This window comes from Metopolophium dirhodum, chromosome 6 (genome assembly GCF_019925205.1).
Source record: "Metopolophium dirhodum isolate CAU chromosome 6, ASM1992520v1, whole genome shotgun sequence".
Taxonomy (NCBI): domain Eukaryota; kingdom Metazoa; phylum Arthropoda; class Insecta; order Hemiptera; family Aphididae; genus Metopolophium; species Metopolophium dirhodum.
This window is the reverse complement of record NC_083565.1, coordinates 4,429,130-4,490,077: the sequence shown is the minus strand read 5'-3', so window position 1 is coordinate 4,490,077 and position 60,948 is coordinate 4,429,130. Positions and strand designations below refer to the sequence as shown.

General features: G+C 35.4%; 1 protein-coding gene across 2 annotated transcripts; it reads right to left on the bottom strand.

Moving 5' to 3' along the window:
* Window positions 1-349: 349 nt before the first annotated feature.
* Window positions 350-24,875, bottom strand: LOC132946491 (ras-responsive element-binding protein 1-like). Of its 2 annotated transcripts, none has more exons than XM_061016512.1 (4): window positions 24,620-24,875; window positions 5,103-7,187; window positions 4,151-4,967; window positions 350-3,280 (listed from the first exon to the last, which is right to left on the bottom strand). In XM_061016512.1, exons 2-4 carry the CDS (start codon window positions 7,178-7,180, stop codon window positions 2,864-2,866), a joined length of 3,312 nt encoding a protein of 1,103 aa, XP_060872495.1. In that variant the 5' UTR covers window positions 7,181-7,187; window positions 24,620-24,875; the 3' UTR covers window positions 350-2,863. The 2 variants fall into 2 exon arrangements, with proteins under 2 accessions (XP_060872495.1, XP_060872496.1); XM_061016513.1 differs by lacking the exon at window positions 24,620-24,875 and adding an exon at window positions 20,968-21,125.
* Between the last annotated feature and the right edge of the window lie 36,073 nt (window positions 24,876-60,948).

The window sequence follows — 60,948 nt, the reverse complement described above, 5'->3', positions numbered from 1 at the left end:
TACAGTAGTTGACGGTATAGTGTTGTTCTTGGAATTTTTTTTTGCCCGCACCGTGACACTGTGTCTGTACAATATTTTCTACAACACGTCAACACCACTTACTGACCAGTTACCATACTTATACCTCGCCGAACCATCCGAATGTGTGAACAACACGACGTGACATTACACAGTGAGAATAATAATGCGCATATAAATGACAATAGTTGTATAATATAATAACAATAATTATGCGCATATACGTTTGTGGAAAGGATGGGAAAACGGTTCATCCAATATATTACGTAATGATATTATACTTTCAGGGGATTAAATGATGAAAAACAACACAATGAAATTCACTCACACTGAAGTTTATTTTACTTTTCAAAAACAAACTTTTATAAATTAATAATAAATACAATATCATAATATACGATTTCTTTTTAAATTATTGCTTTTTTGCTTATTATTATTTTAATCGGAGTTCAAACACACAATAGAACTACGAGATAAATATTATAATAAATTAATTTAAATATAGGTAATGATTAATATTGCTTTAGCACTGTCTATATTACTATACATAAGAAATTATAATTAAGGTATACATTCGCGTTTAGTCTATATAAATAAAATAATGTTGGCGACTGTTTAATAATGGTATATAATAATAATAATAATAATAATAATGGGACAAACTTTAACCAATATATATAACGACTAGTATCACTTGCATAAAATAATAACCACGAAAAAAAAAAATGATAAAATATGCCAACTTACACACGTTATATTATAAATATATTATGTAGGTATATACATAAAAAAATAATGAGATAAAAAAAATGTTTACAGTCTGGAAAAAAATCTATCTATAAGTAAATAATAATTGTTGGTTAAAAAATTATAAACCTTTATAATAATATCATGATGGATTTGGAACAAAGAGGAATGTACAGAGAGGAAGAAAAGGGATGTGCCTTACACGACTAAAAAACTATATTATCTAACCACGTCTGTTATCGATACGATATTAGATATTATTATGGCCAAAAACGTCGAGGGCTCAGTACATACATTTTTTACACTATTATTATACTAGATTATTTCATTAAAATACACCTCTCGCTCGACTAGATATTTTCTTTAAAATTATTAATATTTTTTTTCATTTTTTTTTCTTTTAACGCACAATTAATAATAATAGTGCAGCCCAAAATTGACGAATAATAATAATAATAATAATAAATATAATAATGAATAAAACAGTGCTTAATAATAATATATAGTACATGGCATACACTCACACACTCACACACATATAAATGCATATGTATATCGATAAAATCTAATATTACTAATCCATAATTAAACATTTCTAGAAGTCTATAATTCAATAAATCATATACATTAATGTCAGCTATAGGATAACAACCCCGTTTATGTGTAGTAATAATAATATTATTATTGATGGTATATTATTTTATATTTTATGATTTCGTTTTACAGAAGTATTATAGTAATATATATATATATTATGTTAGTGCAGTCACGCAGACTTGCGAATTTCAAAAACAACGAAACCGCTCGCGGTCCCGTATGTGGTGTGTCAAAAAACATCGTTATAGGTAGTGAGTAACACTCTTAAGACTAAGCAAACCAATAGTATTTAATTTGGGGGTGTATGTACAGGTTACGTTATTAATTCAGATTTAATTCTCCGGGACATAGACGCTCCTCCCTTGTACGCAGTCGTCCGTCGACCAGGCTCTCGGGAAACCGACGAGCGCGCGTGTACGTTTGGTTGCGCGTCAATCCGGCGATCGACGTCGGAGCCGACTCGGTGGAAATTGCATTAATATACGGCGAGAGAGTACGGACGCGAGTCGAAAGATTTTTCTGCCGAATAATATTTTCGGCCGTTGCGGGAATTTCCGTAAGAGACGAAGAGCTTATGCGGAACGAAAAAAAACCTTTGAATCCGCGAACCGTCGAGTGCACGTTTACTCGTCGTCCAGTGTCGAGCGAGAAAACGCGAACTCGAGACGTTCGCGGGCGCGCGTACCGAAAGAGGAACACGCAAAACGAAAGAAAAACAAATAAGTAATCGTAAAAAAAAGTGAAATTACCGATACCGCGGTGGTAGTTGTCGTACACGAAACATGATGGTATAACAAAAAAAAAATCAATATTATAAATTTTTTATATCGTTGACACAGACGACCTCAGCAGCGGTCGACAAGGTCGTTTCCCCTTGGGAGGGGGGAGAGATTAAATTTGCAGGAGACGTCAAAAACGACTTTGGAGACCGAGTCGGTATCGAAAAATAGAAATGCTGACGCAGTTTCTTATTTTTCGATACCGACTCCGTCTCGTCAATTACACCACCGACGATACTAACAACTATAATATTTTACTACAAAACTTACCTACAATACTACAACTACGCTAACGATACACAACGGATCCGTAACTGTTTCAGTGATAAACAGTTTAAAAATACAATTTACTTTCTTAGAATACAATTAATAATAATAATGATATTATTGTAGACGCTCGGCGGCCAATCTCTACAATAATATCGACTAAAATTTAATAAGGCAACAACGGTCAGCCAATAACACGATTGAAGTATAATAATATACGGCAAAACGCGTATTTTCTTATAATATAATTTAAAATAACATAATAATAATAATAATATATACTTAACACTATAATATTATAAGCGTCGTCTGCCGACGACACGCTCTCTCTCTCTCTCTCTATGTATAGGGTACAATAATAATAATAATAATAATAATATGTGTGTAAAATTATTGACAAAATTATCATACAAGTGGGTCGAACCCGGTCACGGCCTGTGCGCGGGTGTCGGTCTTTAGTCGCTGCTGCTTTTGATTCCCAACATTTTGGCCGCGTCTTCGGGCGACTTCGTCTGCAACACCTGGTCGATGACCGTGCTGTCTCGGATGCCGAGCAGCGTGCCGATCAGGCCCGTGTCCGTCCGGTTGCCGCAGCAGTCCTCGTAACCGGTGATCGGTCCCGTCGGCGGAGGGGTGCTCGGAGGACTGGCGGACCTCCGTTCGTGGTCGCTACCGCCTCCAGCGCCGCCTCCGTACTGCTGGTCTTGACAGCCGCCGTGCTTTTTGGCTATGTGCCGGACCATGCTGTGCTTGAGCGTGAACCGACGCTTGCACGACAGGCACGCGAACGGCTGTTCCTTGGTGTGGGTGCGCATGTGACGGCGCAGGTCCTCGGCCGAGTAGAAACGGTGCAGGCAGAACGCGCAAAGGACCTGAGAAACGAAAAAATATTTGTAGGCCCAGTTACAGCAAATGCGTGTATATAATATTATGGAGGAAAGAAATTATATTGATTTTCAAATCTGAAGCGGGATAAATTTTTTTAAATAAGGCCTCATCGAAAAATAGTTTTTATGATTAATATTCATCATTTGAAGTCTAGTCAAGTGGAGTAGTAAACAATTGTCGATGTAACTACTCCTGTCGTAAAAATAAAGTGTCATTTTTATTCAAAAACACAAAAAATTATATCAAAAACATTAAAAGATCAATCTGTATATAAATATTATATTATTACTAATTAGGGATCGGATTTATTGAAAACATTTTTTTTCTATTCACGATAATAATGATAATTTATTTACACTTAAGCATTATGCTTAATGGGGAGTTGCAAACATGTTAAACTATTATTATTTATTACATATATCATTGTATCATAATTTGTATGTAATTATTTGTTTTGAAAAATAAATTATACATTATTATTATTTATGGACAGTATATAATGTAATATCGCATATAAATACATACATCATTTCGCGGAATTCCGATTCTAAATAAACAGATATCGATTTCATTTTTTTTTTTGTATTAAGTACTTTTTTAAACTATTTTAATAACTTCATTTTTTTAGAATCGTAAAAAAAATAAATATGTACAATAATAGGATTATTACGAAACAGAAAAAAAATGGTCAACAATAACGATGGAAACGACTGAGCTAGAATTATAAGCCCAGATAGAAACAAACATGCATGTTGGTTTCGTTTCGTAATTTTTAAATTGAAATCACTATAGTGTACCTAAATGTAAAATAACATAAAAATTAACATAATTCGATAGTACGAAGTGCAACCAACCTTTCTGTTTTCCACGTCGTCTTGTTTGACGGCCGACGAGTCATGGTCGTTGTCCATGGCCCCCTGCGATACCAGTATCTCGTAACACTCGGCGTGGTCGATCCGGATGTGATCCAGAGCGCCCTGTCTGTCCAGGTAGCTGCTATCGCACAGATGACACTTGAAACACGGTTCGGATCCGGTGACCGTGTTGGACGGGGTGATGGTGGAGGCGGCGGCGGCTGACTGTGTGGTGGTGTTGGCCGTGGTGGTCGCCGGGGCCGCGTTGTTGCCGCACCATCCGTTGAACATGGCCATCGAGAAGTCACGTTCCGACTCGCCACCGTCATCCTCGGTTCCGTCACCGCCTCGTTCGTCATCCTCTCCCGCGGCGCCACCGCCGCCGCCGCCGTTCTTGTCGAAGTGCACCCGATTTATGTGGCTGATCAGGTTCTTGCGCTTGGAAAACGTCACGTTCGGGCACGACGTGCACTTGTACGCGTTCTTAGCGTCGGTCGGCGCCGCGGCGGTCGTCTCGTTGTCGGACGACGCGGCTGACTTGCTGGGCGGCGTGCAGTGCAGGCGCAGGATGTGCCGGTCGCGATTTGACTTGGTCGAAAACGACAGCGGACAGTGTTTGCACTGGTACGGCTTTTCACCCGTGTGTGTGCGGATGTGGCGTTTCAGTGATGAAGTCCACGGGAACGACAGGTAACAGAACGGGCACAGCACTCTGTTGGGCGCGGCCGCGTACGCACTGACCTTCTTCCGCTTTTCCCGGTTCTCGTCCTTGTCCGTGTTAAAATTTATATCGATGTTGTTGTTGACGGCATTGATACTGTCGGAAAAAAATCAGAAAACAAATTGTTAATATTATTTAAAACCATCACTGCACACGTCATATTATAATTATAATATGTACGCATCGGAGGTCTCTTCACGTTTTTTCCTACACGTTTGACTATTAACTTACCTAGAACCGTCGTTTTCGGAATAGCTGGCAGCCTCACTGTGCTCTTCTTCACTGCTGGTCACCTCGTTGTGGTCCTCGTCAGATCTGGTGAACTGCGGAAATGTCTGGTGTGAAGCGTTGTCCAGCAATCTGGACACACTGACCAGATCGGCGGACTCCTCTTTGACCTCAGTGCACTTTTCCTTGACTCCAGCGGGCTTGTTGTGCTCTACGCCATCTTCTACTATGACGAGTTTGTCCTCCTCTTCCACTACGTCGTCATCTTCTTCATCCTCATCCACTTCGTCTTCGGTCCGCAGCAGCTGTTCTGACGGCCGGCATTTCAGCGACAAGGCCATTTTCACTTGATCCGAAATTGGCGACGTGTCCTGCTGTTCTTGTTTGACGGTCGAGAACTGCGGTTCTGACTTGGACGACAACGACCGGGGTTTCTTGTGCCAATCGGTCGGATGTTGGTTTTTAACGTGCCGGTCGCGGTTTGACTTCAACGTGAACGCCCGTTTGCACGTCTCGCAGACATGTGGCCTGTCCGTCCTAAACCGTCTCTGTTTGGGCACTAGAATACCGTTTTTCATCACCAACCGCAACCCATTGCTGTCTTTTGGTTTTTGCGCAACATCCACGGACAGTGGTGCTGGTGGCGGAGGCGGCACGACCGCGGGCTCGGGCGTCTCTGGCTTTGGTGGAACGATGGGGTCTGCCAGCTCTTGAGCTGGGACTACCACTGGTTCGTTCATCTGCCGCATTGCTCGTATCATGTCGACGGTGAGTGGTATGGGTAGCATGCGTTCCGCGGCCGGGTACATTCCGTTGAAGAACATGCGGTGCTCGTTGAGGAAATACGCGTGCAAAGGTGTGGGTAACGACAGGTCCATGAAGCCGGGCGGGGCGTGTGGCACGAATTGCTCACGGAACGCCATCGTTTCGGTCGGTTTGACGTCCTCCTCGTCCGTGTGATCACCGGCAGCAACTGCGGCAGCGGACGACGACGACGACGACGACCTCTTGCCGTTGATGGACAAATCTTGCGGTTCGCAGTCCAAGTCCTGTTTAAAACGCTTCATGCTCAGGTCCAGCGGCTCGTCGTACTCGTCCTCGTCGTCCTCCGAGCTCTTTTGGCCGGACGATTCGTACTGGGAATAGTCCGTCGTCGTTTGGTTGTGATGCTGCAAACGCAGGTGATGGTACAGTTCTTCGCTCTTGTCAGCGGTTGCCTCGTCGTTGGTCGACTGCGCCGACCCAGCCGGTTTATCCTCGTTCTTGAAGAGTATCGACGCCTTTACCTCGGCGTTGGATGCCTTGTGTATAGTGCGCAGGTGCCGTTCGCAGTTGGCCTTTGTGGTGAACGCGTACGAGCACTTTTTGCACACGTATGGCGTCTCGCCCGTGTGGCCTTTCATGTGGTGGTTCAGCGACGCCTTTTCAGTGCTGGCGAACTCACATATATTGCACGCGTACATGCCGTTGGTGGACTTGTTGTGGCTGGACGAGTTGTGGCCCTTAAGCGCTCGCAGGTTGCCGAATACGGTCGAGCACAGCCTGCACGCGTACGTGCGCTTGGCCTTCATGTGACCGTTGCTGCTCCTCTTGTTGGCCGGCGAGTGTGACATAAAACCGCCACCCACCACGGACAGAGGAATTTCGTCCTTGGGCGAGCCGCCAAAATACGAATCCTTGTCCGACGGATATCCATCGCTAAAGTCCGTGCTGCACGTCGAGTCACCGTTGTACGAAGACTTGACGGGTGTGACGTGCGCGAGTTCCGGGCTGTTGTTGAACGACATCGTTTTCGCTGGTGACTTTGCGGCGAATGCCGCGCTGTTGTTGTTGTTATTACTGCTGTTATTGTTGTTGTTATTTATGCTATTGTTGTTATTGAACTCGCGGTAAAACGTTTTGGCGGTCAGATTTTGTGGTTTTAAGTCCATGTGGACAGTCTGCAAGTGCAGACGCATACTGTAAGTGGTCGAGAACATGGCGTTGCACACGGGACACCGGCTTTCCCTTTTCGTGTCCAACACGGAATTACAGAACAACCTTTGTCGCAGATTGTCTACGCGCAACATTTCCGATGACATTTCAGACCTGAAACAGATGCAAATAATTCGATATTATGACAGTGGACGAGTCGTGGAATGATGATGGAAACATTTTTTTTTTTTGAAAGCCGAGACGAGAAGTCAAACGCCGGCGGGCGGGGGTGGGGGGGGGGGGCGGTGACCAGCAGCGGTTGTATGAATCGATTTGACAAGAGAATGAGTTATATGTATACATTAAATACGTGGATAAGAAGAGGAGGAAGAGAACATCGACGCGGGCCGTTCGGGCGATACATTCGGTCAGCATGGCAACGAGCGTTTATATATAGTAACAAAAGTTCAACCGCCCTGGTGATGTACACACAAACAACACCACGGCGTACCTACCTACTCGCTGTGTGTGTGTATGTGTGTGTGTGTGTGTGTGTGTGTGCGCGCGGGAGAAGAAAGGTCGACCCGTTAGAGTTCATTCTTCGTCGTATATTAAAAAAATGTATGATACGCGTGGCGTGTGTGCGCGACGGCAAGGTGCGATTATTATTATAATATTGTATACGAAATTACGCACACACACACACACACACACATCCATATGTACATTACATATATATGATCTACATACATATACACACAAAAGAGAAGGCATACGAAATAACCGCCAGCAGGTGTTTGCATGTGGGCAAAACAAAAAACGGAAGCTTAAATATTCCGTTCTATTGCTATAATATTCTACTATGTAGGTACAACTGGATAGGTATTCTCGCCGATCGATAGTCGTGACAACATCGCGAGAGTTAAGTCCATCGCTCACGCACCTCGCCGACGAGAGACACACACACGTTGAGTGAATAAACCGCGGCCGGCCGGTGCGGTTATTACACATAATAATAATAATAATGTACACCGCGCGCTGCAGTTGTTATCGACCATATTGTAATATATAATAATAATAATAATATATTATCATAACGATCGACACAATGACGTTATGATTATGGACCCGGGACCATGCGATGTATATTAAAGTATCTACATGGGGGGGAAGGAATCGAAGCAAATAAAATATTATATAGTATATTATATAGCTGCCAACACGTCGGGCGGGTGTGTGTTGACGTCGTTGGCCTTTGACACACCGGCAGGGGTCCGCCGTCGCGAGGGCTGCATCCTCCTCCCCCAGCACAAATCGAACAACAATAATCTTTTAATAACAATAATGCACTGGCGGCGCCTAAACCAGCGCACGAGCGCCCCGCCAATATAACAATATAATAATAATAATAATATAATAACACCACGCGTCGTCGGGGGATGCGACGGCCGCCGTGCCGCCACGAGTCCGGTTTGGAATTTCATATCTCCCCGAGGGACGGACGCTGCTGCCTGCTGTCCGATTGTGTTGTCGTCGTTACCTTCATTATATTATATTAAACGCTCTTTAATAAAAAGACACGCATATACATTTCAATTAATTTAATCAACCGGCAGCGGTGTTATAACCATATGCCCATCATATGGTTGATTACCGCCCACGAAAAACCGGCTTTGGTTACGTCAATTTAATGTTTTAATAAATTCGCGTACCTATTATCCTTTTAAGTCGATTGGAAAATATTTTTTTGTGGATAAATGTAAACTGTCACGCGTATAACGATGGCGGATCTAAACACTGTTTTACTGCAATATTCGAAATGCGTTTTTCGTACCTAGTTCTGTTGTTGGGTATCGTGCATTCGACGAAAAATTAATTATCTGTACTTAAAGGGTTAATAATCGTAAATCAGACTTTTGTTATTAACGCACGCTATTATTATTTTTTAATGATAAACAATATGGGTTAGTATACGAGGTGTTGAAAAAATCTGTTTGGCCGATGACTGTCGGTCGGGGTATATAATGTATACTAGCTATGATATTAATAATAATAATCACGAACCGTAGCTTTGGATCCAATTATATAAAAGTATTATATATTATTCGGCCTGCTGCTGCGGAGGTAAATCGAATCGTGGTCGGTTTTTCATTCTATTTTATGACCCCCGCAGGTAAGTCACGTAAAAAACGGGTGAGGGTGTGTGTACACACAAACATTATTGTTGTTACGTGTCCGCGGCGCCCTTTTCGGCGGCGTCGTCGAGGGGGATGTAGTCACCCCCATAGATACGGCGTGTGTTTATGGAACACAACAATAATTTAACGACAGCTTCACATTTGTTATTGTTATTATTGAATAGCGGTGTGGCGGCCGAAAGCCGATCGGCGGCGCTAATAAGCCAACGCGCGCGTAACGTAATAATATTGACATATTGTTATCATCATTGCGGCGTTAAATCGTTAAAACACTTTTCATTTTGCATAAAATTGTATGCATACATGACGATCCACTTAACTATAGGTGCACACGTTAATTTTCATAGTTAATTTTTTTGTTTTAAATAACAATATTGCTACATCTTTACAAGAAAATATCATTTTTTAACCATTTTTCGTCAGTGGTTTTAAATATATTATAATACAACTACCTATTGTTTTTTAATAACGAATAACAATAGCTAATTTTTTGTATAATTATATCGGAAGCAGCATGCTTTACTGAAACTGTGGATTTTTAATTAGAAATTAGAATATCAGGTGTTGAACACAAAGTTTGTGGTTAGAAATGAAAGCATTTTAAGTTTAGCTTAGCGAATAACGTTTGAGTTCTGTTTTAGTATAAATACTTTTAAAAAAAAAAACCTCTCCAAATATTATGGATAAGAAAATTGGTGTAGTCATAGTGTTGCATGTTTTTCGTGGGATCGCGCACAGCCGCACATGCGCATTACACATATACACGTATATTATAATTGTGTATTCGACGTTTCTCTAGGTCTTCCGGGCACAATGTTTTAGCGTAAAATTATAATATTTTCAAAGATGAACGAGTAATTATTATTATCGCGTTCCGCGCTAAGTCGCGTCCGTACAATAATATCGTAACACACACACACACATACGCGCAAGTATATAATACATATAGGAAGGAAAACAACAAAATACATGCTCGTATAATAATAATAATCTCACAGAACCTCATGTGTGTGTGTGTGTGTGTGTGGTTACAGGACCGGTGAACCGTACAAGGCGAGCACGCATGTAGACGACGTCGTTCGTATGTATGAAATAATATAATATTATTGTGTTTGTACTCGCGAGCTGGCCTGGGCACGATAATTGCGTATGCGCGCGGCCGGGATTTTTCCCAAGGTATACTACTCCTACATTATATTATAGTCTCCTCTGTGTGCGTGTGCGTGTGTGTGTGTGTATGATCAAAGATGGCGACGGATGCTGGTCATTGATGGGAAACAAAACGCACACACACACACACACACGCGACGTATAATAAAGGTCTTTTGTACGTACACACACGCACTCCCGTACTTACGAGCAGTCATGGAGGACACGGTAATAATAATTATAAGCCGCCCGCTGCCGCCCGCCCTCTAGCGAGAGCAGCAATACGTAAAAGCGAGCGCGGTGGGGCGAAGAAGACCAGTCGTTTTTCTCAAGATCGTCCGGTGGCGATTACGTCTTGCCCACCCACCTCCCCAGCCCCTCGTCACAAAATAAAAAAATAACCTGTGCGTGTTCTTCTCACCCGCGGACCATCTTCTAAACTATACAGGTACACATTATTATTATAACCATTATTATTATTATTATTATTATTATTATGTTTACGGACTCGAGCGCGGTCGACCTGTCCCAAAACGTCCGGTTGTAATTCCAACTGACGAGATTGGTTTATATGTAAATAATATATTATAAATTGTTTAGTACGTCATCGGTTAATAAGCGCAAAACATTAAGTAGGTACCAGATGAATATCCGATATGATTATTTGTATCGTTTTGTACAACCAATCGAAAAATGCTAGACCAATCGACGTGGTCCCTTTATCATATTGCATTAAATGATGATGATGTGGTAGGTACATCGCTATATTCTTTTTTATTTATTTAAATATGAAGACTTCATTATCTAGAGCTATATTAGCCTACTTTAGTACCTACCTATATTGTTAGTTGCATTATATATAAGATCATAGGGATCATGAAAATATATTTTATTTCCGTTTTTCCTATACCCCTCGTTTATGAAAATTTGTTTTTTTGGCTGCTCTGCAACACGCTGAGATCAATCATATAATTATTAGCGGACAATTTGATACTACGTAATATATAATATACTTTATGACCTTTTTACAAAACATTTTAGAAAAATTTAAACACCGACAAAACGATCGAACAAATTTCCAAGACGTGTTAAATTCCATAATAATATTAAATTTTAATTATATTATTATACACTATATTAGTATAATATTATGTATTATACACATATAATATAAAATATCAGTTGGGTTAGTTAGATTTTGTCGTGGCAAAATTAAAATGTTGTTTAAGTCAATTGTTGTTTTCTCGCCGTCTTGGAACGTCTTCGGTTGAGCGCGTCAGAAAAGTAATATTTTTCGTTTTCAATGTCGATCCAAGAGCTGCAAACAGCGTATAATATACTCCATGTATTATAATAATTTTGTCAATATTTTAGAAAGACAAATCGTCACGCACTATACATATATAATATAATATACACGAATAACCGATATCGTATTGTACATGTAATAATAAAAATAATAGTAATAATAATATTATATACAGCACAGTCAAACACAAGCGCGTGTCCGTGACCTTCGGACGGAGATTTTTGGTCTTCGGTGTTTATTTTTCGTCTCCGGTGAAAAATTATATACTATTATATACTATTATTATTATTATCGTACAAGGAAACGATATTATATCCCTGATAAACGTGGTGCAACCGCACGCATTCGTTTAGTGTGCATATTTACTATATATGTGTATATAATATAGGTAAGTGCCTAAGTAGTTGGTATAACGTACAATATTATTACGATGGCGCGCGCCAGACGACCGATCTCCATCAAAAACGATTATATTACTGCAGATACGCGAATAGCGTAGTCGTATACTAAAAATATTATGATTATAATAATATCAAATTAATAATGTGCAACATGGAACACGAGACGGAACAGCTCCGACCGCTAAACGATTAAAAAGACGTATTATAATATTATAAAATTATCGGTGACGACGGAAAAAAAAAAAAAACATAAACGCCGAGAGATAGAAAAACGCACCGTCGTAAACAGTTTTTTTCTTTCGATTTTTCGACGTGAATCGCGATAATTATTGGAAATCGAGAGTACACGCGGTGTACTTAAAATATTATATGGTTAATATGCATGACCGTATACGCAGCATAATATGACGACGACTCGCGAGGATGAACACCTCGCGGGACGATTTGAAAATACGTCTAATTGCTGTTAAATCGTCGTCGGCCGGAGAGCGTAAAAACGGTTTTTTTTTTGTTCTGTTTACCGACTTCGTCGCGCGCATTTGAATGGAATTAAAAAACTGTTGGCTCGACGATTTCGGTCTAGGCGAAAAATATAGAGATGGAAAAAAATTGTATACACATAAATATGATATCAATGATATCATAATAATATTATAATATGTTACGCTCCTCATCGTTTATTATATGGCGTTATACACACGGTCAAACGTAAATAATTATTGTCGGGCTTAATATTATTATTATGTTTTTTTCTCTCTATGCGTATATACGTTTCGCGCGATATATTATTGTTTATACAGTTCGTATTTTTTTTCCGACGGTATTCGTTATTATTTTATACTACAACATATTATGTTGTAGTATAAAATAATAGTATATGTGCGTTATGAGTAATTTCTGTTGTCATTAAGATTAAAGACGCACAGGAAAATGCACATTATGCGACATTATAATATTTTTATATTCTGTCCGATCCGACCGCGCAGAGTATTTATTTGTAATATTATTATAGGTATCTGAATACTCTCAACAACTGTGCGAGCGATCGATATCGAATGATCTACTTAACTTTTATCACTCGTGTGTTTTACACAGCGAAGAGCCGAACTACGCGTGTCGCACTTGTGATTTTTATATTTATTACGTGTTGTATACTTTATATGATCACGCTAATTGGGTTTACGGCGTGAAGAATATTTATAGTATATGTTTTAATACAGGTACCTACCACGTTTTGAATATTAATTTTATCAGTTCAACATTTTAGACATCACGTCGGTTATTATAGAAAAGCTATAAGAGACGGGCGTCTTTTATTCCGCCCCCTTAAAATATAATACAATAGAAAAGTCTTGAAATATAAAATATTCCACCTAATGTACCTAAGGTGTCAAAATGTGTATAAAATATTGCAAGGTTAGGGTTTATTCGCGCAATAGTTAAAATATGCGCATCAATACATCGAAACGCACATATAATAATATATTGACGAATAGGTTTTATTTTGGGTTTCCTATTATATAGTTTGGAAAAAAATGTCTTCGGATATAATATCATGTTTTTGTGCAAGACAAACATTTTTATGTAGGTACATTTTTCGAGCAGTGAAATTCATCATGCGCGAAAGGATATTTTACAATAATATGATATTATTATAATATTGTAGCGTGATCGCATCACACAGTAATATTTCCGCGCACGTTGCACCGTAGCGAGGACACGTCGAACGGACTTCGGTGAGGCCCAGACGGCCATCACAAGCCCGCTGCAGTCGTCAGCCTCCCGCGCGGTGTCGCATATTATATTAATATTATTATTTATTATATCGAACGAATTAAAAAAAAAAAAAAAACGCGTGCAAGTACCAAACTATACACATAACGACATTGTATACGTTATAATTTTATATTATTATTCGTTACGCGGTCGCTGGTATAGTTTTTATTTTTCGTTTTACCGACGCGCATAATATTATTATTAATAATAATAATAATAATCATAATCATAATTACACGTCGGCTGCAGCGGTATAGCGATAATAATAATAATAATAATAATATGTACGTACGCTCGCGCGCGTTATTATAATATTATATAGGTACCTATAGGTACTGACTGCTGCAGGTATATAGACGAACGCAGCTGTTTTTCAGAGCAATGATCTGCGGGGCACGTGCTGCTGCTGCTGCTGTCCCGCGTACAGCTGCACAGTCACCTGGATAACCACCCACTACTCCTATCACATAATATACCTGTATATTGTACCACCGTAGCCTACATACGTAGTGCATAGGTACATATATATTATATATGCACATTATAGGCGCACACGCCTAAAGATGATAATGGTACACGCACTGCAAACACCTTTTTTCCGTTTGTTTTTTTTTTTCCCCCGTTTAATTTTTGTAATAATTTTTTTTTGGTGTTCGCCGCGACGGTGCGATCCGAAACTCCGACGGCAGCGGCGGCGACCCCGCGCAAACAACGCGACGGCTTGTTTCTTTTGACACGGCTTGTGTAAATAATAATAGATGTATAGGTATAATATAATAGTTTGTGTATTTTTTACCTATTTTTTTTTCTCTCAAAAAACACTATATCATATACGATATTACGACACGCGTTCGCGCGGATGGAGTGTCGTCGTCGTCGTCGTCGCCGTCGCCGTATAAAAAAAAATTTTAAAATGACGTAGTTCCACGCACTCAAAAACCAATAAATCGTACATTATAGATTACAGCGTTTAATAATACAATATGACACGTCGAGTCAGCGGTATATTATTATTATATACAATATTGCGCGAGTCGTATAATATGTATAATGCCGCGGCAGAGTTTTCCCGCGCGTAGATATAGGTACAAAATGTACAATGGAAGAGTTTCTGGAGTTTAACCTCTAAACAGAAGAAATAATAATAATGACAAACAATAGCTCCGCGTGTGTTGTACACGAAAAATCAAAAAAATTTAATACAACATTTTTATATATATATATATAATAGTATTATATACCTGGTAATAATATCATTATCATACACAAGTTGCGGAACGATTGCAAAACCGTTTTTGATTCCGCGAGTTAATGTCGTAAACCAGTGTGCACGCATAATAATATACACTATAGGTATTATAGTGTTGGATAGAGGTATATAGATGCGGTAGATATATTTTCATGTTGACATGTTGTGGCATGATATAATATATGAATATGACACGAGGTCGAGAAAAAAAAAATTTACCAATTTGATACACCTAATATAGTAAATAAAATACGGAGATAATAGGTAGGGTTTTTTTTTTAAAAAATTTCCACTGATATAATATTTATTATATACGTGTTCGCAATTTTTCGGCCGGCAATTTATATCGATGGCTGAACACGTATAACTGCGCTCTATAACCGAGATAATATTATTATTATAAATGTTACGGAAGAAAATTATTTTTTTTTTTAATATCATCTTTCCCCCGCCGACGAGGTCACGAGCGATAATTATTATTATCAGTGATTACAGCGAGTACAATAGCTGTAATTCCGCGATAGGTATTATTTTATCTGAAAATAAATCTCCACGTTTAATCTACAATAACGAACTCGTGTTTATTGTGCAGAGAACGGATACAGAATAACGTCACAGATGTAAACGATACGATGAAGCGCAAATGTGAGTTCCCGAAAGAATCCCATCGTTTTGTGGTCATAAACCCTCTCCCCCCTATATACGACCAAACAATCCGAATGCACGACCATTACGCAACGGCCCGGTGCGAAAAAAATTTGCGAAACCTAACATAGATTTCTTACCATTCAAATTGATTCAAAGTTGAACACTCATTAGTCATTATTATTTCGAAAATAAATTAACTTTTTAGGGAAAACACAATTAATAGTTTCGGACAATTTAAATTGTTTGTATTGTCCTCCTTGTAAGTTTGTCTGATGATTCCATATACCTATATAATATCATTAATGATAGTTAGATTTTGATTTCTCAATCAATTTGTTTTTAATTTGTTTTTTTTTTGTCAGTACAATAAATCGGCAAACCTCTCTAAGCTAAAGGTTAGGTTAGGTTAGGTTATGCAGTGCTCATTTCGGGTTATTACTTATTATTATAGCAGTTAGCACTCGGAAGGAGTGCAGGACACATATATAAAATATACAATTCGAGTGTTCCAATAAAAAATTATTCGTAATAATTTCAAATGAACTCTGAACACGAAGCACTTTTCACACTGACTTCAAGTTATCACTATAAATTCCAAGCAAACATTATATTAATATGCTTCAAGCAACTTCATCGACCAAATAAAATTTGTTAGCAGCACGGAATATCTAACTATCTATCTTGATATATTTTATTCATAAAATGTTAAGAAATGTATTTATATTGTGAATGGTTACAATCTAAGATTAGATTTAGTTGACTAGCTAATGCCGGGTTCTGTGAACAATTAATCTTGCTGAAAATCGTATGAACAAATAGTGAGCTGTTAGTCCCTATATGATTTAGTGGCCCTCTGGATTGGTCCATTATACGTTTTAGTATGGAAATTGGGAACCATTAATTTGATAAATTTTTATGCAACCGGATACAAGCCAGGGAAAACTATAAAGTATTAAATTAAAAAAAAAAACTCCATATTTTTAGGACGACCGCAACGACGTACGAAAATATAAAAACAATAATCTATGGTCAGACACCACACCCGCCCACGGTAAGTCGAAAATCGGTGTCTCTCGCGACGATCGGGGTGTGATGACGTCATATATAAATCGTGTAATGGTATACGCGTGTGTGTGGTGTATACGCATTACACGCATTACACGTAAAAATGCCTTAAATGGTATAATAAAGACGATCCCCGATCTGTAGATCGTTCGATCGATCGCCGCCAGGACGACGAAGCCGAACCAGTTCCGTCGCCGTCGCGGCGGTGCTGTACCGGGATCTCCTGAGGCAGACGACGACGACGACGACGGCACGTCGCTTCTCCGGCGTCGGCTACGACGTTTTATCGACGCGTGTAATTGACCCGCCGCCACACCGAGGCGCCGCCGCCTGCGCTCGCCCATTCACTCTCGTCGCCGTATTATTGTCGTTTGTTGTTGTTGTTTGTCATTATTATATTATTTCTATACAATCTTGATTTACGCGATCGTCGTGTACGCCGTTCATCCCCGACAGAAAAAACCCTTCGGCGGGAATGCACCGTGTAAATAATTTCGTATAGAGCGAATAGTTGTGGCGCGGCAGCGTCATGGGCGCGGGCACGACACGATATTATTATTATTATTATTACGAAACACGCCTCGCGCCGTTCGTCGCCGTCGTCGGAAAAGAATTTTCGCGCAACGGTTGGGAAAATTATAAACGCACACACACGGATAATATAATATAATATTTTATTTTATATTGTACGAATGGGTTGAGTATTGTTTTAGATGCGGATCGGAGCGGTATTGGAAATACAACGAATAGAGGATTACGTTTTTTGTCGCTTTTTGAACGGTAAAAATACTTCGATCTTCATCAATATTGATATTTTTTTCCGGTAGAAAAATAAATCTTTTATATAGATAGACTTTGAGGAGATAATCGAAAGTGAAAAATTCCCAGTACTTCTCTAAATGATCGGGAAAAACGAACATTTTCACGCGCAACCAGTTTTCAAGAAAATTGATTTTGTTATTTTGTTTTCATTCAAAAACAAATAGCATCTGATATACCTATCAACCTGCTTGAAATGTTCGCCAAATATATTTTATATTATAGCACTTCATATGTATAGGTTAAACAAATATTTTGATCGTGAATTTTAGAGTTTTTTTTTTTTATAAATAACAATCCAAAAAAATGTACGCTCAGTCAAATAGGTAGCTTGAAAATTTAATAAAAGGTTACCATAATATATAATTCGCCGGCATCCTAAGAGTATTCCCGCGCACCCGTTGGGAAAATTATGCACGCACTCACACACGCACACAGATAATATTCACCTAGGTAATATTATTTTATATGCTATACGAATATTGTTTTATTCTTCTCTAGGCGGTAGTCGGTCGCGTTATTTTTAACGGACGTGTATATTATTATTTGTCGTCGTCGTCACACGCGCATATAGCATAGGTATAACCGAAAAAAAAAATCATTATACATTATATTGTTTCGTTTATTTATATTATATATTATATTTGCGTCGGGTCTCTCTCGCGCGTTATTTAAGACAAAAGAGGGAAGAGAGGAGTCATCAGAACGACAAACGCGTATCGGCGAGATGGGGTCTTCGTTCCATTGTCTATATACGTGTTCGTAATGAAAAGTATCCGGTTTTCGGCTTCTGGACCGGGTACGACGGCGGCGGCGGCAGCAGCGGAGCAGAGCGGCGAGTGAGGTGGCGGCGGCGGGGTGGGGTTTTATCTGTCCGCGGATGAAAGGGGGACGGCGGCGGCGGCGGCGAGCGGAAGAGGAGAAGGAGGCGGAGGACGACTACAGGAAAAGAATGAAAAAAAAATAAACGTCGGACCGGACCACATCCTGTGTGTATGTGTGTGTGAGCGCGTCTTCTTTAATATAATATTCTTCCCGAGCTCCCTGCACTCACACACACATATATATATATATTATATACATAAGTGCAACGATGCGTCGACGGAGAGAGACTTGGTCCACGCGCGTTATACATGGTATAGGTACCTAACCTATACCTGCCTACCTACATGTATATACCATTATTACGTCCGTTGCACACACCTATGTGCATTACACCGACGACGTCACCCGAGTGTACGATAATCACACGGTGTAAACCTATATATAGAATGTAATAACAACTACCGTGGTGCTCGTGTGTATATGTAAAAACGGAGCACTTGTACGGTTTTCTCGCCGTTTCCTCTTTGCCGGATACGCGCATCCTCACAAGTGTGCCTGCCTACACGTATATATCCTCATGCGCGGCGCGTCCGTTTTCCGAGGGTCACCCCGGTGGGACGGGTGGTGGCGATCGAGACCGGACGGGGCTTGACGTATTGTCGATTTTTTTTCATATTTCATATGCATATAGGAAGTCGCATGGTCGGAAGCGAAAATAATACGATCGGATCTGAGAAAACGGCGGGACGACCTGGACAGTTCGAAACATCACACGTAGGTCTAAAATATATATTTTGGTGGTTAGCTATGCTCGGTCGTCGTATATATATGCGGTTAACAATATTATTGGATGTCTATATATATGTCGCCGCGGCGATCTCGGGATAATATGCATTTCGGTCGGACGATTTCTCGTTTCGTTTTTGTTTGGTTGTTTGTTTGTTGTTTTTTTTTTCAACGCCGGAAATGTTTCCGACGATTTACGGGCACTGCGATCCACAAACGGGTCGTTTTGGGGCGGGGGGGCATCGCCGCGCGTAACGACTACAAGGTGCGCGCTGTAACGGTTTTGCGCCAAAGGGTTAAGAGTATAGTCATATAGGTAAGTGTAAGGTAAGTGTATAGCTTCCGCGTCTATATTATAGGTACGCGAGTTAAACAAAAAAAGGACGCACTCGGAAAGCGGGATGACCAGTTTTTTCACGTTGCCTCGATGACCTTTGACAAACGATGTAATAAAATTGAAATGAAAAGGAATATGGAAATTAGGGATTATCGAATGCGCCCCGCGGATCACGGCGCGAAAAGGGTGCACGCCGTGCCTCGCGAGGGGCCACGGAGTGTAAGATAGAGGGAGAGAAGAAACGAATAAATAATGATAATGATATATATTTACGAGAGAGTGTAATAATGTAATGTATTTTGATATGCAGAACAAGACTGTTGTTATGAGGTCTCGAAGGATCACTCGAGACACATCGTAAATGCGTATCGACGTTTATCTCTGTGACTCGTGGAGAGCCTCTTTCGTCGTATAATGTGTTTCATCATCGTTCGATATACAGATTAAACGCCACGTTACAGGCACAACGTTACTATGTACGAGTTTTTTAATTCTTCCCGATTTCTTATCAGACGCCACCGGTCGTGGTGGTGGGTTTATATCGGTGATAACGGCAACAATATTATGATGCAATATTGAATATTTATTATGCAGAAAAACGCGTCCCGGCGGACGGAATATTTTTTTTTCATTTGCCGAGTTTGTTTGTTGGTTTGTCACTAGGTTTTTTTTTTTGTTCGAGAGCGTTTCCGGCGAGCGGTATTCGTGAGTGAGAGACTAGTAAATAAAATATCCGACGGCAACAGCGACTGCGGCCGAGAAGAACGCGACGAGCAAATTTTAAATAATAATAATAATGTTTTTTCCCGATCTCGTGTCGGCCGATTCTTTCGTTGTTTCAAAACACTGGGACGAACACAATACTATAACATCGTCGTCGGGACAACAATATCATCATAATGCATAATATATTATGGTGAAAAAAACGTTAAACAAGACTCGACGAAAAATATAAATCGAACGCGTATCCGCTGACGCAGGTAAAACCCGGTTACACACATAATATGGATGTGCAACACATCATACGACATCGTCGAGGAGCATAATATAGATTCAAGCACGGATTAAAGAGGCCTAATAAAATACGTTTTCTAAAATTTAAGTTATACTAATAATTAACATGACAATATTGTACAATAAGTATTATAATAATTATGGGCACTACAATGAAAATGAAATAAATTATTATGTATATACAATTAATAACCAACCGAAAGTAGTCTTTAAAGTGATTATTATTATATTATTATTAAGGTATTAAAAATAATTGTACAATAATAAAATGAGTAATGGCGTTTTTAAAAAATGACGGCACCCAGGGCGGCCCTGGCTCCTCTTAAAACCTAGTCTGGGTGTAGTGCAAATAACCGTATAAACAGTTTTGGAACTAACCTTGTGCACAGCCGGTAGATATCCGTTTTGAGCAATAACGTTGTACAATAACATGGTAACAATATCGTAGCAGAAAGTGCACGGCGGCAGCGTTACAATAACGCATGACGACCGACCGATATCGAACGCCGAAGAGACAAGATTAACGACGACGACGAATTATTGTGTTTTTAGAGTAGAGAAGATTCGAAGTATTCTCAAGACATATTATTATTATTATTATTATTATTATTATCGAAAGATAAGGCGGATAATTTTCTGCGATCACTTTTAGGAACTTCAGACACACATATACACACGCACACGCCACGCACAGTATTTACGTATGTGTGTGTGCTCTCGTTATCTTTAGCTAATACTATATTGCGACCGTGACGTTTGTTTAGGAGATAAATAAAAAGAAAAAAAACGCGACAAAGAATAATAAAGCTGCGCCCTTTTGCCGGTACCTATATACATACATTTCGTTTCCCGGCGCCCGCCGCCGCCGTTGCAGGCAATCGATTATTAGACGTGGAACAAAAAATAAAGACGAAAAAAATCAATAGATGTATAATATTGTATCGGTTAAAAAAACCCAATTTTCGGTTGATTTTCAACATTGAAGTACCTGCCAATAAAAAGTATTTCGAATAGTTTTCAAAGCACCGCCGAGAAATCACCACGCTAAATTACAATAATTTACGCCTGATTAGATATCTGAACGGGTTAAGGATGATGGCCCGATGAAATAATTAAGGGGTAGGGCGACATTTTCGTGTCTTGATAAATATTCTGAGTTGAACTACCTTGATTTTAATTGAATTATAACGAATCATGTGTTACCAGTCTATAATTTATAAACTTCGACATCGAGATCTTAACAAGATAGCTGACCGAAATAGTCATATTTAAATAGAAATTTTTTCGAAATGCATATTTAAACATGAATAAAAATATATTTATAAACACTACTCGGTTGTAGTGTTTCTCCTAGTAAATTATATCTGTTATTTGAAATATCTACAATTGTTCAGGAATACATTAAAAAAAAAAGGTAATTAATACACGAGTAGGTATAGAATCTATACCTACTCGTGATATTACATTATAGATAGTTAATATGCGAGTAACCTACGCGTTTGGGATGTAGATATAATTTATTATTATTACTTATTAGCACGACAGTCGATGCACACTGCACCCGATAACCACATCATTCCAGAATTATTATTGGATCGAATCGTTTTCCGTTCTCTGCTTTTGATATGTTTGGAAAATAATAATTACGAGGGACCCAGTCCGCGAACGTCCTCGAAAAATCCGCCACCGGTGGTCTCATCATATTATTATTATACTGTTGTAGTAGATAGGTCGCTGCGAGATGGACCGCCGCCGAACGGATTCCGCGCGCTCTGTATACCACACGATTTCCACACTGTTGCCGTCGGTCGCTTCCGATGCGTTATTTGTTTTTATTTTTAAATATTGTGTCACACAAACGACAGCGCTCCCGATAAATACCCACACGCGTTTGCCTGCCTACACGGGACGGATCGGCGCTGAAGTGGCGCGTCGTCTCTATCTCGTCGGTGTTCGCTCGTCTGTAGTATAATATCAATTACCGTATTATTGTATATAGTTGCTGTAGTATAATATCCGTCTGTATAAATAATACTAATATCTAACGTGACAAATAAGTCTTCCTCTCCCACCTCCGCCGCGCCGCGTAGAGGTATTCGTTAATATTTTAATCGACGTTTTATCTGCTACTCGGCAGAGACATGTGATCGGCGGCGGCGGCGGTGGCGGCGCACCCAGAGAGATTCGTCGACGACGCGTACTTTCCGTGCCCGTATTATTAGACGGCGGTGGATCGATGATGATACTAATAATAATGATTCCCATTATTAGATCTCCGAGGAGAAAACAAAGCATAATAATATCCCCCATCTAACGACATCGAAACTTAGATAACGTCAATGATCATTTCTGCTCTCCCGCACACGGCTAATATATTGTTGTTTTAACCATTCTATACGCCACAACAATAATAATAGTAATAATGTTGTAGCCCGACTAAAATGTTTTTTACCCACACGCGCTGTTATCGGATTGGTACCTGCGTAATTGGATTTATGTGTACAGAGAAGACTGCCAAAGCACCCGCAGCCATTGGAGGTATTTACTTTTTACGCGGGGAGTATTCGATAACGACAATATCGATCGTCAGACGGAAGACGAGTCGTATTTTACCGTCGGGGAAGCCGAAAAACCCGGAAAAACTCGCAAGACCGCCGCCGTCGTACAAGCTCCTGGGGAAATGGTAAAATTTTAGACTGATTTCAAGCCAGTGCAACAACGTCGCGTACGCTCGTCTCCCTGGATGGCGCGCATATCCGGTTTTCGCGCCGGGATCACCGAGCACACGCTATCCAGTTTTCGGAGACAGGCTCGCGCGCGCGCTCCCCCTCGGGCCCCAAAAAAGGGGTCGTCCCGTATATTTTTATTATTATTATTATTTTATTACAATTTTATTGTCATTCAAATTCACCGCTCTGACCCCGGAAAAGAAATACACGCACGGTACCTACACCTATATTATAATACTACCTTCCTACCTACCTACCTCCACACACCACGTCCTATCTAACCGTCCGCGGCACAACCGAGAGACCCCGAGTCTGCGAGCAATTGTCTCGACACAGACACAGATACTGCTAAGGCAATGGTCGGGTGTACGCGTTATATCATAATATTATTATATATACAATTATGTGCACTTAAATCTCACGTACTGCAGGCAGATAACCCGCGCCGCAAGGTATATATTGGTATTATTAACCGACGCTATGCCGCCTGGTCGTCGCCGCCGTTCGTAGATTAGTGTAACACAATATTATGATAGAGCAGGTGTGACATAGCTTTGAAAGCAAATATCGCGTCGACGACGACGACGTATTGGCAATATTATTATTATTACTACTTAGACCGTATAGAATTTAATATTTTAGTCGGCTAAGAAAAATAATATTATATGTTATTCTTATTATCATCGGATAACAAAATAAAATAGCGTCGTCGGTCGTGTCGTACTCGAAGAGCCTAATAATATTGTCTAGCATCGCTACAAGACGTCTCCACTAAACCGTCCGGTGCCGACTGGACAGATCGTGTACGACTCGCGGTTTCCAGAGAAATTCGGTCGGTTGCGGCTGCAGATTACAGATTCGCATTTAATCGAACACGGGTACACCGCCGATAAGGACGTGTGCACGTCGTAAACACACCGGAGAGATAATATTTACATCTCTAACCGAAAGAGAGTACGAAAATAGTCTGATCGAATCAGAGAATAATATTATTATCGACGCCGACCGTAATAACTCAATATCGGGTGACGGGAATTAGGAAATATGTATATTTTTAAACGCACTCGAGCTCGGGCTCTTCCAGGTACACATGCTACCTGCCTGCCTCCGATCCTAAATACCATAGTAAATAATATTAATCATTGAATCACGATCCGACGACGTCTGTAGAGCCCCTCGTGGAAAACGATAACGATATTGGCACCGAAAAATATTTATAAAAGTATCGAATGATTTTGACGACCCGTCCCCGACGATTTAATTAATTACCCATTTATAAATTATTATGTTTTTGTTTTTACCTGTGGTGCGAGGTGGTGGATCTCTCGGGTGGCGTCACGTATCTTCATGGGCGACGGCGGATGCGAGCGGGCCCGTCGTCGATCGTACGTGGCGAACGTGTGTCGTCGTCGAAGAGGTGACGGATATCTTCTGCGCGCGAGACAACTGGTGCGCGTGTGCGTATGTGGTACGTGTGGACGCAGGCGCGATGGTCACGGTCCGTTCGGAGCAAACTCCACTGCGGTCGACGGACACAGCAGCAGCACTGCGGCGGCGGCGGCCGTCGCGTCGCGGGACAGGTTGCACGCGGGGCACCGGGTACAGAGACGCAGCCGACCAATCCGGACGCGCGCACAGCTCGCCGAGTCCTCCCCTCCGCGCCAATCTCCGCGCCGATCTCTCGATTGATTTGCGTCGGTTACGTGACCGCCGCGCCGCTCGGCGCGCGCGTACCCAGGTTCCCCACCACCCACTCAGACCACCCGTTCATCCATACCCGCCCGCCCCTACGATCATCCTCAGCGATGCGGCGGGGAGGGTTGAGCGGCTACGATGGTCGTGATGGTGGGACGGGGGGGGGGGGGGGGAGACCGTCGTACAGTCGGTTGTGTGTTGTGTTTTCTCTCCTCTCGCCACCGTCGACCCGTCGTTTTATTTATTATTATTATTATTTTTTAAAACTTTTTTTACCTCGCTGCGGATGTCGCGCTCGGCGTGTTTGTGTGCCACCGCCACCGTCCGATATCGATTTCGAAAAGAAACGCGCGCGCGCATCACACACTCGGCACGTCTATATAATATTATAATAATATAATATATATTATATATTTTATATTATACCGTCGGCGGACGCGATAAGTCCGAATTATCGCGTCGTATTGTGTAATGCGTTCAGGTAACGTAGGTAGGTAGGTACTCACGAACGGCGATGTGGAATAGGTGAAGATAGATTTAAAAGATAGATTTACGGTGGTGCAATATAATATACTATAGTCCTCTGGTCCTGCAGGAGGTGCAAACGTTTTTAAAAGATTCCCTATATTCCCGATCCGCATTATCAGACGAAAGAAAAGCAAAATATGTCTATAAGAAAACGTAATAAAAAGTCATGCATTTTCAAAACTTTAAACTTGTAATAATTATAACTTTTAATATAACATGGTAACTCATAGGACATGGACCATCTTTTAAAAGTTTAAAAATAACTGATGAACATCAATATTTGTATACCTAATACCTATATAGTATATATATAGCTCTGCAGATAGTGGTAATATTGGTAATATGGCTGTATAGTATCTGCAATTCATGTTAGATAATGACTGAAACTGATATCAACTATTATAGATTATCATTCGAAGAACAACTTTTTATTGACTATAAATTGTGCACTACAAATCGAAATAAATAATGTTAGATAAAACTTAGATCATTTAAGTTCCTATTTCTGGTAAAAAGGTAATAATCCTTTTTTACGTTCAGAGGGTACACTCTAAACCCCCTCGGTACCACCTATATATGACGTATTTGATACCGTTTAATTTTTAAAGTATTATCGAGTAATACAATATCGACAGATAAAAGGACACGCAGCAATATGCAGCGGTTTTGAATCTATTAGGTAAATTGTGTTGGTTATCAGGTCGGGGAGAGTACGGTAGCACACGCGTACAATTTATTCTGTTTTTATTTTCAACGATTGAATTTTTCGTTTTCGTTATTTTGATCGATGAATATTGATCAGCACCTGTGATGACGCATATTATAATGATCATACCTAAATCGTTTTCCGCCAACTCAAGTTCATCTCATCGGTCCATATTATAATGTATGATGTGAATCTCGTCGACGCCGTGCCTGCTGTGGTAAGCATTTGCATCCGGCTGCTGCGATCATATTAAATTCGTTCAATCGTTTAGCGTTTGGCGCATATATCGAATAAACGGGAGACGACGTCGCCGGCAGATCATCGTTTCGGTCCATCGGATCACCCGCGTGAATGCTTTTTCGGAAGAGTTTTCCGCCCAACGCTGCACACTAAATACAGTGACAATAATTCAAATAAGCTTACTTTTAGGTCATCGCGGCATTAATACTACATTAAGATATTTTTAAAATTTTTTTTTTTCAAAATAATTATACCTTTTGACCCGCACGATTATAAATATGTATACAAACGGCTGATATTGTTATTATATATTATACGCTATATACCCATCATCGCAGCCGCGGACATCGACGGGCGTACTCGTTCGTATTCATATATTATAATATAGTACCTATGTGTAGTTATGGAGAATAATCATTTATGAATAGGTATTTTTTTTTTATTTACCGCAGGATACATTTTTCCGTTCCAGATCTCTGCGGGCGGAGACATACTTATGCGTAGGCTTATACATAGGTATATAGTCAACTGCGACGATATTATATTGTATTGTAATATTATAATTGGCGTAATTATATCTATTTCGTATACATATATATATACTGCAGCTCCAATTTATTACGCGAGCATGTGTCTATTCTGTGCGTTTCACATACCTTGACCGTCTTACATGTTTCACCACTTTATGTTTTTCACTCATCGGAGTATAATTATTATAAGCTTCGTGTGTGTAGCCCTTCCATCTCCCCCCCCCTCCCACCATCTTGTTCGGCTAACGGCCGTGCCAATAATACACTATAGTAGTGCAACTAAAGAAAGTCAACATTTTTATAATATTCTATATAGGCTCCGTCAAAATTATAATGATATAATATTATATTATTATACGATATATAGTCGATAGTAATTACTCGGCTGCACGTGTAAACATCACGAAAAGCGAATCTCCAGACGTATCTGCTGCAGTATGGCTGTATATCGAATTTACTGACTTGAGCTATATGTTGTATAGTTATGCTTGCATTGGTTCTTTATATTATTATAAGCGCAAACACTGCAAATAGCTTTTATTTTATAAATGTTGCAGGCCGCATAGAGCCCATCGACGCTGCACCATATATAATAATAGTATAAAGTCTGCGCAAGCCATAATATTCATATTGCATATTATAATTATCATCAACAAAACTTTTTACTCTCGCAGCAATCGTATTGAAATCTCCAAACGAAAAGTTTCAAAAGATTTTAAAGGTTTTAATAATTATGAAAAAAAAAAAAAAAAATAGGAGAACTATCATTTGTATATAAAACTATATAATATATTGTATGTATATACACTGTGCATATTAAGTAAATATACTGTATACAACAGCATATCGTATACGTTCACATCATCATGTACCTACGTGTTAAAAAAATATTTATGAAATTAAAATAATTTAAAGATGCATAACTACGGATTATTAACAACAAATTACAATGCGTTTAAAACAAGCATCGTGGGGTATAATTAATTTGAAAAACAAATCTAATTAACGCGTGTTAAAATTCACCGGTAAAATATCTCGGAATGATCAGTATTATTTTTCGTATATATATATGTACCTACATAAATCATGACTCTATTTAAATTATAATTATTCATTTTTTACCGGTTTCAAGGTAAATTAATTTCGAGGGAATTCTTGGAAAAGTTGAAATTGTTAATTGCTGAATATTAGGAAACGATAATATATAGGTACATACACATACAATTTATCTATATGGATATATAATATTAATGTGCAGTACATACTCTTTAAGTCTTTAAATATGTAATCGTTAACAGTAATTGTTTCTATATCTTTATTGTTATTTTTATGTTAAGACGTCACAGTATTATAAGATATCGCATATGGATCGAAATTATTGGTACCTATTTAAACTGAAAATTAAAAAAATAAAATAACAATAAACAATAACAGTTCTGTAAAGGTAAGGTGCACATGAATATTGCGAGCCTCAATATAAAACCTTTTATAACGATAATTGAGTCCCAGTTTGTTCAAGGTATAAACACTATATAAACTAATTGAGTCCCGAAAAAAGAAATTTTAAATGTAATAATAATTGAGTCTATGTTTTAATATTAACTCAGTCCCGTCAAATTGTTTTTTTTTTTTTTGAATCTTCCTTTCAATTTTTAACAGAGATTTGAGTTAGGACAGTCCGTAACATAGAATAAGGACACAGGTAATGTTATTTTTGAAGTATTTTATAATAGATACAATAATCTATAGATAATAGATGTAAATAATAGATATTTTCAAATCGTGTTATTAAAGTCATTAAAAATGTTAAATTATATGACGTGTAGTCGTTTCCATAATATACGTATTTATATGATGTTATGGTTTATTTTATATTTTACTCAAAACAATATTCGTATTCAATTTGTATATTTTTCGTTTCCCAATCACGGTCTCAATTCGTATATATTTTTCCTTTATGCCCGGGACTCAATTAGTAAGTTTATTATTTTTTTTCCCGTTCAGGTATTAGGGGTTCAATTAGTATAATATGGGTGCAGTGGTTCAGGGATTTACCATTCCACATGCCGACGAATAATTATGTGTTAATAGTTCGATTTAAAAATGTCGGAGAACATATTTTATGATAGTATTATATTTTCAAGAACTAAGGCGTACCTACCTATTGTAAATAATAGACATTATATTATATTGATATCAATTATCCATATTATATTCTTCAATTTCTCGTGCACCTTTGAGAAGACATCATCAACATCATCGTTAGATTATCATGGTGATTACCATATACTTAATTGATGATTAGTTTTCCTGCACACGGGCAGTTTTGTAAATGAACGCACCCTCATTTAAAATTAGTTAATAAGTACCTACTAAAAATACAATGGCTAATGTACGCGTTAACGTTCTATAGATTATGGTATTTAGCATTATGCTCGTTGTTAATATAATATTATTTATATTGTCTACTTTATTCCGATGAAATTATTTTAGAAAAAAAAACATTTTGCCAAGTGTTGAGTGTAATATACCTAATATTTATTATTTTTAATAATATAGGTACGTATTGGCATTATTCCGTATGTATATTCAATGTATAAAGGATATATCGTTCGATTTATATAGGTACGAATATATTTAATAGATAAATATTAATTATAACACGGTATTAATTAAATGGTAACAAATCCGCACGATAGTTAATAAATATTAAATTTAAAATGTGGAAAAATAAGTTTTTCTAGTAATTTTTTTCCTATAAACTTTTTGAACAATAATTCGTGTTTCGACGTTTAAGTCTAATATTATGTTTACCTATAATTATCTACAACTCCGACGAAATTTGAATCAATAATGTTTTTGAGTCGTTTTGATGTGTCAGAGATGACGTTTATTTGGGTTTAATTAATTTTGTAACCTTAGAGTAAAACACTGTGTAATTGGTGTCATTATATATATTAATAAATTGTTTTCACTATCCCCTCTATTTCGTCCAGTGTGCAGTGTTTATAAGTTTGTACATTTTTAATTACTCTCATTAAATCCATTTATAATCGTCGCTTATTTATAAGCATATATATAACATAACACGTTTAAATATCTTAAATCATTTTTCTTAAATTATATACTATGTAATACCTAGGTCCTAGGTAGAATACGAACATTAACACCAACAAGCTATTATCCATATAATCTTTTCCCATGCTGTAATATTGTCATCATACCTACCACGTACATTTTTTTTTAAATATATTTTATTTTCTGCAGTGGCAGCATAATATACACTTCGTCATAAAACGTACCTATATTCATATAATAAATATTATATTATATAATAATATTACGCCTATAAATTGTAGTCAATCGATATAGGTAGGTACTATACAACTAATGATTATTGTCACTTTACAATAATACGCAACATTATATGATTTGATTTTAATTATGGTATGAATATATTATTATGTAAAAATATCTTCCTCGGTAATATTTCGCAACAAGTATTATAGTCGGTTTACAATATAATATACACACACAACGAGTGACGGTCTCAGTGGGTATAGGTATATAAATATAAACATTGTTTTTAAAGTAAATATTTGAAGAGAAAAAAAAAACGGACGCGTACACCTATGTTTTTATAGAATATATATATGTTCATTGTACACAGCATCAATTGCACGTGTGGTATTTGTGGATCTCATGGAAAAAAATAACCGTGTGCGCGTATATACTCGTGTACATATTATTATAATATAATATATTATGGCAATGAGAACGAAAACGTTCTCATGGGATGGTCCTGTGGATAGTTTGCAAAATATGACGTGTATAATGGCGCTGCGGCAAGACATCCGGCGAACAATGTATATATAAATTATAAGTATAATATAGGTACAAATTCGTTTGCAGCGTGCTCGTGTAAATAATATATAATAATATTATGCGTGTTGCATTTGCTATAATATAGACAGAGACACATAGTATACAGTTGGTATATATAGGTATGCGACTGCTGCGGCGGTATATAGCAACGGTCGTAAATTCTTTTTCCCAAACGAATCATAGAAATGGTAATTCGTTTTAAATTCGATTTTAATGCCGTCGATCAGCTATTCTGCTATGCACTGCGGTGGCGACGGTCTGGAAACAAGACTGTGCGTATCTACTGCTGCTGCAGCGATCGCGTAAGAAAAATAATAATATATATTGTATTATTATATTCTATATACCTGCCGGCTACAATAATAATATTATAATGATGTCCGTCGTCGTCGTCCGCGACAGAAATTATGAGGAGCGTCGGGAAAAGCGTATGTCGTTTATATATTATCGCGTTGCGGCACAATAATATATAATATAGGTACATTATACCTTCTTTATATTATATAATAATAATATTATATAGAGTACAATTTTTCGGCCGTTATATTTTCCGTTCCACGCACGGACGAGGTGAACGATGAAAAAAAATAATTCGTAACGTACATTTTGATCGGAAAATAAAAGAGGGAAAAAGTGGCTGTATATATATATATATATATATTATATTGGACAATGCCCGAATTGACCTACCTTTTGATACGTATCGCGGCGCATATTGAAATAAATGGTCCGATTCCCATGGGGGTTTCGTTTATATATTCGATTTGCATATTCGTATTTGTACGACACACACACACAAACACGCACATACGCACACGCACTTATATAATAATAATAATAATAATATATATCGCATTATGCGCCGTTCGGTGCGTGCAGTGCCCGAGTGTACGCAGATAATGAGCGGTCGCGCGAAGAAAGCAGCACCGCGTGCAAATCGCTCCAGTTGGCAGGCAGGGACCGCGTGACAGGTAACTTGACCCTTTCGCCGCGGCGGCTGCCCATCACCGTCGTGTCCTTTTCACCCCCTTTTTTTTCCTTTTCTCTTCTTGCCGCGGGGTGCACCAAACTTCCGGGGTTAGACCGTGTACGCGACCTCCGCAGCCGCCCCGCGATATACAATATAATATGTTGTTAATATATTAAGCGAGTGACCGCGTATCTTCTTCACCGGGGGGTGGGGTGTTCTTCGGGATGTAACAAATTTAAATAGGGTCAAAGAGGGCTATCCGGTCGTCGTCGCCGCCACCGTCGTCGTCGTCGTCGCGGTACCTATGTACATACAATATTTTATCTATATATTATATTATTATACCTACTTGTCCCGTTGTGCAGGGTATATAATATATATATACACATGGCTATAGTGTGTGTACTTGCCGCGGTGAAAGGACGTATACAATCGTGAAAAGAATATTTGGCTATTATTTATTATTATTATATTATATATATATATATATATATATATATATAGAGGAACCCGCGCAGCGGTCTATTTTTCCGGACAGCGGCCAATCGTGGCCCTGGACTTGCCCCGTCCGTGGTGTAACGGTCGGTACCAGCTATATGTCTCGTAAGTATAATAACGTAATAATAAGACTGTAGAGACCGCGTTTTCTCGAAACACGCTCGGTTAACGGTTTTTTCTTTTTCAGCTTATAATATATATAATATGATATAACTATACTTTATACCAATGGTTTAAAGGAACGAGGCCTTTGTATACAACGTGTATATATGCTAGCTATACTATGCAAAATAATATATATATATGTGTAATGTGTATAATGGTAATGCGGCCTTTTGAAATATTTATCATCGTCCGTGCGTTTGTCGTAAGTCGAGACAATTAAGCGTAACAATCGATAGACGCTTTTCGTATACTTTACATGCATATTTTATATGATTTAACGAATACGGGCTACGGCTTGAAAAACTGACGTCGGACGTTCTATGTATAGATGATACGCTATAGCTGCACAGAAATGGGACGAGTCCACTTTTAAAAGTTTTCGACGTGGAAAAGTAAAATAAATACAATTCTATTTATCCGTGGCATACCAAATATTATTTTTTTTCATAGAATATACGAGTTAACGTATTTTGAATGTAAAAAACTATAGTAATCAAAACGATATTGATAAAAACTATCTCTGCAATTCTCTTTCTGTAGTCGGGGATTAAGGTATTCAATAAATCTTATATCAAATTAGATTTTGTTAATATAATAATTAATAACTTATTGTATTATATAATATCTAACAATACGTCATACGTGAATATACAAATAGATCTACCTATATGGTATAAATATAAATGTTATTTTTCTAGTATCTTTTCAAAATAATATTATTGTTCGGTAAACAAACTTGACATGATTTTTATAAAATAAAACTTGTCAAGCGTATGGAAATAATATATACAAACACCCACGCAATATCGACACGGATGTATGGATATATAGGTATCAGCAAACAGTTTTCGTTGCACCTAAAGCAATATAATTATAAATAAATAATATATTCCATTAGCCAATCCTCATCATCTCTATAGAGAAAAACAGAATACTGATACATCCATTTTAATTAATACATATATATATATATATATTATTCTGTATAATATATACTATACTACTACAGCAGTCGTATACACTGCTCTATGTGTTTCATTGAACGCGAATATTATTTGTATACTAGTATATAAATATACATTCAACATGTAGTCGCGTATAATAAAGTATTTAAGATTTAATTTATACGGCAAAGATCTCTCCGGTGAGACGTACTTGAAATATTTACGATATTAAATAGGTAACATAATATATTATAATTTTATAATATATTATACGATGGTTCGTTCTCTATATATAGCTACCTGCTAATATTATTATACTGCTCCTGAGTGCTGTGTATACGGGGCACATCGTGGAAAAATGCAGTGTAAAATATGGTGTGTTTAACCTATAGGTAAATAATACAGGGAGATTCTTCTATCGTGAACCTTGGAAAAGTATTTAAGAATATCAGTATCTTAGAAAATAAAGTGAATTTTCAAAATGTTTTTTCTTTTTAAATTTGAAGAACAATAATGAATTAATACCGATGTGTAGACATCATGGGAAAAAACGACATGTAAAATAGTATGTTGAACAATTTATTCCTTGTATTTTCCAAGACATTGCCCAGTTCACGATAAAAGAATCACCCTGTATATGCATACATGTGTTTATATAAATATATTATCGTATATACGTCGACCGTGCGCGCGTTATTAGAATATAAATCCACCGTCTTCACGATAATATGATTATCTTCGGCCGTACGCGTTATATTATACACGTACACTTTCCGACTTACTTGCCTTCGGCACAGCCGCCGACCTTAACCCAAAAAAAAAAAAAAAAAACTTTACATCCGAACGTCCGAGGAGTCTTGTATAAACGTCCAAACTTCATATAATAATAATAATAATGGCTTCAAACTGCAGTGCGCATCACACCGCGCGTTATTACAGTCTTTACGCATCGTGGAGGGCGATACAAATATAAACGATAAACGATAACAATATAGTCAACAATACGTGTGCGATCCAGAATAATAGTGTAGGTATAATGTTATAGTTATAGTGATTGGCGATCGCCCGTAAACATCGTAATTTTTACGCCTCAACGGCGATGAACTGACGGACGGACGACTTTGCCTCGCAGCGGGTCCCTTTCCGCAAAATTTCGTATAATAATATGTGCATATTATTATACACGCTGCAGTATTATACACACACGATGATAAGTCTTTCGACTCCGTCACGGTTGACACGGTTTCGTGAAACGATTTGGTTTTTTTCGACGGGTACCTACTCCAGTACTACCTATAACATATAATATAATATATTATATATATACATACAATCATATATGAATACAATTTAATATAATATGTTGTGATGTGCTGCAGCGTCTATGATATTATTATGTATATGATAATGTATAATATGTGAAACCTATATACGATTTACGTATGTCAAATTTTAATATTATTATTATATGTTTCCAGTTACCGATTTGTGTCAAAATTTCGTTGAGCGCGGTGTTTTTATTATCATTTCTTATTCATGTTCTTCTTCATTCAATTCCTTTTCTCTCCGCAGTTCGGCCGATTTCGTATATTAAATTACGCGTTTGGCGCGTGGTGACATCACGAGAGTAGCGGGAAAAAAAATTATAAAAAAAATCTGCTGACGCCAACTATACAGTATTATATAATACAGTAGGTATCTATATATGAGGCGACTGCTGTAACTATACAATATAATATGTATATAATTAATAGGGCGATATATAATATAATACAATTTCACCGAGACCACGGATTTAACGGAATAGAAAATTGCCCAAACCATACAAGTGCTTTTTTATGATCATATATATACGTTTATAGGGGACTGCATCCAGGCAAAACAAAGTTATTATTAAGTGATAAAGTTGCAATGCTCTGGACAAAAATAGTCATATATAGTTGTCTCCATTGATTTTGTCACAGAGAATCTTGCAACCCTATAAATATATTTTAAGCTTTGTGTACCCGCCTCGTTTAAAAGTCGATAGAAATCCATTTTCGTAGATACTTCCCTCCACTGTACCCATCCACATTACCCGCCTGATTTTTGGTGAGTAGCATTGCAGTGGTCTGGTTGACCCTTAAAATAACCCTACACCTCGATTTAACTTATTATTTCCGTATCACCACCCCCTTCTTGTCATTCAAAACTTGTTCAATTTTTCTCTCGCAATGTCAAATTGTACAATTATACAGCTAATAATAGTTAAATTATTTGTTAGAGCTGATAATCTACTTCTAAATATGTTAATCACTTGTTTGTGTTAACAACAATACCTGTTTCTTATTATACGAGTATATTGAAATATGTATAACAATTTTGAGCTTTGCAAATGATAGTTCGGTGACGCACTTAGAAGGGTTACACCAATGCAACAAATAAGTTTGGAAAAACATTTACTTTTTCATTAATATTATACTCACAAATCTAAAATCGTAATAATATAGGTACCTATTAAAAATGCTTAACTGCAGGTAATGCGTTCTGATTTCTAACACCACACACCACCTCTTGATACATTTGGTCTGGTTTACCTACGTCAGACTAAAAGCCTTTTTTCGTTGCCAGTACGTATACTGCAATACATGCGTACAATGTACACACATAATATTTAACCGATATAATATACGTGGTATAAGATAGGATATAGTAATAACGATTATTGTTCGTATTTAGGTACGACCTGCGCTCGGCATGAGGTCCGAGAATTGATTTTTAATATACCATTTGTAAATATAATATTATAATATGATTATCGTGTTTTTAAAATTTCCACAACATTTAACAACAGGTCGTTTTGCAGACAGATGAACGAGCGCAGATTAACACGCTCATTAGGTATATATTATTATATTAATAAGGATATAATTGTTAACGACACACACATATTACATAGCGTACCTACGTAGCAGTTCACCCTTTTAACGATATTGTTTACCGTTAAGACTCGCGTGTAGTCGTGTGTGGCCTATCTGCACGTTATTTTAATACGTATATACTTGAACATTTGTTTGCTGGCAAACTGTACACATCATGATCATCTGCAAAAGCGATGTTATAATATATTACATACAATAATCGTATATATTATACATTATACCCATATTATAGGTACGTTTGTATATTGTAAATGCGATATAATTAATAACTTAATAATAAGTATAGGACCGTTTTTTTCCGTTAAAAAATTGTTTATTATTATTATTATTATTGTTTTCAGATATCGCTTAATCTTTCACTTTTTGTAAAAATAACGTCTTTAACCGTAAGGTGCGCAATGATGTACTACTGCTGCAATAGCAGGTGCATTCCGTACATAATATTATTTTATACAATTGCCTTTGCCGTCGTAACGGTTTTCATTATCATCGTATACGATGATAATATTATAATATGTATATTGTAAGACTGTTGTGGCAGTTCACTCTCTCTCTTTCTGTGTACATTATGATATAAGTACGTTTATGGTTTTGCATATTGCATATATATATATAATGATTTATAAGCATTGGTCCGTTTTTTAGCCGTTGTTACACATAAATACCGTTAAAAAAAATTGTTATTACTATTATTGTTTTCAGATATTGCTTAATTTTTTGTAAAATAACGATTTCAACCGTAAGGTGCGCAATGGTGTACTATAAGCTACTGCCGTAGCAGGTGCGTTCCGTACATATTATATTATTATATACGATGGCCTTTGCCGTCGTAACGGTTTCCATTTGAATATCATCGTACTCGATAATATATAAAGACTGTTATGCGGCAGTTGTCTCTTTCTCTGACTCTCTGGTCGTTAATTGGTGTCCGCTATGTATAATATATATTATATATATATTATATTGCAGTGTAATACATGTATTACATATTATATAGGTATATACAAACGATGAGCTGCAGGTTATATTATATATATATATATATATATATATATAGGTAAATGCGCGAAGAGAACGCGGCGCGGCGTCTTCCTGGCACCTGTTCCGTCGTTTTTTTTTCTTGTGCGCGCACACAGACTGCCGCGCTTAATATATAATAATATTATAGAGTGTCCCATCGTGTACACACACACACACACACATGTAAGCGACGAGACGTTTAAATAATATACGACGTGTATTATATTGATGAGTTTAACCGTCAACCTATGCGTATATATATATTATATCGCCGTATAATACCCAAAGCCGTTACGGATGTAATTGACCGTTACGCGCGGTGTGGAAAGAAAAATAATATAAGTAATATTATTATAATAACATAATATAATATTATCATCATGTGCGCGACAACTAGAAAACGGGGGGGGGGGGGGACACCAAAATATTATATCGTACCTGCGAGTTTATGTATAATGTTATTATTATTAGAACGACGACTACACCGGTTAAAGTGACCACCAAATGTGGCCGGTCTCCCGAACTGATTTTTTAACTGTATAATAATATAATATACCTATAATTCGAATTACGCCGGCGGATATAATATCGTACTCGTTGACCCGAACAAATCTCTTATGAGTGTGTCAAATTTTCGATTTGGAAATTTTAGTCATCTATAATGATATAAAACTATACACCACGTGCAGCGCTGTCCGCGAGTTTGTGAATATTGCTTAGTACTACTTATTACTAGATTTTGAACTGGGGGGACTTGACTGACATTTGAGGGGACTAAGTCCCCGAAGCCCCCCCTAATTGCGCCAATGACGAATTCTCTAAATAATATGCTTGCCTTTATATTAGATAATAATTCACTTTAATTTAACAAAGATATCAACACAAATTGGTTCTACAGAACATTCATTTGCTTCATTGAATTTTTGTAAGACGAAGCAGCACATATTCTCAAGTCTCAATCCATATCCAAATAATGACTTTTTTAATTATTTCTGTTATATTATTTTCTGGTATAGGTACCTAGGCTATAAATTATAAACTATAGTAATATAGCATTTATAATGTATACCACATGTATATTGTGTTACTCATGAAACGTTCAAAACTTTATAAAAAAAGATGTCGTGCTATAATATGTTTTGATATTTTAATTACATTTTTGGGTTGGGGTGATAAAATTCACCTAAGCACATATTTTGACGTTTTTAGTGCTAATCCTATATAAATCTCGAACTCAGATGATATAAATAAACATACTAACATAGTGTATTGTTCAATTTGTATTCTTTTTTACACACAAATAGTATTTTTCCGTACACGTTTTTGCATGTATAGGAACCAACCTGCAGCTACATACATAAACTGGCACGGTGGTGACGTCCGTATTCTGGTCTATGGAAAGCAATAAAAAGGACACGCGGTTGAATTCAATTATCAATCATTATTTATAATATTATATACATCTTCCGTCCGCTTATTAATTAGACGTTCTGTGAGAATTCGCGTGTACATAATCCAAGTCGTGTGTGTGACATGCAGCAGTAGGTACCTACAGCAATGAATGGCCGACGTCATGTGAAAACACTATTATAATACTAAGCACGTGGTATACATCGTCGAATTTCACTTGCGCACGGTGTATAAGCATGAGTGTGCATGCGTGTTACATGTGTGTGTGTTTATGTTCGACGTCTCCATTAAATAGCATTAGCCATCATGTCCTAGCTGGTGCAGACCCTCAAAACGCAACGCCAACGCATTTTCGTACATAAACCAAAACCATTTTCGTATTGAAAAACGCATCGTTTGTATAGGTACAGGACATAATATAGGTTCATAATTAATGTTTTCGATCATTGATGTTATCGATCGTACGTAGACACGTAGTGGTATTACAACATGATTTTACCATCTAGTTGCGTGTCGTAGGGTGCGCTTGGCAACGTTTTATTGTATTTTTTTTTTTTAAATCAAGGCACTTTGAGTAGATCCTTATGCCAGAGGTTTTGGTCCGATTGACTAATGCACATTCTATAAGCGAAATGCAATATCTAACAGTCTGTCAAAAAATATGCGATTCGCACGATTGACACATTTCAGTTGTTGTATACGATGAGACATAGCATTTTTTATCTAATCAACAAAACGTTATATTAACGTTAAATAATTCAACATTTTAAGACCAACATTTATTGGCTTGACCCATCAGAAAAGTTGTCCACTAGACCATAGTACATATACGTTTGGTTTTGGTAATAATAATAATAATATATTTAATTATAATATTTCTGTATTAGATGAATAGTTGGAATATAGATTTCCTTAAATAATCCGTGGATTCAGGCAGTCAGCTAAAATTAATTGTGAATATCTACTGCAGATTGTGATGCGGAGGAGCTAGTCGATCAAAAAATAACTCTGATTTTTTTTGCGTATGTTTAATCTTTATTTAATATACAATACATACTCACAAAACATCGATGGCTTAATTCCGTATATAATGTGCATATTATTATATTAAATATTATGTTGGTCAATGCCAGTCGGATATAGGTACAATTGATTATAATATTATGACGTAGGCGTAATACGGTTGGTATATATTATATTTTAATTTTTAAACAATATTTGGACGTGAAATACTCAAATATCTGTATGTATACTGAACGGCGAGATACTTGATACATCGTCGTGCAGTATAAATACCCGTCTACCTAAAACTGTGATAAATTCGCAATGTTAATATTATATTATATATACCATAGACGTCCTATACTGCTATTAGTCTATAATATAGGTACGCCGATTCGTACCTATTTATCGTTCTGGACATTTTTTGAATTCTCTTTCGACGATAACGCGCCGCTAATGAGTCATGCGCACTTACGCGCCCGCACACAGCGCCGTTGGGCACTGACAGCATTATCATAATAGCTATAATGGGTAAGTATTGTATTATTGTGATGTTCTTCGCCGATTCGACATTCTTCAGCATCACTGCTGCACCGGTGTATACGAGTGTGCCGTGCACACCTATACACACAATAGATTATATCGTTATCGTGTCTTGAACACACAGTTTCGAATTCCTTGGCTGACGTGGCGGACAGTTCGCATAGTGTATTTTGTACAACAATAATAATAATATAATTGAGCTACAGCAGCATGCAGCATAATATTATATTGTGCATTATATTATGTCATACAGAGTTTAATACGTTTCGTTTATAGCACGTACAACGCGCGTCGTCTGTTTTCCACATAATTTATTATTACTATCCATCGCGGTTTGACAAAATTATGAAAGTCGATCCGAAAATACATAGGCACCTACTGCACAGCTAGGAACATCCCGTGTCAATTCTAACAACGGCCGTTCAGCGGGGACTCGCGGGCGTTTTGGAGACGTAATAATATTATGCTTAGCCATTTCATTCAATGCCCATCTATGATCTTTAATATTATTTTTTTTAATTAAACATTATATTTGTATTGAATTTGAAACATTGACAAAATTGTTATTATATCCATTGCGAGACAGCCCACTTCATAATTTTATTTTACTAGAAAACCTATTGGGCTCAATCATAGATTTCATCTTTATTGGATTGCGGAAAAATAAATTACGGTGAAAAAATCCCAAGTAAAAATATAGGAGTACCTACCTACTATCAAAATGACAGTATGTTTGTAGCAATGTCAAAATAATAACAGTTGATTTTGGATAGGTATGTAATTATTCAATTATATTTTAAAATGTAATGAAATAACGAATTCACAAATAATAAAACAAATATAACAAATACGTAAATCAATCAATGAAACAATGTTAAATTGGTTAAAATATAGATATAGATAATGAGAGCCAGGGAAATTTTTAATTTAATTAAATATGAACAATTTATAAGAATAATAAATAATATATAGCACCTATAATCTATATATATAAAATAAGAAGTCCTGACTGATTCATAACTAACGAACAGCCTAAACTATGATAGCCATCAACTTGAAATTGTCAGGGTATGTTTGTAATAATAAAGAATTTTTAATAATTTTGATTTTAAAGAGGTGGTAAAACAGGGATACTACAGTGCCATCGTTAAAAAATAATGGGTGTACAAATAGAGTAAGAAAAAAAAAGATTTTGTATTAATCGATAATTTTTTGCCGGGCGAAGTCTGCACTCTGCAAGTTATACATTCATATCAAAACCACCGTATGCAACATCGTATCCAATCCACCGTAAGAAAAAACTTCAAACTTGGTATAACTTTGAAACTTTAGAATTAGAAATTATATACTTACGTCCGCAATCTACTACAGGTGAATTTCCTACCTGATGATATAGCTACTGCTCGCATAATCACAAGCTAGTTTCACGGACAACGCCTGGTGGGATGGCTATACACTATAATATAATATGATTTACACTTATAATGACATTGCTCCCACTGTGAGTTACACCCAAAAGAAGTTGAACAATCACAAATATTTTTCCGGTCAACGCTGGGTAATTCAGCCAATAAATTATATAATAATATGTATTTATTATACCTATTATATAGATTATATTTTACCTTCGTATTTTATTGTATTATCAAATTATCAACTATTATCCAGCAAGTATAAAAATCAATTAATATTATGCTGGTGATTTTTTTCAGACGAATTGCCGGTCTTAAAATTATGATGAGACATGCACTATCAATAATAATCCAAGACTACGACGTGACACACAATGTAATTTACTTATACGGCTATCGCTATACGGCTATACTAATATTATACCAAAGGGTAATTCGGGCGTTGAAACACTTGTCCTCAAACTACTGTATTTATGCACAAAAATTATTTACTATATGCTTTATATTTCTACAAAATATGTTTTAATATAATATTACTGTTATAATGAGGAGTGTGTATACTCGCGAAGTCCCCCGCAAGTTATATTTAAGAGTAAAATAAAAAATACCCCCCCCCCACGAAAGAAATTCAGACTAAACGTTCGGGTACTTGCATCTTTATATGAACGTATTTATTGACATCATAAAAGTACCTCGTATTATATATACGTCATTAAAATTTGAAGCAATCGATTACTTTTTTACAGCAATTACCCATTTGGCCTTACTCGTGTACCTATATGTACCCTATTCGTAATAAATATTTAAATTTAATGTTTGAGAGGACTTAGCCCCATACATTTCTCCCTTAACGCGTGGGTTACGGTGGTTTAAATCTTGCAGGACCATTTTCGCGCCTCTTATAATCGGTACCCATATCAGCAGTCACATCACATGCAGTCATAGTTTGACACTGAACTACTACTAAATATCCATCGCAGGATATTCGTATACACCTATATACTGCATAGATAATATGTGTATTAATCTATAATTTCAGTACACTTCGTCCGACCGACCGAATGAAACGCTGCCGTGTTTGCGTGCGACGTCGCCAGTCGACGTTTTACTAACCGATGTATCAATTAATGACCGCATTAACTACTGTTAATAAGCCGTACCTACTTTTTATTTTCGTAATCATTTTGAATTTCACATGATTTTCTCGTGACCTATATACCTACGAGTACTGTTTGTCTGTTTAAATATAGGTATTATTCATAAAATATTTAATTATTAAAATAGAATAATGAAAATAATTACGATGTAAGAATATTATAGCTGTAGGCATTCTTTTTATAGATACCTACCTAATATAAAATTAATATAATAAAATCGGAGTGAAAAAACGTATTCTTTTTATTCGTTTCGAAATCGAGATTTCTAATAATATATTATAATAATATGTTTGTGTTGTATTTATAGTAGGTACCTATGTATATAGCATAAAATAACAATTCATGTCTAAATAGAATCATAACAAACTAACTAAATTAAAATGCACATACACATAAATCATTTGCTTCCCAATCTTCCTTAATAAGGGATACTGCGGAGATGTAATAATTGCAGATTTAAATATTCAAATATATACTGCGATAAATGATAATATACATACAATAACGTTTATAATAAACTTTGACGCAGATTAAAAGTAATTTTTTTCTTTTTATTCAATCCTATGTTTCTTCGTATTAACGACGTTATATTATGTGTAAAGAAAAAAATTCTTACTCAGAATTCGTAATTTTAATCATAATTCTTAAGAGAACACGTAGTACCTATTTCCTGTAAATTTTTTTTATATTATAAAAAATAACGTTTTTTTTTCATTTGTGATTGTCTCTTATTTTTTATTTTATTTTATTTTTGTCGTTTCACCGTTTACAAAGAATATAGCGTTACAAAATTAACAGTTCCCCGGTCCGTCGACGTCTGCTAAAACGTCGATGTTTCTTAAATTGTATTATTATTTAATCGTCAGCTGCGCCGCGTATCCGGAAATCGCCGACGAGACCTGTCCGTTAAATTACCCACACACACAACGCTGACTTTACAACAAAAATCCCGGGAAGCCCATACGTTATACACGTGATGTATACCGAAACCGGACTCGTCCCAACTGGAGTGTTAAATCCCTTCCGGTCGATATACACGTCATATCCCGATCTGGTCCACTTATTGTGCGTAACTAGATCGACCGCCCTTCGACCCCTAAACGGCCCTTCCGCGTTTTCTCACGAGCCATTGATACATCGTACACCTAATATAATATGTGCGATATATACATAATCATTTTTTTTGTTTGTTTGTTCCTCATTCCTACAACAAAACGACACGACGATATATATCCGAAATTGTTACCTATATATATATTATACTGCCGTGTTACAATTATTGCTGCCGCACCGCTTATTACTCGTACCTATATAGGTACGCGCGCGCATACCGGAACTGTTTCTCATGACGGACGACCGATAATCCAGTTTGCGGGCGCCCGGAAACCAGAAATCAAATAGCACGCGGCGTATTGTCTGAAATTTAAATCGTTTCCAATCGCGTTGTTACTGTATAGATCGCTGTCCGCTGGACGTTATATAATAATAACAATATTATATAGATCGGCGGCGAAAACCAGCTATATACATAATATTATAGCGAGTACCTATATATGCGTACTATATAATATCTCGGGCACACCGGTGTAGTGAACTCAATGCGGGGCGTTTGTCGTCGCCCCGCGTGTGAACGGTTTGGTGCACAACGGCGCAAACTTTATCGGCCGTGTTGAGTTCGGCCATATTAAACGCGAGGTAGGTATATGGTACCTACCTACCTACCTACCTATAATACACACGTTAAACTATTCACCTATGTGAATATACCTAAGTATATAAAATTATATTATAATATGTAACTGGCGCGCGCACACGCACGCACACACACCGACAAACGAGTTTAATTTAAAGGTTTCTTATCAGAATTTTTTTTTTCCCAATGTGTGTTTGCGGACTCGTCCCCGTACCTAGGTATATAACATAAAAACACGTTGTTCAGTGCGCATAATAAATGATACACTTATGCGAACCACGGTCCTATTATTTTTTTTTATCATTAGACAAATTAACGGTTTGCCGCGATAATTGTTATACCTACACACATATATATTTATATATATATATAATGTACCTTATTGCGATATCTTTGAAATAATATAAAGTGCTCAATGCGTATATGGTGAATACTGAATACTGTTTACGGTTCTAGTCGGCACATGACGTTATTGCTGGCATCTTCCTGCATGGTTTCTGCACAACATATTGTTTTATATACGAGTCGTTGTTTTTGAACAATAGAAACAATTTTCTGATATTTTTTAATATTTGTGATTTGAAATATTTTGTTAAATATAACTACATACCTATATAATTTGAACAAGGCTTAAAATATATATCAATAGTTCAAATAGTATCAAATAGTATCAAATAGTATCGAATAGTATCAATAGTTAGGTTGTATGCAGTAGATTGTAGATAGGTAGATAGTACTTAATATTTATATAGCTTATCATAATTAGAGCATTTATTCAATAACAGTAGTTAAGTTTTAAGTCATCCTAATGAAGTATCTACACGTAGTCACAAGTAAAATACATAATATTTATGTCATATGATAATATGTGGAAAATTAATATATAATATGTTTCGGCATAAGTCTTAAAAATTAAACAATGGTTGTAACTTTTATTTTGTTTAAATATCTTATATTATATTTTATTTCTGATATTACTAATAAATAATAATATATCAGAATTACGTCTTGCACTCTTGATAAATAATTGTAAAATGTATTTCTTCTTCCGTATTATGGACTAAATTTGATAATAAATAATAACATAGGTGATTATTACTTATCAGGTACTTTAATTCATTAATATGTATAGGTATTAAAAATGCAATAATTCACTGTTTTGCTTTTTAAGTAATACAAAACGTCATTATGTTTTTAAATCCACAACAACACGAAATTATTGTCTTTCTCCGTTAGAATTTAATTTAATTAGAACTTGATGTTTTCTTAAAGCCTTATATGTAACCATGCTATATAAAAGTATATAATATAATATACGTTGGCGTTTTATTCCAATTAAATCTAACTTTGTCATTTAACTCTTCGCGGAAGAATACGATGAATAGGATGTATAGGAATTATTAGGATATATGTTATAATCGTATACAACCGTGTCCTTGATGTGTTGTGATGTAACTTTTAAAGCTTGCCGAACGCTTTGTCGGATTGTATAACGGGACTATCGGAAAAAATCGATGGGATTAATTTTAATTTTAATTAGCTCTGGTATCCATTTACGACCGTATAATATAAGTTCGGATCGGATCGGAAACTTTACGTCCCGTAGCATCGGAATGAAAAAAAAAATGAATTTTTTTCAAGATTATTATATAATATATTGTTTCTTGTTTCGTGACTATCCGTGGCGTTTGGTACACTCGAATAACTAGCAATATAGATGATAGATATCTAGCTATTTGATAGCAGTTATCAAACATCTTACGTAGTACTTATTGATTTATAGTAGGTATACCTACCAGTTTTTTGTGTAAGTTTTTTATCCATCACTTCTGATATATTTCGAGTTATATTATACCCGTATGACCGTGTCCTTGTTGTGTAGCGATGTAACTTGTAAACGTTCCACTCGCATTTTATACGGTTCAAAAATTGGTGGGCGTCATTTAAGATGAGAGGTTCCGTATTCCATTGTCATCCATGCATATAAGTCTGGTTCACATGAGTATTTAATAACGATAATGACATTTTGTATTGTTTTAGAAAAAAAAAAACATAATTCATTTTATTCCTATTAAATGTAATCTACAAATTATGGTGTACATCACTAGATACTAAGGTTATAGAGCTCGAACTAAAAATTTAAATAATCTAAAAACGTAGAAATATGACTGAAAAATAAAAATAATATAGAAGTTTAAAATATTTGACATTTCATTCGTAATACACAACATAATCGGTAGCTCACCTGACAATAAATCTAATAAGCCATAAAAAAAACATACAAATGCAACAATAACGTAGGTACCTATTTAAGTACACATACAGCGCGTAATCTGTATTAACTTTGTAAACTGTTTATTAAATGTAAAAATGTAAAATATTTCTCTTACTTAAAAAATGAAGTATCTTAATAAATAATAATAAATAATATAATGATATTGATCATCGATGTTAACCACGGAGACCGAATATCTGAGATTTATTTTACTGTCATGGACCTCTCACGATTCTTGTTCTAACTATATATACGCACATATCACGCCATGTGGGCTGTAAACATATTACATAATAATCGAGTGGAAAATAATAATTATGTTATTAAACTTTGCAGTAAATTAAAATTCGTTTTCTTTTGGCCGCAAAGTCAGTAATGATGTCCACGAGAGTCTAGACTTTGAGGGCTGGGCGTGCCCGACAAACACGTTACCTGTATAAAACAATTGCCATCCGGCAACGTTTTGAGCACCCGCATTTACATAATAATGTTATAAATAGTTATTACGCGTTTTAATGAGTATAATTATCGTTTTATGTTATTATTATTATTATTATTATTATTATATTACGAATAAATACCAAACAGTGTATACACTGCAATATATAAGTTTCAAATTGAACTTTCATTCGCGACATCAGTCGATTTGAAACGTAAAAAATCCACAACCTTGCCCTATTATATAAAACATTTTTTATGTATCTAAATTAATATTTTGCAAAATTCAAGATGCAATGACGATCGTATTTTTTTAGTGCGTTTTAACAAAACTTAAAATAACTTGTAAAAACAAAACTTTCGGGATTTGATTTAATTTTGTGTTTGAAAATATATCTGCCGACAAATTGAGTCATTTAACTGTGATTATTTCCTTCCGATTTTGTTTTAACGATTTTTAGACGAAATGTTTGGTTTCATAATTGAATAATAAAAAACATTCATTTACGTCCCTGCTACACGTTCAATCCAATTTTATTACCTGTACAACTTTTTTTTTACGTTCTTTGGTAATCTATACCACACGGTCTATTTTATCAGGAAACCCTTCTCTTGTCCGCTCATTTTTAGTGTTTCTCAGTGTGGAAAGAAGCTTAAATAGTGTATACATTTATCTGTCGACTGTAGCCCGTGGGTCACAACACGATATTTCAACAGAGCTTTACGCGGGTGAAATTTAAAGACACTAATAATGACTATTGATATAATAATACTAAACTCAAAATATTTCCGTTTGGCACGTAAAATATTACATGAGAGATCACTGTGATCACTGGTCAATATTGATCTGTTGCAAACTTTAAATAACAATAATCGCTGTATATACAAAAGTACTGTGTTTGGACAGATCTCCCACTGCTGCCGGTTAAATAATAATAATCAAAAAAGGTATATTATATATAGTATATATACTTACTTATAAACTTATTTTATTCAGAATCAATCATAGATTTTGTAGTATCGCTGTATACATAATTATTCATTGTTGTCATAATATCATTCACAATATTACACAATATGTAATTTTGTTTGGTACCTAATATTGTATACTTTTCCTCTGCACCTTACAGCAACCGTATTATGCATGGGTTTGATTTCGAACTTTTTGTCTTAATATACAAGGTGATTCACCAAGTATGCTCACTCCATTATTTTCCTTAATGTTTAATTTATTCATTTATTCAATCCAAATTTTAGAATTTTTTAAGTACAGGATCATTTTTTTTTCAATTGAGAACCTATACTCTACTTTTTCTGTAAAATATTATAACAAAACATTTTTTTGTAAATGCATGTTGATATACCTAAATTCGAACATAGAGTTTCTGAGTTATTAAAATGTATATTATACTTAAGATAATAGTCTTCAAAAATGGTTTTACAAAAATATAAAATAGAAATAGTCTGATCAAAATATTGATGGATTAATATTAATTTTTACTATAATTTTCAAATCATATTTTTCAAGCCTATTATATCATGGATTTATATTATTATCATTATTACAGAAAATTGATTAACTCAAAAACAACTCGTTCGAATGTCGATGCAAGTACATCAACATTTTCAAAAAATTCACCAGATTAAAAAATTTTAGGCAAGAAGGTTACTTCTCATTTGAAAAAAGATACTGGGTAAGGTATCTAAGTATTTGAAAATATTATTATCATTAAGTGTAATTAAAAAATTATAAAACAATAATTTGGATAAATTCATTTTTAAAGGAAAAAATTGGGGTGAACATGTTAGTAGATCGCATATATAGCATATAGATATTCGCTGAATAAAGCAATATAGTCAATCGTATTATCAACCGTTACTGAAATTAATAATTGAAATCCTCAAAAAAATATATATACCTATATTGTCATTTGATGGACACTTTAATAAACTTAAAGGTTGCATGTAAACATACACATGACCACTGACATTCGAAGTAGTCATTTGATAAAGAACTGTTTCTAACATTACACGCGACTACGCAAACAATCTTTTAAATTGATCATATTTTCTCGTTTTAAAAATAAAATTAATACTTTGCTCTTATTTTATTATTATTTAATGTTTGTTCATAATTCATAAATAAAAAATAATCCGATTATGTGTATTGAAAATCTAAACAGTTTTTACAAATATATTTTAGTTTCTATTATTGTGTACTTATAAACAAAATATACATTACTTTACGTATTTTAGTATTTGCATTATGATACCATGAATAAAAATATGTCAAAATAATATCACCTCAACTAGTGTATTGCAGTACTATTATATTATTTCCATGATATATATATGCTATAATACGCATAAGCATAACATAGTGAGATACATAACTAAAATAATATCATATCAATTTAATTGTTTTTAAGTAATCTTAAAATGTAAATATGTAAACCAAAACTACAAATTATAGTAATATTCATTTTTCACAGTAGAAGGACTCACAATTAATTTCCAATTGTGCAGTAGAAAATACAACGATTTCACGGAAGTATAATAATAATGGTCACACATGAGTTGATAGCGGCTCAAGTCTCAAATTGATTATTACAATTGTCATACGTATACGCTGCACGGCACAAGCATATTATATAGGTACATCGTATAATTATTAATCATATTATTAATCAATATATTATATTTCATACGGTTTGATTAGGCAATTAATAAGCAATTTTGTTGACGTTCTAACATTCTGTCGAAGAATCGAATGAGATTTCAAAACTATTTTAAACTTGCCAATCAAATAATGTGCAATTATACACATTTTCCAATGACATATTAAATAATACAGACCTCTTGGATATTATACACGCGATATGTGGTTTTATTATTTCAATCTAGTCGGGAAATTGGTTGTTTTTTTATCAAACCAATATCACATCATTATATAGGTACTTTGAAAGTTCGATAAAAATATGATGTTATTTTAGCATTATTAATGGTTGCAATAATTGTTTTTCAGTCTGTATCAATTACCTATATAATTTATTTTTTGTTAAATTTTATGTGTATGCAACCCTTTTGTAACGATTTCACCCGTTCTCTATATGAAAATATGAATACGTATGTATTATACATGCATACTGTGACTATAGGTACAGTCATTTCGGTCTGACATCAATAAAAAATACGTTTAGGTAGGTATATTATTTTGAATGAAAAAATCATATTTTTGGATCATTTAAGATAGGTACGTGCAGTTTTAGCATTTTCTTTGCACCTATGTCTTGTCATATTAGTCGGAGAACCCATTACTGACTTTGATATTTCGACTTTTGAACTTGCAACTTGAAATAATATATTTCTAATTTGATAAAGTGTGATACTTTTTTAAAAACTTTTATGTTGGCCTTCAAATGTCGTATATTATTTTACAAAAGCTTTTAAACAAATGGAGTTGTATGGACCACACATTTTTCTGTATTTCCTTTCCTAAAGCCTCCTATACTAGACTTACTAACTCTTTTTTAAACTTTATTAATGCTTATTAAACAAAATACCATCCGCTAAAATTTCTGAAAATTCGAATTTCTCATTTCGAATTAGCTATGCTGAGTTGTTAAAATTATAATATATAATAGAGAGGTACTTTATACTATGTATTATAGTATACTTAAGTATAACTCCAAAAAATCAACGTGCGGGGAGCTTATATATTACAAACTACAATATAATAATATGATCTAACAGTTTTATAAATTATAATGTTATTAATTTAATTAATTGGAAAACTCGCGACGAGGATGGCACTCATCGGAATCGACTCGACTGGTACATATTATGCACACATACGTTTAATACGACCCGAACGCACGGAACGTTATTATTATTATTTCGTCTGTATATATTATAGCATTCGGTTTTTTCCCCCATCCACCCCTGTGCACAATAATTATAATATCATATTAATGCGTGTTATATATTATAGTCTGCCTGCGCGTACATGTGGAGGTATATAGGTACGTTTTATTAGTGAGATTGTTTTTACTTTATTATTATTTGTTTGATAAAACGTCGCACGATGCATCACGCGGGCCAATGATTCGTGCGACGCGTATACTTCTACCTATATATAATACGTAAAAAGTACGAAAACGAGAGATATGATATTATTACACGTGACGAGGATAATATAATATTATATAGACGCCGTTCCCATATATATGTATAAAATATACAGTTACCGGTGGGGCGGAAGGGGTTGTTCGCAGCGGGGGGTGGGGGATGTATATGTGTGGAGCACGCGAGTATTTTTCGCCCCGTTTTACCGCCCACCCTTTTACCCCTAACTCGCGCGAGCGCGTGTGTGTGTACGCTCTTCGGTGGCAGGCGGGAGAGGAGATAGGTGGCCGCCGACGCGGGTTAGGCGCGGTTTATACCTATATAATAATACACACACATAAAACATTCATAATAGGTGTATGTATATATATATTTATTTATCATTTCGTCATCAGGTCTTTCGTGCGGCGCGGTCGGCCGGTTGACTCACCGGGACACGCAGCCACCAGGCGTATATATACTGCCCTCGCAACCACCCCACACACACATTTGAACGAAACGTATATATTATTATATATACGACTTCGCCGTCCGTCGCAGAGCGTTTTTACCGGCCACCCGTCCGCCGGCTCTCTCTGCAGCGCGTGTATATACGCAGGTATATAATATTATAGCGTAGGCGGAGGGGTGGGCGCGATCGGTCGGTTCGTAGGTATATTATATACTCTGCTATGTATTTGTTTGATGGGACGGGTGAGGGGGTTGGTTGGGTGAGAGTTTTCCTCGACGCGTTTTCAGCTTACGGCCGAAAGTCGCCATGGCTACGTACGTATCAACACGAAATCCGACCGCCCGAAACCACCCCCTCCCCACCCCCCCCCCCCTATCCCACACTACAATTATATATATATATATATGTAACTATAGCACGCGCCCGGCTTACAACAGTATAACAATATTGTATATACGTATAGATAAGTCGTGGTAGTCGTCGTCTTGGTTATCGACCGATTTTCCGGGGGCCGCCGAGCTGGGATGTTAGCGCGCATATTTCAGAGTAGGTAGGTATTATATATATATATATATATACTTATATACCTAGGTATATGGAGCGCGGTCTCACCTGCACGCGGGCCTCCTCTATACTTACCCGACGCGTAAAACGGCCGAGCTGACCCGCACGTTATACAAGATGAAACCCCTCCCGAATCGTATACACATAATATCATATATATACCAACGACATGACGTGTGCGTGTGTATGTGGGCGCGCGTTTAGTGCTGAACATTATTCTTTGTACTTGGCTTCTCGGCTTTTTTGATCGATACGACGGCTCTATAATATATTAATATCATACAAGGTGATTCACCGAGCGTGTTCACTCCCGTTTTTTTACTACGGATAATATTATTAAATCCGTTCAAATTCCGACTTTTGGAGTTCACATGGGTGTATACTTTCGATAATTTAGATTTATTTATACCTATATAATTGACGGAGTGTACCGTGTCAATATACAAAATTATTTTTTAAAACGAAAACCAACCTCTCTTTTGTTACAAATAATTTTCAAGCAGATTATTTTTTTTTGAAAATATATAAGTCAAAACTAATAGTTCCGACGACATAATACATTATGGCCGTTTTATAAAAATCTAAAATAGGTAGATGTAAAAATGTATTAAGTATTTATTATACTCGAATAATTTTTGCAAATTATAAAATTTTGAATGATTAACTCAAAAACTATTAATTTGAATTTTGATTTTTATAGATACATCATATTGACTTCATAAGAGTCGTTTGCTTAACAATTTACAGAAAAGGGATGATTTTCATTTAAAAAAAAAATTTAGTAGGTACCTATCGTCACTGGACACTCTTTAAATTATATAAAAATCTAAATAATTGAAAATATGGTCCTTAAGTGTATATAAAAATCCGAAAAATTGAAATTTGAATAAATTCATGATAAAACGAAAAATGGGGGGTGAGCATGCTTGGTGAATCACCCTGTAATATTGTCGAGCGTATACAACTGCCGTTTACGCGCGTGACAGTGGCGTCCGAGTTGAAGCTACACGTAATAATAATATATTGAAATAGTGGCCACGTTGCCAATTTCGTGTAGAGATGAATTAGTACTGCACTCCTTGTGAATTTTATCCTAAGCACCTTCGATCAGTGGTTCTCAATTAGTATTTAGCCACAGACCTACAACTTAAATTGGACCAGGCACGGGGATCACATTTTTAATTTATTTTATATCAATGAAACTTCCACGCTTTCCACGTGTAATATGTTAATTTTAATTTTGCTTGAACATGAAAAAGAAGAAAAATTCTTTACCCATGTGTGTTGTCATGGCGTCACGAACGAGTGCTTGCAACTTAGTCATCCAGTCAAGCCAACTACGGATCTCCAAAATCGATCCATGGACCCTGGGTGCCCGTGTACCACCTATTGGGAACAACTGCTTTGAATGAACCCCATAACGGTCCTGATAATTGATTGTTGTGGGCCTCCTACTTATCAGTTACCTATACTGTCAATAAACTACAGCAATTGAATTTAAAACCATACATTCCTAAAACGTTACCTAAAACCAAAATTAAAATAGAATATAGAAATATAGTAATTAAGTATAGGCATATAAAAGTATGGTATAATAAAGCTCCACACATTATTGTAATTAAATTATAAACAATAACAAACTGGAATCAACAGCACAGTTATACAATATAAGAGTAAGAATTTTTTCAAAGTACCTACTTATAATATTATTGTGTTTTAGGTTTTATAATAGGCATTTAAAATAATACTTATGATAATAGTGATAGTAACATGATGACCATAGTAGAAAATCCGCTGAAAAACCTATCCTGTCGTCAAAAATAATCTAATAATTATTACTATATTAGGTATCATTTATCTCGTTACGTTCATGCGCGCAGAGCGGACGGACGCTCGTAGTTCGATGATTCGTTTTTACATCGTAGGTATAATATTCAGAATTAACTTTAGTTCAAACGAACACGCGAATGCAATAAATTATGAATAATTCAACTATTAACCGTCCGATAACGAGTGTATGAGTAAACACAATATTTTATATTATATGATCAAATCGGATTTTATTCGTTAATTTACAGCTGTCATATTAATTGATGCACAAATATATTACCTTATTATGTGTCCCGGACGAGAATGCGTTACACAAAATGTGACGAAAAAAAACTATAAATATTTTATATACTGCCCGGCAATTCGTCGGCACTTTTTACAATACGTGCGCAATTTCATATTTATAGTCGACGGTGCACTGCTGCAGTAAACTATTATACATATATTGTATTATATATATGCATAACTACTGTGAATAATACACCTATACATTATACAAAATGTGTTAAAATATAATATCTATTTTTTTTTCATTTAAGAAATTAAACTTCGGCAGCTGTGGCCATTGGTCTTGACAGTGATTTAAATTATTACTATTATTACATTGTATACTATCTACTTATATTATATCGACAACTACAACTGCAGTGTTACAATAATATTAAAGTATACCTGTATACCTATATATACAGGTAGGTATTACCTACGACGTATATGGTTTGTTTTCGTGTCTATAGTCGAGATCTGATTTTACTACGACACAAGTAATAATATCAAATATTATAGTGTACAGTACCTAACTAAATTGAATATTTTATATTATACCTACCTACCTATATATATACGATTATTCAGACTATTGTAATCGTGTAGCGCTAAAAGAAAACATTATAGCGGTTCGAATCATATATTGTCAGGTGACAGAGAGTCAATCATCACGACAACAATAATATTAATTATGTAATATATGCATTGTCCATATTTCACAAAGCTCTCGTGATATAGAATATAAGGTAAATAAATTATATTGTGTTTTCTTATTCTCTTGGACAATCTATTTTTAATTTCAAAACGTTTTATTGGCTAATATAATTATAATATAAATATTTTAATTTCATAATCCAATGTCATTGTGAAATAAATTTGTTTTTTTTTCTTCTTGCGAAATAGTAATAGATGGAATAATAATTGTACATAATTCGATCACCGTGGATAGTAGCAGTTAATCTGTTAAATATTTGACTTTGGGTACAGTCAATTTGCAAACGATTTTTGTTAAATATTTTTTTACACGTTTTTGTACGTTTCTCGACGGAGATCTGTCGACTATGTTACTAAGCTTAAGAAAAAATGTTTTGTTTTTATTTTTCGAACAAATTGATAATTATAGTCGACGAAGACCGTATACTGGTCGTGTAATTGTGTGCAGTACTTCCTATACTTACTACCTAGTTACCTACTACAGCTATTGAATGAGTTATTAAATTATTATTATTATTATTAATGTGTTGCGTGCACAATAATCATATTTTAAATAATATATATATATATTGCATATTTTATATTATAACTTGTAGAGTTTGATTTCAAATTAATATAATCGAATTTAATTTTCTAAATTACTGTACGTACACTGTTGTATGTGTTGAAGTATGGAGAACTGCATGTTCGTTAAAAAAAAAATAGATATAATATTTACGAACGTATATAGCTGGTGCAATAATACGTCATATTGTTTTTTGAAATATAATACAGTAGTGTGGTTCAATATCAGAGTAGGAACAGTTAAATAACTTAACGTCATTACTATAACAAGGATGTAAATAAACACAATAATTTATGCAAATTAATGTTAAGCTAAACTGGAAACGGCCCATTGCAGCAATAACTCGAAACGTTATAATATAGCGGTGAGTATAAATTATATACACTTTCTGGAGTTATGAATTTAAATGCTATTTAAAAATCCAGAGTCCAGACACGTACTATAATATGTTCATGACCTTCACGAAAATCGTAATACTAACGTATTATTAGTTGTACCTAGGTATTTGATGTTGACTACATATTATTATTATTATGTATAATAGTGTCGATGTTCTACTAACCCCCCAAAAAAACATCGCGTTTATTTATTATTTTGATATGTTTTAAACTTTAAGTGTATAATATATAATATATAATAATAATATAAAGTATAAACAGAATAGATTATTTAACGTGACAACAATTATTTTGAAAAAATTTAAATTTTTGAAAATATTTTTTCACATAATTTGAGGCCATTAAGTAAAAACATTTTTCAAAAAAGTAGTAAAGTTTTTTTTTGTTCAAAAATTATGTTTGCTAATGTATCATCAAATTGTGTATAAATAATATTTTGAAATAAAATGTGTTCTTTGTTAGTAAAAACACTGTATAAATATAATTGTATGAAAAATAAACGTTCAAAATTAAAACTAATCTGTTATAATATATTATAGGTATAACGATATTCTAAAGCCTAATGAACGATAATTATAATGTGATACAAATAAGTTAATATTCATTTTTTTACATAATTACACAAATAATAATTAAATACATTATTATATTTATCACATTTTTGAAATAATTTCAAAGTAAATTTGTATATTAACTTATGTTTATTATTATAAATAATATTATTACAAATATGAATTAGAATTTTTTTAACATGATGAACACCGTGATTTTCTTACTAGTGATGGCTGATGGAGGTGGCTGACGTGAGTTTATTACATTATACATACATAGTAAAATTATAAAATAAAAATAAATTTAAAATATTTATTATTGTTTTTACTAATTAACTTAAAAATAGTATACTCATCTGTATAATGCATAATACACAAGATTGGCGAATATAATTCAGACATAAAATATATGGAATTTCACTATAATATTGAAGTTATACCTAAAAATACAAGGTGTGCTAAATTTGAACTTGGGGGTGCTAAATAATATTTTGCACTCACCTAGTTGTGCCAATATTAGATTAGCCATTAGGTACATACCTAAGTATAAATTGAACAAATTATAGTATTCAGCTAAAACTATATTGAAAATCAGTGAGTACATTATTTTTCTTTCCAATATCGATATATTTTTTGACTGTACGAGGCACAATTTTTACGAGGTGACAATACATTTTTGTATCGAAACAAATACCTAGTCAATAAATTATAGTATTATAGAATTATTTCATGCTCACCCCTCATAATAATTTAAAATAAATCTTAACGATAGAATCAAATGATATAAAAGATAATAAAAAAGAGTTATATTTTATATAGAAGTAAAGATAATTTCAAGGAAGAAATCTATATTATTAAATAATATAATCTAATCAATGAATAGTTGATACATATTTGTGATTATTAATAGGTACATAGCAATTTACAACTTTTACTTATCGTAAACACGGGGACAGGTTACTATAAAGCTATAATAGAATTCAGCTACCTATAAATAATATAATTATTATAATATTATATTATGTGCACTCTTCTCGGTCACGCTTCTGCACCCGCCTCGGCGCAAAATTTAAAGAATTTAAACTGCAGCTGTTATATTTTATTCGACCGCGATAATGACTATCTAAATCAAAATTTGATTATGAGCAGCAGAACTTATGCAGAATTCAACGATTATATTGTTATGCTCGAGGTCTTAAAAACCGCTTAGTGTATGCATTGCATTTTTTTTTTGCTGTTTTAAACCATTTTTACTTCCGTGAAAAGTTTTAATTAAAAAAAAAACTCGAAAATCAACACATACGCCTATATTATATATTATTTTTACGATTTTCGATATGATTTAATGTAGGTTGACCTACGGTTAAACGCGATTTAACGCGTACCGCTATAGTAATATTATCACGATATTAGGTGCTTATGTTTTTACAGTAATTTGATCTATAAAAAATAGTATAATTCATCGTAAACGTCCAGCTTTGGTCACTATAGAAATGCAGGTATAATAACTAATGTCAAATTAAAATATGTCGAATCAATTATTATTGCATCCTATATATTCCTATATGGAATCGAAATAATTTATGTACCACTCGCCGCTATTACCAATATGTTCATTTCGAGATTTATAATCGGGAAAATATGCGTAATATGATCATATTAGGAAGTATATAGGTACCTAATTCAGCATTGGTGTTTATGATAACGACGTGAAATCAATGATTCGTTACTATGGACAACAAATTTATATTTTTGTTGCTGTCGGTTTTATATATTTCGAACAACAATCATTCACCGTGAGTGTACATATCGAGTTCGTTGTTGAGCGTATAAATTATTAAAACGTTTGACGGCGCGCAGTCAGTCTATGTACGAAACAATAATAGCCTTGTTTGAGCAAAATGTGTAAGGATAAAAAAAAAACAAATAACTATAAAATATACTGACCGTTACAATAATTTAATATAGGTGGAGCTAGAGGGGAGGACGACTTTGCAGGAAGCCTATATATATATGATAATATAGTTTCACGAAAACCTAAATACATAAACCCTTCGAAATATTTGAAAATTATATTTCAAATACAACGGTGCATTTATGCAGGGCTAAAGAGGCAGTTTCCTTATGGGTGGTAGATTTTTGTACATTTGTAAGGTTTATTTTCTAAAATTACTAGATAACATGGTTCCTGAATAAAAAAATATATATTTTAAAACGTTATTTATTTTTATTATTTATTTTTCAAACATGTATATATAGTGAAAGATCTTACAAACCTTAATCGTTTGGGTTTTTAACTATATTGGCGTGCGTCGAAACGATTTATATAAAATAATTTGTCAGTCGATCAGTATAGTATCAAATTACTGCATCGCGCATTCGAACGCTTTCTACACAAATTACAATGTCTGTATATATATATATTATAGTCATATATATATACTAATTTTAGCCATGAAGGTAGGAAACACACACATTATGTTATGACAACGAGTCTGTGTGGAGCGATTACAATTATTTATACAACGGCCAACGGGTACAGAAAAAACTGGTCCAATATATGCACACTTCTATACAGCCTCTCGGGACGCTTGTACATACAAGTATATATTTAAATGGTAAAAAAACTCGAAATAACGATATAAACTTCGAACACGCGCCATCTGTCATTCGCCAGCTGCTCCATCTCTGTTATCTGATGCAGCAGGTGTCCTCCTCTGCCGCAGCAGTACCAGTTATATATAGGGTACCTAACTATAATATTACCTATACATAATACATAAACACATCATATAGGTACACCGACCGTGCAATTACCGCGTATACCATTATCGTATATGTATAGCTGCATCCGTGTCATGTATACGTTTTGATCGCCGCCGTCATCTGCTGTGCGTCTTTCACTCTTTACATTTACGTCAGCAGCAGCCAGCAGCTCGTATACCTATTACCTGCCATAGCGCCAATATGTTTTCGATAATAATTATGCTATGTAAAGCAACGCAACTGGTTTATAAGTTTTTTTTTTTATTGAATTCGCCGAATTGCATTTGCATAGTTCGCAGTATTGAGAATTTTGCGTAGAGTGCAAAAATAAAATCCAACGATAATGAGAGCCGAGTGCAAAATTGGTACCTAGAGGTGCGTAAAGATTTATAAATTATTATTAAACATAGAATGAACTACGAAATTTTAAAAATTGATAATTTTTTATTTAGTACAGATGAAAACGAGTATAGGTATAGTATAGGTTAGTTGTTATTTAGATATAATGCAAAAAGTGTTTTAATATTTTTTCTAATTATCAAGTAACAGCTGTTCATTAAGAAGATAACTATAAATACCCAGTTAATATTAAAAAGAAGATACTAAAAATGTTCAATAAATACATCAATGAGTAATAAAAAATGTATCACTTTTGCTATAAAAAATGAATAAACATCAAATGATTTTATTAATTTTAGAAAATTGTCTATCGATTTTCACAACAAATCTATGAAATATAAAGGACATCTTTGGGTTACAAATGCTCTCACTCTTGCATCTTCCATCTCATAAATGACGCATGTTGTATAGTCTATTACGTATCAGTGTCACTATATATATCTCGACCATAAAGTCAAAAAGTTATCAAAAAACTTTGAAAGTTGCTAGTTGACTAACAACTAACAACTTTGAAAGTTGCTAGTTAACTAACTACTTACTAACGAATTTGTTAGATTGTTTTAAATTCTGACTGCTAATATTGCACCGCCGCTAAGCTCACAAGGGTCACAGTTCCCCCGAAATGACAGTGTGACATCTATATATCCACCCATAAGTACATAATATAGTTCCATCCGAAATGATGGAAAAGTAAAATTTAAAACGATATCATAATCTAAACTGGCGATCGTTCGCGCCGTCGAATAATAATTATATCCTACGACGCGTCGCATTATTTTACGGTTTATATTTTACATCCATCGTAATTTTTAATTTTTATAATGTGTAACCGTGTTATAGGTAGGTACTTCATTTTATATTTGCAGTGCGCAGTATGTTGTTATTCGTGTCCAGTACCCGCCGTCGTTCGAAATTTGTCCGGACGGGGTAAAAATTACTTAAAAACCGACAAGGGCGGACATGCAGGT

Bases quoted from the DNA above. Each gene is read 5' to 3' on its own strand.
- LOC132946491 (XM_061016512.1), bottom strand. From the start codon at position 7,180: ATGTCATCGGAAATGTTGCGCGTAGACAATCTGCGACAAAGGTTGTTC. The intron at 4,968-5,102 runs GTAAGTTAATAG...TTTTTCCGACAG, and splicing joins TCCGAAAACGACGGTTCTAG to TATCAATGCCGTCAACAACA. The intron at 3,281-4,150 runs GTTGGTTGCACT...TTCGTTTCTCAG, and splicing joins ACGACGTGGAAAACAGAAAG to GTCCTTTGCGCGTTCTGCCT.